Raw genomic sequence first — 72,089 nt, 5'->3', positions numbered from 1 at the left:
CGCTGTTTGGCCGAAAGACTGCCTCTTTAAGGAGTTTCGAGGCATGTTTCGCGAAGGCATGCTTCACAGCTCTGAGCGCAACACATCAGAAAAAGAATAATGACTAGTTTAGATGTTTTTTATCAGAATGTGCGAGGTCTTCGAACTAAGGCGACTGAATTTTTTGGTAATGTTCTGGCATCTTGCTTTCCGTTAATAGCTATATCTGAAACTTGGTTGTGCCCTGATATTCTATCCAGTGATTATTTTCCTCAAAATTACCATGTATATCGTAATGATCGTGCCTTAACGGGATGCAAACAAAAGGGGGGTGGGGTACTTCTCGCAGTTAACAAATCTCTCCCGTGTGTGCTACGTAGCGATATTGAAAACGCAGGTGAGTCTTCATGGGTCGAAATTCATATCTCTAAGACTGAAAAACTTCTAGTTGGTGTTTTTTACGTTCCTCCTGATGTAGTTCCTATTGTATTGTTTGTGGTTTATTGGCGCAAGGGTTTCTAAGACCAAAGAGCGCCAGAACTATGTTATGTGGTCTTTCAATAGTCATGTTTGTGCTTAAAATATGTATGAAATGAGTATGATACTTCTTAAAATACTGTATATATGGGTGTAGAGGGCCCGTCCACTAAAGCATGAGGATGTTCATAATGGTGGCTGAAATGGATTATGGGTGCAACGTGATGCACCTCGAGCCAAAGAGCATGCGACGAGAGTGGGCCTCCCGTGCGGACAAAGGGAGCATGAGGGCCTCACTCACTGCTCGTAGGCTCTGAGGTCACGCACTGTACGAGATGAGTTTTAAAAACTTGATGTCTGCAAGATAACTTAAAAGACTTTTGTTTGTAAACATAGGTTCATCTCCTAAAAACAGTGAAGGATGTAGTGGAATGTTGTAGGTATATATTTTCGGGAAATGCCGTTTTCTGGCTTCATTGCAGAATGTGCACTCAATTAATACATGGAGGACGGTGAGTCGTTCCCCACACTTGTTACAAACAGGTGGGAGTGTTCCATTCAAAAGATATGCGTGTGTAGCGTAAGTGTGGCCTATTCGCAGTCTGCAAATGGATACTTCAATGAATCTGTTTTGTTTTTCTGTTGTGTATCTTCCTAGGTTTGGTTTTACTGAGTGGAGCTTGTTGTCTGTGTGTGTGTCCCACATGTGCTGCCAGCATTTACGGATTCCCCTCCGGATTACTGGTTTCAGATCGAGGTGAGGGACCTGCGCTACATCAACACCACTACGTAGGGCCGCCAAAGTGGCGTTCTGGTCAGCAATTTCATTGCCCAGAATGCCACTGTGTCCAGGGATCCAGCAAACAAGTATTTTTAGCTTTGACTTATAGGCAGTTATAAGAGCTTTAAAAAGGCGGTTTAGAATAACGTTTTTTGTGGGCTTAAAGGAATCCAATGCAGTTACTACGCTTAGGGAGTCTGTGTAGATGACTGATTGTTGTATTTTGTTCTGTGTAATGTGTTCCACTGTGATTAGAATACCATAGGCTTCTGCTGTAAAGATGCTACAATTTCTGTTCAATGTCCTTGTGCTGGCAAAGTCCGGGCCATGTGCAGCACAGGACACAGAAGAAGAAGACTTGGAAGCATCTGTGTAAAAAGAGGCGCATGGATATCTGTGTTGTAAACTTAAGAAATGCTGTAAAATCAATTCACGGGGTGCACGACGCTTGTCAATTTGTTTAAAGGATGTGTCGCAATGAATAGTTGACATGTCCCAAGGTGGGACTGTATCGGCGATACAGGTTTTTATGCCATCATCTAAAGACACCCCTATCTCCTCTGCAAGGCCTTTGACACGCAAGGCTACAGGGGCAGGGATCGACGGGCGCGCTAAATACAAATGGGCGGATGAGATGTCATTCACAATAGAATTGCATGGATGATTCGTCATAGACATTGTCCTAATAGCATAGAGGAGTGCTGTATAAGCACGCTGGTGCTCTAGGCACCAGTGGTCGCATTCTACATAAAGACTCTGGATTGGACTTGTCCTGAAGGCTCCAGAGGCAAGGCGAAGGCCCAAATGTAGTACTGGGTCTAACATTTTTAAGACAGTTTTAGACGCGGACCCGTATGTTACACTTCCATAGTCTATACGTGACCTAACTAAACTCACAAAGAGACGTAGAAGGCAGTCTTTATCAGCACCATAAGACTGATGTGACAACACTTTTAAAATGTTAATGGTTTTTAGGCATTTTTGTTTGAGTTTCTTTAAGTGCTGTACGTACGTTAGTTTTCCGTCAAGAACAACACCTAAAAACTTGTGTTCTTTCTTGACAGCGATCCGTTCTCCGTTCAGTGTGACATCGGGTTCTCGACGAATTCCACGCTGTCTTGTGAATAACACACATGTACTTTTGCGAGGATTCAATTTAAAACCATTTTCTTCCGTCCATTTTGCAAGCCTGTTCACACCTAACTGTATCTGCCTTTCACATATGGACTGATTGCATGACCTAAAGCTTATTTGGACGTCATCAACATACATTGAGTAGGAGATTGAGGGTGGCAAGGATTTCCCAAGTGAATTCATTTTAATTATAAACAGAGTACAGCTTAATACTCCACCCTGGGGAACCCCATTTTCTTGTATGTATGTTCTTGATACCACTGTCCCTACTCTTACCCTAAATGTCCGCTCCGACAAATAACTTTCAATAGTGTTTAGCATATGTCCAGACACACCGAAAGCCTTGAGATCAAGCAGTATGCCGTAACGCCAAGTTGTATCGTATGCTTTTTCTAAGTCAAAGAAAACAGAAAGACAGTGCTGTTTGTGGATAAAAGCATCTTTGACATACGACTCAAAGGCAACTAGCTGGTCAGTTGTGCTTCGACCTGATCGGAAACCAGCCTGACAACTGTCCAGGACGCCGTTATATTCAAGAAAATGGATTAGCCTCTTATTTACCATTTTTTCAAAAACCTTGCCTAAGCAACTTGTCAGAGCTATTGGTCGGTAACTGGCAGGTAGTGAGGCATCTTTCCCCTGTTTTAATACGGCAACTACAACTGCTTCTCTCCAAGCTCTCGGAAAGTATCCCGCCGCCCATATTTTGTTGAACAAGTGCAAGAGTGTTCGGAGAGTTTCTGGGTGCAGATGTTGTATCATTGTGTATGATATACTATCTGACCCAGGCGCTGAAGCCTTACATGTTCCCAAGGCGACCAAAAGCTCTGTTATGGAAAATTCTGTGTTGTATGGTTCGTCAGATCTTTTGTTATCACGAATCGGTTTCTTCTCCATAGATGTTTTGTGTCGTAAGAAAGCATTCGTGTAATGAGCAGAACTCGATACATATGAAAAGTATTTCGCAAGTGTGTTTGCCTGGTCCTCTAGGGTATCGCCTGTACTGTTGACCAAAGGTAGGGTGTGTGTTTTCCATCCATTAAACTTTTTAATTTTGTTCCATACTTTGCCTGCATCTGTGTACGAGTTGATAGAAGTCACGAAAGAGCGCCAGCTATCTCTTTTTGCTTGCTGGCGAATGCGTCTTCCTTGTGCTTTTGCACGTTTGAAGGAAATCAGGTTTTGCGTAGTGGGGTACCTGCGAAGGACACCCCACGCCTTATTTTGAGCCTGCCGTGCAAGCCTACATTCTTCATTCCACCACGGCCTCCTAGTGTTAGGTGTGGCACCAGATGTTTGCGGAATTGAGCCCTCGGCAGCATGAAGAATGTGTGCAGTCACCAGTTCACAGGCTTCGTCAATGCCCAAATAGCTTAAGGACGTGTATGAAAGCTGAGATAATTGTTTAAATTTTAACCAATCAGCACCAGATTCCTTAAACTTTTTATGGCAGATGGAACTGTTACGGGCTTTATCAATGCCTTTCAAGATGACAGGGAAGTGGTCGCTCCCATAGGGGTTGTCGTCCACTTCCCATTCAACAGCCGGAAAGAGGACAGAAGAGCCGATCGCCAAGTCTATGTGTGAGTATGTATTGTGTGTAGTGTTGTAGTATGTCGGCTCTTTTTTGTTAAAGAGACAAGCTCCGGATGAGAAGAGGAATTTTTCTATCAAGCGGCCCCGGGAATCTGTGCGTTCAGATCCCCATAGTGGGCTGTGTGCATTCAGGTCACCTACGAGTAGGAACGGTTCCGGCAGCTCATCTATGAGAGACTCAAATTCAGAGCTAGATAAACGATATTCAGGGGGAATGTATAGTGAGCAAATTGTTGTTAATCTGTTGAAAATAACTGCCCGGATTGCAACCGCTTCTAGGGCGGTACGCAATTGAAGAGATTGGCAAGGGATAGATTTTTGCGTAATTATAGCTACGCCACCAGAGCAGTGCGTGGAGCTATCTCTGTCTCTCCTAAATACTGAGTATTGGTTCAGGAAATTGGTGTGCTTAGGTTTCAAGTGTGTCTCCTGTAAACATAGGATGGCTGATTGCGTTTTGTGTAGGATTTCATATATATCATCTAGGTTTTTAATAAGGCCCCGGCAGTTCCACTGTGTAATTATTTGTGCTACCATAAATGTTGAGGGAGGAGATTTTACCTGGTGTAGATGAGGACTCGGGCTGGATGTATACTATCTATCAGTTCTGACTTGGGCCTGTGACACGGGTGGCTGGTGGCTTTTTGCCTCGCCCCGCCATGGTGCGCTGTTCTCTTTCCGCCTTTGGCACTGGCAGAGACGGTGTTACCTCCATGTCATCATCTGAGTGGTGTGACAGTGACGAGATGGAGTCCTTGCGGGCTCCGCCTCGGGATATGTTCGAAGTGGAGGCAGGAGCCCCTGCCGTCCCCGACTGTTTGTTGGACACAGAAGTGGTCGTGGGACCGACCACATCTACGTCCATGGCCGCCTGCAGTCTGGCAGCCGGAAGAGGAGGATTGACGGCAGAGCCGTCACTCCTCACACTCGCAGCTAACACAACACTTGCGGGCGCCACAGGTGTCGTGTCGGATGGTTGGGCTGCCTTGGGCAGCACCTGGGGGGGCTGGGACGGCACCAAGTCTGCTTCGCAGTACTGGGTGGCCGCCGTGACTAGACGCCGCTCCGCCCCCCGGCGAGCTGCATCGGCATACCTTTGCGAAAACATTGAGTGTTTCTGTCGTGCTTCTTGATAGGTAATGTCTGGGTGACCTTCATGTTTATGATTTCTTTCTCGGCTTTGAATTTAGCACATGACCGAGAGTATGCAGCGTGGGGTTGTTCACAGTTGGCACATTTCAATACGTTAGAAGCACAGTTCTCTGAAGGGTCATGATGTCCTGCGCACTTGGCACATGTCAGTTTTCCGCGGCAGGTGGTAGTACTGTGCCCATACCGCTGGCACTTGAAGCAGCGGCGTGGGTTGGGTATGTAAGGTCGTACGTTGCAATGAAGGAAGCCTGCAGTGACAGACTCCGGTAGGACACTTCGGTCAAAAGTTAGGATCACATGTTTCGTTTTTACTTCTTTGCCATCGCGTCTGATCATTATTCTTCTTACCGCAGTAACGCCCTGGTCTCGCATGGCCTCGAGGAGGTCAGACTCACTTTCATTGAGTAGGTCCATCTCAGATATGACGCCCTGCGAGCTGTTAAGGCTCCGGTGTGGCGTTACAGCTACTTCAAGGCCAAGTAGGTCGGTCTGGTTCAAGAGACTATCAGATTGTTTTTTAGTAGATAGTTCTACAAGCACGTCCCCCGATGTCAGCTTCTTTGCCTTGTAGTTCGCGCCAACTACACTCTCAATGAACTTGGCAATTAAGAAGACCGACTTGCAGGTAACTGGAGATTCCTTGTTCTTAGATTGTATCACTAAGAAGCGAGGAAAGTTGTCCGGGGTGTTAAATTTCATGTTGGCCAGAGGTTTGAAAATTACATCGGTGCGGGCCCTTTTTGGGGCCCGATCATTTGGAAGAGAGGATTTCGAAAGTACCATGCGGCATAGTATAAAGCAGGGAACTGGGGTACTTTATTCTTTGACGTTACCCTGATGGTCAAAGAGGTCCCGGAGCTCCCAGCCTGATAGACAGACAGGGAGCCCATCGGCCGGAGCTTGACCAGGGCTCCGACGGCCACCGTTCACGGCTTCTAACCCTTCACCTTTCAACTTCTCGCCACGGTAGGTAACAGCTTAAGTATGGGGGGCTCGGGGTACGCGGTGTCGCCACTCACCGTCACCAAGATTACTCAAGGTGCCCCGTGCGGGGTGATGTAGTTCCTGACGCGTTCAATAAGTTAGTCTCCTCCATTGAACAGTTGCTCACTACTCATTGCGACCTCAAGGTCCTCCTCCTTGGAGATTTTAACGCTCCTGGCGTTCAGTGGAGCCACCTCACCTGTTCCCACTACAACCACCACTTTCAACATAAGGGTAATAGGTTACTAGATTTTTTACTAGATTCCATGGCACAGCGTAATCACATAAAAAACTGCAGTGGAAACATTCTGGACCTGTGCTTTTCAAACTTCGATGGTGTTAATGTGTCGCGTTCTGATTGTGCTTTAGTAATACCCGACAAATATCATCCTCCTCTTTCTATTTCCTGTTGCCTTCCTACAAGACTCCAACTTTCTGTAATTTCAAGCAATGCGCAACCTCGCTACGCTTTCGCCCGGGGAGATTACGTTGGGCTGTATGGCTACTTTTCTGGTGCCTCTTGGTCAACAGTCATTGACCTCTCTGATGTCAATGAACAAGTTGACCGTTTTACTGAGATTGTGCTTTTGGGTATGAAGAAATACATCCCGCAATATTTACAAAAGAAGTTCAAGTTCCCACACTGGTTTTCTTCTGAATTGCGGGATGCCCTGAAACTCAAAGAACGTTCGCACAGAAAGATGAATCAGTTCGCTCAGGAGTTCCGGCACCCACGTGCCCTATGCAAAATATTGCACAAGCGTGATCATGCTTTGTACCTGGCGTCAGTTGAAGCTAAAGCAACTCATAAGCCGGGTGCCTTCTGGAAATACATTCATTCTAGATCTAGTACAACGAAAGAATCTATTCGTCTTCTGGATTCCAACGGCGATGAGGTTGCAGATGCGGCCGACTGCTTTGCTCGTCAGTTTTCTTCTTTGTTTGGGCTTAGCGGTGGTAGTGATGACGGCAGCGTCTTTTGTCACCAGGACGGTAACTCCGCTTGTTTTCAATTGGATGAGAACATCGTGCGGACCAGCATCAAGCGGCTAAAGCCCTCGTTGTCTTCTGGGCCAGATGGTATTCCTGCTGCAATTCTAAAAACGTATGCAAATATATTCGTTCCTGTGTTCACCTCAATATTAATAACTGTCTCCGGTCTGGCACGTACCCTCGCTCATGGAAAATTTCCCGTGTATTCCCTGTTTTCAAGTCAGGCCCAAAAACTGACCCCATGAACTATAGGCCAGTGTCGCTCCTTTGTTCTGCGTCTAAAATATTCGAGTTATCTCTTCATGCGGTCTTGTCTTTCTCACATAAACACGTCCTCATTCCTAATCAACATGGCTTCATGCGTGGTCGCTCAACTTCCACAAACCTCGCATGCTTCATGGAGCAGGCTGTCCCAGCAGTCGTTGGTAGAAGCCAGCTTGATGCGGTCTACTGTGACATGAGCAAGGCCTTTGATGTAGTCAACCACTCGTTATTGCTTGCCAAGCTCATTCTCTTAGATGTTCACGCTTCTTTGGTGGGTCTTATACGTTGCTATCTCCAGGAGCGATATTGCTATGTAAGTGTTAACGGTCAAACATCATTTAGATACAAAGCAACAAGTGGCGTACCCCAGGGCTCCGTTCTTGGCCACCTTCTTTTTTCCATTTTCATTAACGATGTTGCTTCTGCCATTCAAAATTGATCTTTTTTGTTGTATGCTGATGATATGAAAATCTTCAGAGAAGTGCGTAATGTTCAGGACTGTAATTCTCTTCAGGCTGATATCGTGTCATTCCATCGTTGGTGCACCAAAAATGACTTAATTTTGAACCCCTCGAAAACTAAAGTTGTTTCCTATAGTAGGAAAACTCAACAGCTGCAATACTCCTATAAAATAGCAAGCACTGCACTGCCGAGGGTGACCGAAATTCGGGACTTGGGAGTACTATTTGATTCTTCTCTGACTTTCTCTTCCCACGTTACACAAATTACCTGTGGCTCTCTTCGATGTCTGGGTGCTGTTTGCAGGTATTCTAGAGAGTTTAAAAGTCCTCTTCCTTTCTTAAAGTTGTATTCAGCTCTCTGCTTACCTCTTCTCGAATACGGTTCTGTTGTTTGGAATGGAACTTGCAAATCCAATAGTGACCGCATCGAAAGGGTTCAAAATAAGTTCCTTTCTATCTTTAGGCACCGTTTCCGCCATGTAGAAGAAGACGCAAATGGCAGCATGTCTTGTCTCAAAAGTATTCCCTCCCTTTCGTGTCGACGAATGAGAGCTGACATTATCTTTCTTTATAAACTTCTTCATGGTGATATTTTGTGTGATGACTTGGTTGCACTTATCAATGTCAACTTGCCGAACAAACTTTTCCGAAGATTTTGAACGTTCAGAACAGATGCTTTAAGTAGACGACGCTCGTGCATCTGCAGAATACAATGTGCATATAATGAATATTCCGATCGTCTTGATATATTCCAGAGCTATTTGTCTTTGTTCTCTAATGAATTGAAAACTGTTGTAGCTTAAGTGCCTTTATGTCATTTACGTGGCGTATTTCTGTTCCGTATTTATTCTATGCAAATCATCATCTTGCTTGTTTGTTTTTCACTTTTCCTGATTTTGTGTTGCTTGAATTTCTGTCGGTTTAAGTGTCAGTGCTTCTAACGCTGAACTTCGTTTGTCCATTTTGAAACTTCCTAAGATCTTGTTACAAAACCTTTGTTTTATGTGTATAATCTATATCCGTCATGTTCATTGAGCATTTGCTTGTGTATTTTCAATTTTTCACGTGCCCTCAACGTTTTGCTGGCCGGGTGTCATGGCTTCTAACACTAGGCTTCCTTTTTTTGCTGTTTTGCTTTCTGGGATCTCTGTAACTATTTTTACTTTATTGTTTCTTTCATATATATGGTTTTATGTGTTGTGTTGTCTTGATTTTAGTTTGTTTTTATGAATGCTTGTATATGGTGTACCAGTACCAAGACCCTAGGGTTGTTCCTGGGCACCAAAAATAAAGGTTGATTGATTGATTAATTGATTATTAATATTAGTGTTATTATTATTCTTATTATTATTTCACGGTACCACGATTATTATCCAGGTGGAATAAGGCGGATCTTCTTTACCTATTCAAAATTAATTACGGCTGAGTGTCTTGTGTAGTTCTGCTACATGTTCCACTCTATGTTCCGCAGAAATTGACCGGGAAACACAAGGTTTTTCATAATCCGATCTGTCTGCGTGGCTTGTGCCCTCTGTTCCGAATGCAGTGTTTGGGCAGCCGCTACTCTAAATACTTAGATATATTTATTAATTCCCCGACTCTCTTTCGCAAGTATGTCGGTGAGCTTCTCATGCCATAACTTTGCACTCTTATTCTTGTGCTCATGATATAAGGCTGACTTTTATGCTGTTAATTTGGCATGAAGCGCTAGCAACTCAAACGTTTGTCCTTCTTTCTTGCTTTTTTTATTTTTTTTATATTTTAATGTATATATCCTATAAGGTCCACCTATGAGGTCAGTAACCAGGCGCGCAGGCTGCGCGTGAGAACACGCCGCTCTGTCTAGCGGCGTAGCACTGCCAACACTGCGCTGCAGCCGTCGCCATTTTGTCACGGCGTGCACGGGAGACGGATTGTCTGGCCAACCGAATACAACGGGGATAATCCCCCATTGAAAACGCAGATGGTGCAACCGGATTCCGAGAAGCGCCGGGGAGGTGTGATTACCGACGTCGGGACGAGCACCGCGCGAGCCTACATTGTTAACGGGCCCCGGTCAGCACGACGCACAGTCGCGCCTTTCACCCCTTCGGGTGTCGTACGCGCCTGCTGGCCCGCGAACGGTTCGTTGACCCAAAGATGGCGACGCCTCATTGAATATTCCGTAGCGCGCTGAGTGACAGCTGTCTACGTAAATTTGGGCACTCCCTTACGCGTGTACGAACGCTACAGGGGCGTTCCCGAGAGAGCGTGATCTCGACGTGTTATAAGGCCGAACTTGGCCGTTAGAAATCGTTCTTGTCTGAGCGCCGAGCAGGGCAGTTCCTGGCGGGACAAGGATTCTCGACCGTTAAAGCTAGGTTGGGATTTATGAGCCCCTTAGGTTAGAGGTTAAGATCGCGTCGGAAGTTTAGTGTGCAGCGCTGTACCGGGCAAATAGACGGATCTTGCGGCGAGACAGAGTCTCGGCCGTCCTTTCTCGAGCGGTTTGTGTACGCTCCGGGAATAGGAGAGTTAGACGAAGTCGATGAGCTCGAGTGATTTGTGCGCACTCGGAGCTAGCGGCTAGCTGAAGGTTGAAGCTTTTCCTTTTACTTCTCATGTACCCAGTTATCCTACTGTAAAAAGCTGTATATAAACCTTCGTTTCACTTATTCAACCCCAACGCCTCGAGTTCGTCAATTCGACCGCCATCTCCAAGAACTTCAACACCATCGCCCTGCCAGCCTCCTACCAAATCAACCAGAGCCCGGGCGATTGGGCTACTGATTGACACCGAACTTCGGAGAAATGAACCACAACCATCTTTACTTATCCTTTTTATGCTGTTTATATGGAGTGGAGGCCATCTAACATAACTCCGTTTTTATACGGCTTACACTATTCCGTCTGTGTAGTTCTCTTGCCAGTTTGCGTGCATGCGTAACAACCATTCGCGTGTACTGCCCTATTTCTCTAGGCACTACAATTTGTATAAATTAAAAGGGGTTTCTTTTCATGTAGACACAGGTGGTCACAGAGGTCCAGAACCGCAGAGGTAGCCGACAAACGATCACACCCTAAGCCGCGCAGACCGAGCTCCTTCTTCATTCCCACGTTCGTCTGGTTGTCTGCCAGCAACACGGCGGTGTCTCATGGCACATAGCCATTACAAGGGATTGTCCGCAGTTCCTAATTAATGCAGCCAGCGTTCCCTCATTACAATATATACGTGTGTGTGTGTTTGGCAAAGCGTGTTTTGTTGTTCAGCACAAGAAATGATATTTTCTGTTTTGTGTGTGGGAGATGAGCACATCTTGCGTCACCTGTTTTTTTTTTAAATGCAGAGCATTTCAGCAACTCCCGATGTCACCCGCATTGACGTTGGTAGTCCGCACCGCACCCCTCCCTACTATATAAAATAATACTATCTGGCGCCCGGTTTCGATCCCTCGACCCTGCGGGCGGAACGCACTGTACATGGCGCTCTGCCCACTGCGCCACAAAGCCGACACAGAATTGGACCCTACGAACGCGCCTTATATCGTTGACTCATTCAAATTACTGCTGACGAGCGCTCTCTCGTCAGCAGTTGCCACAAGTGCAACAACATTAACGTAATGCAAACTATTTAACGTCGTGCGCCCCCGGAAATGCTCTGCATTTGATCGTCCCCCTCGCGAGGGGGATGTTTCACTGCGTCTTCTCTCGGTCGCGGGACCCGTGGCGCCATCTGGCGGTGGCGCGGCACAACTCGTAGAACTTTCTTTGAAAAAGCGCCTCGAAAGCGCGGCAAATATGAAATAGGGATGACGCGCTTTCGAGGCAATCCGCCGACGCGGCTGCTTTGTGTACAGACTCGGCGGCGAGCATCCCGGGATTCCGGTGCCGACCGAACCCCATTTTTTCGTATGTCTTTTTGTTTTTTTTTTTTGTTTGTTTTTTCTCGTGCACCAGCACAAAGACCCCGGCTGTTCCTGGGCACGCTAATAAACACTGATTGATTGATTATAGTTATTATAATTATTATTATTATCGGTTCGCGATAATGGCTATGTGGATGTTGTGGGAAAGCGAATGAGCGATTAATTGATTGGTTGTTCCCTACAGCGCATACATGTACGTACGATACACTACATGTCCGTAAGCTTAGAAAAACCGCAGTGTCTAGAGTTATGTCTGACAAAAACTAAAATTAAAAACTAAAGTTTTGTCCTACGGGACTTTAGGATATTATTTAAAGTACATCCAAAGGGCCCAAAAATTTAAATATAAATTTCCAACCCACAAAATTTCAGACAGTGTGTTGAGTTTTGTCCTACGAACCAAAAATAAAAAATGAAAATTGTGTGCGACAGAACTTTATGCCAATGTTTTGTGTTGCCTCCGGTGTAACAGACTGCAAGTGCCATTGAAGTTACATTCGACGTATGCCGCAGTAAAAATTCAAGTCCGAACGTTCGACGTAAGGTAAGCACTGAAAAACATTTACAGCTGTCCGTACTAAATACCGCAAGGTTCAATGAAATTTACGCAGCATTATTGCAAAGGTCCATTCTGCATTGAAGGGACACTGCATTGAAGGGACACGCACGTACTTGACATGTAATATACTGTTAGGATTGGCGACCACATGAGGTGCAAAAACCTACTTCCGCTTGCCTGTCTCTTGACTATAGTGCGTTTTTTTCGTGAGCTCTCTGTTATATTTTTTATGACTAGGCAACAAAACAGGGAGCCGGGTAGACTCCAAGCTTGTCCCGTGACGGTCGCTCCTGTCGTTTTCTTCCTCCATGCCGACATAGGAAGTTGGAGTTTGACATGTGTGGAGTATGTCGGGTGCTCGCTTAAAAAATTCGTGTGGGAGAGTTGATTTTGGTTCTTTTTATTGTCAGATAATGTGCTTCTGGCGGTGTTTATATTCGTATTATATACGTAGTTCGGTGTGAGTTTTGAATTGCTCGCTTTATTCGGCCTTAGCATTATCTAGCACTATATTTTAGTAAAGAAAAATCAAATGTGGGGTTAATTTAGCGAGAGCATTCAATGATGGAAATATAACTGCAACGCGTTCCTTTCGTAATGAACTTGCAACGGGAACTCGCTTGGGGACGCAACAATATTAAAAAGCAACCTTTCTAGTGCGAGAACATTCAGAAAACCACATCAAAAATACATGCAACCAATTTGGTGACATAATATAAACCAAAAGTTACTGATAATAGAGTATCAAACAGATCTACCAAAAGTACACGCACTTTGTTATGCCACCAAGCGAAACCAATAAAATGCATACAACATTTCGCTATGCACATCAATAATATTTACAAAAATACAGAAAAAATTCAAAATCTCAGCCATATCACAAAAACAAAAAAATATAAACAGCTTAAATTGGTGTAGTACAAGTATACTCACGTCAGTAATTTTTAACGCATTGCTTACACGCACGTATCAATAGTATTAAGTCTATCTTACAGTTCATACGCGCCTCGCTTCCTTGGAAACTCAGTGGACAATCCGGCTCCCGGTACCACTGCAGGAGAGGCGACTGTTGCTGGCTCACCCGTGCTGCAACTGTTTGTGAGCAAGACAATATGTCCTACAGCGGCCCGAAGAAGCCGCATAGCACACGGAGCAGCACCCGCACCGGTACTACGATCACCCATGCGGGCTTCTATAAAAACCTTCAGGCGGTTTTAGTTAATGCCACTTTCAAAAATTCTCGCTGAACATAGCTGTTTTGGTGCGGGCAGGACAGGATTTCGGCAGTTCAACATTCATACGCACGGCTTGGCGGATTTCAGTGACGTCCCTCGAGGCCTCCATTAGAGTTTAACATATTTGGAATAAGCCTTGTGCTGTAGAAAACGTGAGGCAGTGAGATGAAGATGCATGCGTTAAGGCAGCCTTTTATGATATCGTCGGCTACATATCAACGTGCTCGCATGTATTACGTCTGTGCGTTATTAATGTGAAGCTTTCTACACTTGGCTTGTGGCCACGTTGACCCGAAGAACACTGCAGGAGAAAGTTCACTTGCTGTGATGATGATGATCTTTGTTGGTGAAGTGAGACATGGTTCAAACGCGAGGCTCTCTCCTATTATTCAGGGTATGTCTTCAAAGTACAACGTTCAATATCAATATCGTCACGCCGAAAAGTCATTGTAGGAAACCCAGCTTACATAATGGGTTGTCATAAAGGCCCATCAAGCGCCCCAAGGGTGAAAAAACACTTCTTGTTGTCAGAATCGAACTTCGGTCCCTCGCGTTGTGAAGACAACGTCCATCCAACTGCGCCGTTCTGATCCGATCGAAGCAGTTTGGATTTTGGACAGTGACTTTAATTCAAGTTGCATGGGAGAAAGCTTCGCGTTTTAACTATCTTTCTCTTAGAAAAGGGCGGTCGACTGTTTAGCTACTTCTGCGTTTTTCTGGAATATCTATACGTTAGTGTACCGGGCTGTGGCAAATAAAGGCAGCTCTGTATTACCACTTTTCCATTGGCAAAGTGTTAAAATAGCCGTAGTACATTCACATGCAAAAAAAAATCCCGCAATCTCGAAGAAGTGAATGATGGTGAGAGGGGCGAATCTAAAATGCTTATAGGTAAAACCGTGAAACATTCACCCAGACATCATATAAAGACTCGACACGCTAAGCTTTGCACTGCTCCGTAGACAAGCTCGTCGACGACGTCGAGGTTTGTGATTATGAAGGGCTTGTTTGGGACGATGAGAATCTTCATGGATAAGTTGGAGAATGCGGTGTGACCTTTTAGCCACCTTGGCCGTCGCCTCCTGCAGAGCATCTTGTGTCGCGTATCCCCGGTACGTGTCTTCAGCTCACAGGCGTCGAACGACAACATCTTCTTCTTCCTCTCCTTCTTGTTGGGTAGCAACGAACGCGTTGAACGTTTTCACCTCTTCGACCAATCTTTGGTTGGCCAATCCCTAGGGGAATCCTGCCGCAATCATCATTATTCCGCCGTGTATGGCAGCAACGAGGCACGGGACAGGGCCCGAGCAAGTGTCTTGAGCTCGCAGGCGACGAACGATCTCCTCCCCTTCTTCCTCTCCACATTGTTGGGTAGCAACGAACGCGCTAACGTTATGACCTCTTCGGTCAATCTTTGGTTGACCAATCCCTACGGGGATCCTGCCACAATCACCATTAATGTGCCGTGTACAATGGGTCGTGTACGGCCGGGACAGGGCCGGAGCAAGAGGAGCTTCGCCCCTAATATACCATAAAGGAAATACGTTGAACTGAACAAAACACACAACCGTACCACAGGCTTACGGGAACGGAGAAAATGTTAAGTGTACCTTCGTGAAACGGGCCATGTTACCTCGCTGTGTTCCGACAGAAAGGGAATTCGCATAGTCCATTCATCCGCCAGCGAGATAATCGAGTGCGGTGTTGCAAAAAGCACTCTTACTCATAGCATGTAGGAAGCCATTCTTTCCGCTCAAGATGGTCCGCCTAATATTTGGATGCGGCTCGAAGAGCTTCGATTTCCGCTTATTACCGTGGGGGCATTAAAGCCGTTGCGACTACCGTTTCAGAAATGTTTTTTTCGGAGTCGTTCTTTATTTTGGACGTTCAGCCTGTAATGGAAATCATTATTTCAGCCAGAGATTGTAGCCGGCGATTATTAAAACGGGCATACCATGTTTGCCCAACTGTAAAAACAAACCCTTCTATCACTATTTTGAGAATTACAGTCAAAGCTTCAATGTTCGTTCTATTTCTTAAGTCTAGTTCTTCCTATTTTCAGAGTCAGATTACTCTGTATACGTTTTTTCCCCTGCTCTTAAGCCGCTCATATTATTTTATCTTAACCCCGAGTCTTTGAAGCCGCATTGACTAGATTATAGACACCACATTTATTTTTGTAGTCGCGCATATAAATAAAGCTATAAATCTACAGCGGCAGTCGGCACTCAACACCCTGATGAACCGCTATCGGTAGCGTTTATAACACATCACTCTATCGCCGCTTCTGCACATTGCGAATCGGCGAGGAGAAAGTTCCTGTGCAATCAAAAAACAGTGGGACTGGTCCCACCACTCTCATCGTCGGCCTTTTCCATGTAGTACAGGGAAGACGCTCAAGAAATTTTATTCTGAGTAGTGGCGCCCTATATCGGTGACTGCCACCTTATGACGGATAGTACAAGCAGCAAAATATCAAAGCTAAAAAAGTGCCGAATGTGAGCTACTCACGTTCCACTTGTCTTTGGAATGGGTCATGAACAAGGTGTAAAGTTGCCGCTGGCAGCAAAAAAAAACGCACAATTTTAGGGAGATAGCGTTTATATGCCCATTTTGAAATTTTTTCCGTCGGTGTTAGCCGCCCGCTGAAAACCATGCTCATTAGGCACCCATAGAAGTGCGCCATCACTGTCAACCGGAAGCTACTGCTGAAGCAGCCAAATACGATGGCTCACCAGTATCTCCAATGCGGCGTAGCGGCAAGTGAAAAGTGGAAAGGAGTGCAGAGATACTACGACGGATACCAAAAAAAAGACGCGATTTCAACAGGCGCCACGCAGCGCCGTGGAGGGAAGTTTGTTCTGCACACCGCTGTTCCTTGCCTTATCTGTGCTTATGGTCATTACCGTTCCAGCAACTTATCTCATTCCACCAATGCTCCTTTACCACATAAAATTATGTCTGCACTACCATTGTGTCAGGTAACTAAAAAGGGGGAAAATCATGAACGCCAGGTTCTCAAAAACAAAGGAAGGCCTATATCCGAAATACGAAAAAAATAAAACATGTCCCGAAGAGAAGTAAAACGGAGCATATTGTGCCGAATTACCGAAAGGTTTTAACCGCTATTATTATTTTACAACTAGTAATATTAATGATTATACAATCTCACTATTGCCGTCCAGGCACTCGATAAGCACTGGAAGATATCTTTGGGAGAGGCCTTCGTCCTGCAGTGACCACAACCGGGAATAACATCAGGATGCATCTTTCCCGCACTGCCACCGAAGCAAGCTCTGTCAGGATCATGATGAATGATTCCAACCAGCCACTTCAAAACTCCACCCTACAATTTGGTTGGGTGGAAACAAACGAACGTCCTGGACACTACCGTCGCCCTAGACAATGGTGAACTTTAAACCCCTCTTAATAAAAAACATGAGGAAGGCAGCAGTACCTAAACTGCACTATTCATCCCCTACGACATCTAAACAAGAGATCTCGGTAGGAGTCACTACAAAACTCAGAAGAGTATGCAGTGATGACAGACACTACGTAAAAGTTGTCGACAAACTGAAGTCCAAGCAAGCAACCAAGAGTAACCCGGTTTGCTAGCTGCATCTGACGTACGAACGTTCATTGAATCTAGCATGGGACGTATCGCTGAAACAGCAGTGTTGAAATGAACTCATCGGTCACCGGCCCTGACAACCATATATTCTTACACGCTCCCTATTAGAAACACTATTATCACGTAGCCAAAGGCGACGCAGGTATCTTAAAAAAAGGTTTTTGGACGAAACTTGTGCTCTTCTAACAACTAAAAGAATACACAGGTGGTGAAGCACCAGTAAAAACGGTTACTTGCACAGGCGAGTATCAGCGAATCGAATACTGCGACGCCTGCGCCGGAAGAACTTAGCTTTCGACGCATTTTTTTTATCGAAACATCGAAAACAAACAGAACAAAAGAGACAAAAAAAGATTATTGTAGGCATGCGACGTCAGGGCCAGAAACTCTTCCTATCAAAATAAAATGGCCCGTGCGGCATTAAAAAAAGAATAGACGGTTACATGCAGTTTTCTTGAAACACTGATAACACAGCCGGGTGCCGGCGGATGGCAAGAACAAAAAGGAAGTATAAAAGGCGAAGGCATTCTTCGTGGCACTGTCCCTTGTCTTAGAGTGCATCAACCTAATGCTAAAATAAAACGACTGTTCCAACAAAAAAACAAAGGGTGTCCCCTTGCACAGTATGGCTTGAAGCGAACCGCGTGGACTACTTCGCGCGGCGTGCATCGTTGTGGTGTGCCGGAATCACTGCCGGGGACAACCTCGTAAGTAAGTTGGCTAACATATTTTTTTTTATTAAATGCCTGTTTAGACATGCACAAACAAAAGGCACATACACTGGTTAAAAGTCGCCAGCTGAAACCCGGCTGACGATTGTCACACTAAAATCTTTTCAAAGAAGCAAGGTCATTCAGCAACGCCACCCAGTCCGGCGGATGGCTCTGTATACTATATAGCTCTCTCATTTGCACCATACTTTCAATGAAGTTCTCGCGTACCGGCCGGGCATTTAGATCAGCATGGTGTACACCCATCCTAGTCTTCCATAGGCTGTGAAGGCCTAACAGCATGAACATGTCATAAGGAATTCCTCCGTCGTTTACGACGGGCATATACCTTATTCCGTGTGGCGTTAACGGTAGTTCTTTTTTGAGTGTTCTTTGCAGCACGTCCCAAAAGAATATTGGGTCCAAACAATCCAAAAAAACGTGTTCAATGGTTTCTGGTTTTTTACAAACAGAACAGTTAATTGTCCAAGGAACGAAAAAGCCTTTTTCTTGCAACCATGCATTTACCGGTAATGTATTAGTGTGGAGTTTAAAGAAGAAGGTCTTAACAGTGGATCTTACTGGCATTCTCTTAACCCGCTTAAGAACGTCCTGCCCTGGTGCTTCAGAATACACGGTTCTGTAAAGGGGTACCGGTAGCATTGTGTCGACTAAGTCTCTGTACAATTTTTTCTTTGTAATTGCGGATAAATATTCAAACGAAAATCGGCTTTCTAGCATTTGGAATGCCATTGTCACTTCCTTGAGGTATCCATTAAGCCCTTGTCGGGGGCCGCCAACAGAAGACACTATAAAATTCGGAATGAAATTCATTAATCTCACTTGTATAACGGTTTTCAGAAAGTCGTTACTTCGGTCTCTGACAAAACAAAAACGAGACACTAATTGCCGTAGAAACAAATGGGAGAGACCGAGCCCTCCGTCTTTCACACGGCGAAACAAGTTAGTACGGCTAACTCTCTCCCAACTCGAGTTCCAAATAAATACGGCAAACACACGGTTCACCTTTTGCAGGCACATTCTGGGCATACATAAAAAAGCTAACACATACCAGACTTTGGCAATGAGGAACACATTACATACGGCGGCCCTTGCGAACATCGAAAGATCTCGCCCCTGCCAAGCTGCGGCCTTTTCTTTTATCTTTTCTGTTTCATCGAGCCAGTATTGCTTGCTCTCACGATAATGGTTCAGCGGGACTCCCAGGTATTTCCCCGGCACCACAGACTACTCGATGTTCGCAAATCTTTCGGGCGTACAGTCCCAAGCGCCATGCCAGAAGCCCTGACATTTGTGCCAGTTGATTTCAGACCCTGTTTGGTCACAGTATGCGGTCGCTACCCTTACGACTTCCAACAAACTTGCCCTGTCATCCGAAAACACAGCCACGTCGTCCGCGTACGCAAGCAATTTCACTTCAGCCGCCAGTAGTTTAAAGCCTCGTACATTTTCGTTCTTGATTACTCGCACGCAAAACGGCTCGAGGTATAAAGCGAAAAGCAGCGGGGCAAGGGGGCAACCTTGCTTCACAGACGATCTGACTTGGATGGGTTCTGTGAGGGACTTGTTAACAATGATTCGTGTGCTGCAATCTGTGTACACCATTTTGACCCCTTGCAGGATCACGTCACCAACGTTGACATACTCCAATATACGCAACAATATGTCATGTGTCACTCGCCAAGTCCAGCTGTAGCATCACTACTCGACCCGCGAATGCATCAACACATTCCAAAACGCTTCGTGCGACATGAATGTTGGTGCTTATGGAACGATTTTGTATACCACAGGTTTGATGAGGCCCTACCAATTCCTTAATCACACTTTGCATCCGTTTTGCTAAAATCTTCATAAAAATTTTGTAGTCGACGTTGGTAAGGCTAATGGGTCGATATGCCTCAACGGACTGCAGCTTCTCCTGATCATCTGTCTTTGGGATTAGCACCATATGCGCAGCCCGAAAAGAAGGGGCTACTTGTTTTAACTCGTAAGCTTCAACAAACAATCGGTTTAGAATAATGGCTAGCTGGCATTTAAACGTTTTATAGAATGACGCCCCGAGCCCGTCTGGCCCAGGCGACTTTCCTGGTGACAGCTCGTCTATTGCATTCTCTACTTCTTTGAGACATATGGGTTCTTCAAGGCGGTTTTTAATGTCCCTACTAAAAATTGGCATCAAATGTAGAAATTCTTTTTCGAATCCTTCCATTAGGCGATTCTTATGACCAAACAATTTGTTGTAATGTGATAAAAATGCTTGCTTAATCTTGTCATTTTCACATTGTACTTCGTTTTCAAAAAATATTGCCTTTATTTCATTTCTGCTGGCGTACCTCTTTTCATCAGCTAGAGCGCGTTTGGTGGGCGTCTCGCCCATCCAGAGTTGGTTAGAACGCGCTCATATCGCTGCTGCTCTGTACCGTACTACGTCTAATGCCTCCAGATGATTCTTGACTTCTCTTATCTGCTTACTAAATTTACCGGGCTCAATTCCTTCCATGCATACAAGGAACTGCAATTGTTGTTGCAGTTCTCGCTCCTTTTTCTTTTCTTCGTGTCGAAGAATGCAACCCCTTTCAATAGCCAGAGTCTTTATCTCGCCTTTAAAGGCCTCCCATGCAGCCGCGATGGTTATCGTTTCAGCCGTGAGTATCTGGTTCATCTTTTCTTTAGCCGCTTTTACGAAAAGTTCATCGTTCAGCAACCGAGCGTTGAATTTCCACAAGTCCCAGTTGAACCGGGTCTTTCGTTCATTTTTTCCGATTTCAAACATGACTAAGCTGTGGTCGCTAATGGACACTGGTTTTACGTCATATTTGCTACAGTTTGGCAGCAGTTCCAGTGATACATAAACCCGATCAAGCCGTGCATTGCTTTCCCCTTGAAAGTGCGTGAAAGTGGGTCGCACGCCGGATTGCAATACCTGGCCGATGTCTTCTAAGTTATAATCATGTGCCAATTCACTTAGAAAAAGTGCGCTCTTGTCCCTGACAGGCCGATTTCTAGCGCGGTCTACAGCAGAGCAAACACAATTAAAATCATCGAGGAGAATAATTATTTTTTCCGTATTTAAGTATTGTTCAATGCGCTCAAAAAATACCTTTCGCTCAGCTTCATTATTTGGGGCGTACACACAGATTAGCCGCCAAGACATAGCAAACAACTCGAAGTCTACGACAAGCAGTCGACCAGATTCACAGCTCACAACTGCCTGTTCCACAACACCGAGATCCCTACGAATAAAAACGGCGCAACCACCGGAGGTACCTACGGCGTGGCTCACACACACATTATATTGTGCACGGAAAGACGACACCATGCTATCAGTATGCACTTCGCTCTCTATTATAGTTTACTGTACAGCAACCACGTGTAGCTTATTGTCCTGAAATAGACGATTTAATTGGCATTGCCGCCTTCTAGACTCAAGACCTCTAACGTTTAACGTTGGTACACGTAGTGCTGTCTGGTAATTAGCGCTCATGGTCGTTAGTTGTACCAAATGCGCGGTACCTATCGCGTACAAACAAATGCATTGACGTGTGACTCACAATGTAGGGCTGTAGTTCTTGGCCTTCCCGACTCGTGCTGTTGAGGCGTAGTCCATTCCACGCACTTACGTAAATACTCGCGCGCGCGCGCACACACACACTCACACACACACACACCAGCACACATACACACCAGCACACACACACACCCGTGATAACGCGATAGAAATAAGGATGAAAAAAAGCACTTCACAATCAGTTCGAGCCTTGAACTGGTCCCTCGTCTGTCCGCGGGTCCCTAGCCGGCGAAAGCACGCAGCACTTGAGTGTCACGGTGGTTGTGCCCCCCCTGGCAGCTCGTCCGGTGGGCTACTCGGCGGCACATTCATACTTGGGTGTCGGAGCGTCGGTGGTCTCAGCGGTGTCGCTTTCGGTGGTGGCTCGTCCGTGTTGCGTTCACCAGAGCGTCTTGCCTCGTTGCTCACGTCCCCGTGGGGACATTTTGCGACAACGTTGGCGGTCGTTGGTCCGGTGATTTCTTTCACTTCCCCAGTTTGACTCGGCGTCCCCGTGAGCACACCACTGGTTCCCGCGGTTGATGTGGCGTCCTCGAATTCCTGCCGATGTGTCGGCAGAAGCTCACCTTGGCGGTGCATGGTTGCTTGCGCATCCTTTGGGGCGTTTCCTCAACACGAGTGTGGGTGGGCGTTTCCTGCTTCGTGGTATTCTCGGTAGTCCCAATTGCAGATTCTTCCGCTTCGTCCTCGTCCATAAGGAACTCAGACGACTCGTCGTTCCTTGTGGGTCCTACAACTTTAGCGTACGTGCGCACACAGTTCGCCTCAGTATGTCCGAACCGGTGACAGACGGTGACACTTGGGTACACGGCATTCTCGCCTCACGTGACCCATTGAGTGGCAGCGCAGACAGAGTGGTGCCCTGCCCGCAACCACCACAAGGGCGTTATCCCCCGCCACTCGAATCTGATGTGGGATATCTTCGATATTCACTCCTGCTTTCAGCTTGAGGGTCACCGTGCGAGTTGTAGAGCCCTTGTCGGTAATGCCTTGCACCCTCCATCTCTGTTTTGTTATTTCCGTCACCTTGCCGTACGGAGCGAACGCCAGCCGCACATCCTCGTCGGGTACATTGTGAAGTAGCCAGTGCAACTTCATCCGCACGTCCTGTTTGATAGGGTCAATCACCAAACACCGACGGTCCTTCACAATAAATTCCGTTTCGGCGGCCAATTTCTTCGCAGCTTCAGCGCTGCTAAACGTCACGGCCCACACATGGCTCATCTGATACGCCCCCAAAGCGATAACTTCGGGGAGCAGCGACAGACGAGCCAGTGCGTCGCGAAAATCTTCTACCCGATATGGGCGAGCCCGGAGATCACCGTGTAAAAATAAAGTGTTAACAACACTCTGACCTGTTGGCAAGGTAGGCAGCGTAACTTGATAATCCTCGTTTCCATTTCCAAACGTCCGGTTTCCGCGGCCTTGCTTGGCCGCTGTAGCCGCCCCTGACGGAGCATCCATCCTGCGTCCGTTCACTCTCGTGGCCGGAAGCGGAATCCTTGGCTAACATATTATTGGGTTCTGTAGGAACCAAAACACCTTCACAGGAGCTTCCCACTCTGACAGCGTTCTCCAGTGGGAGTTAAAACAAACACAAGACATTTAGAGGTGCGTTGACTTTAAAGACACTATATTGTTGGTGTCATCCAAACATTCCGAACTATAGTATGGGAGAAATATTTCACTTTTAAATACGAGATCAAAGCTCATTAATTTTGTTAGAACCTTAAAAATCCTAAATGAGAAGGGTTAGCTTACGGGTATTGCTGAAAATTGGGTACTTCACTATGTCGGACTTCACAACAAGGTACAGTACGCCAATAATACTAGAGTTCAATGTACCAGTTGGATCTTGGGGAACATGCAAATACTGGGGTCAATCTGTTCAGTAGCACAGAACGGCAAGTTTCTACGCGCCAAATACCCATGGTTGTTTGGTAACGGTTGAAATATTCAAGAAAATTGCAGGTCTAGAGAAACAGAGGGCTGCGCTTTCAACAAACGCGTTTAAGCAAAATCTCAGACAAACGTAGTAACATTGGTAATCCCTTTCATACAACGCGAAACCACCACTTTATTTTTGCGATTGAAAACAAAAGTGCTTCTACATCAGATTAGGAAGAAATCACTTGTGTTTTTAGTGTATTCGGTACTGTTGACCTTAAAAACCGAAGTTAGTTGATATTTCATTCCTAACTGTTCCAGATTGCCATGCGTTGAAAGACGCTTGTGTTCTTTCGGTATGCTCAACCGAGGGTATCTCGTCCTATCTGCCCTGCCAGCAAACCACGAACCGGACGACACTCCCCAGTGAATTCAAGAACTGCAACCTGAGCTTTGAAAACGGCCATCTTCACGCTCTTTGTCACATTCTTGTCAAGTGCCCTCTTCATAACGAGTCTGATGCTGCTGATACCGAGATAATGACAATGAAGCAGCTACTGGTTTCAGAAGATACCCTTCGCCCTGTGTCTCAGGGATGTGCTGCAGTCTGCTTGTCCCTCCGACGGTTGAGATTAAAGAAATGGGACGACTTTTCTGACAATTTAGATAGTAGCTATGATCACTTCGACAGGGCGGAGAGGTGCTAGTTCGGACCGTTGGTTTGTATACACTCCTGATGTACATTCGGCCGATGACATATGACGTAATATTCCATAAGCCCCTGCCTGTAGCTCCCGCCACATTTGAAAACAAGCGGGTCACCCAAAGCGGCATTTTCAGGGTTTACGGTTTTGCTGAGCGGTACCACGACCCATTCATGGTCTCGCATAACATAAGTGGTTTCCCAGATTTCATCAGGCTCTGGAACATTGCCTTGGTCTCCACCAATTCTGTAAATATTACTTTTACAGAGACTGCAAATGAATTCCCAAGATGCTTCTCGAGCTTGTCGCCTTCACACATATTAAGCATGTCGCGCTCTACAGATGTAAGTTCTGGCATATTTTATTCAACGTTATTCCTGACATGAAGAGTAACCTAGTAAGGTTGACGTCTGAGCTAGTTGGTTCAACATGTTAAATTTACGGCGCAATAAAGACACACACAAGTACGAGTAAGGAACATACGTAGCGCTGACTTCCAACGGATGGTTTATTGACATGAGAAAAACATTTATGCACCTAAAATATGGTGACACTATAGCATAAAAGCACATTAAGAAGTTACCAAATACGCTACACATAATCGGCCCGAAGTTGCCGTCCAGTGCCAACACGTGCTTCGTGTAAGTTACCCATTTCCTTTGCAATTAGGGAGATTTAAGCACCACTAAGCACCAGAATCGTTATGTGAAATGTGTCGAAGGTATCGTGTACCGCATTCCTCTTTCACGTGGAAAGTGGTACGTAGGCCAGAGCGGCCGATGCCTAAATGACCGCTTGCGGGAACACGATAGCAATGTGAAAGGGAGCTGACAGGGCACTTCGCGGCGCATTGTCGGAATCACAAGTGCGTACCGAAGTTTGAAGAGTGTACGGTGTTGAGCGGAGTGGCAATCAGACCACAAGGGAGATAATCGAAGCAGAAGAGATTGTACGGTTGGGGCACGACTTTATCAGTGTTCCTTCAATCTCACTAACTGCAAAGGAAATAGCTTACTTACACGAAGCGCGTGTTGGCACTGGACGGCAACAGTGTAGTGCATTTGATGTCTTCTTTATCTACTCTAACAGTGTCTTACTACATTTAACAGTAAAGAGATGGCATATATGCAGATGTGTCTGCTTTTATTGTCATTTAAATTACACTATAGGGTTGTGACGTAAAATACGGTTAGTACTGGATTTAGTTCAGGGTACCATAGTTTGCTGATAAATTTGGCTAATTTGCGTAGAAAACGTAGCAGCAATTTGACAGTACGGCCTGACTCTTTCTAATCTCGTTTTATTCATGTTTGAAATTCACAAAGCAATTCCTGTGAGCTCAGATGATCCGAGAAGGTTCTACGTTATATAAGCCGCTCAAAAAACGAGGCAACTTTTGCCAATGTTACTGTTTTGTGGAAGCAAACCAGCCTGTTAAAAAAATTCTTGTGAATTGGCCTCTTCTATTCAGTTCATGTTATTTATTGGAGGTTTTTTTTCGACCGTATGCAAAGCTGTATCTACCTTGCGCAATAACGAGGGTCGCATAACTTTAGAATAATATGGACATCGTCTACGTACCTGCTGTAGTAATTGACGCTGGTAACGGTTTTGCAAGTGAGGTTATTTTAGCTCGAAAAAAAATACAACAGAAAATACCCCATTGAGGCGCACCCTCTTTATGAATGCATGTTTCTTACAGTTCGCAACCTATTTGTACCCTAACCTTCGTTCTGTTGAATTTGTAGTGAGATAAAGCTACATTGGTAAAAACCTTAGGGATATTTTCTTTAAGGACCCATTTGTCATCCAGGTTACAGTGTGCGTCTGCAAGAGAGATAAATTGAACGTAAGACTATGATACGCAGCCATGTTTTTCTGCGAAGGGGGGGTGGAGGTTAAGAAAAAATTACGCCCACCTGCCCTCGCGGGAACCCTGGTGTGATGCGACGCTGAGGGGGGTTCAAGCGCAAGCAGATAGCAACTGTCGACCGAAAGGCTGCCGGAGAGCGGCGCACCGGTTATATGCGCAGCGCGCCCGAAGGAGAGGGGACCGCGGAGAGAGAACTGCACATGCGCAGCACCGCGCGCAGCGCCGCCCACCGGGTGTTTTGCAGGGTGTTTTCAGTAGGGTGTTTTCAGTAGATAGAACGTGCGGGTCTGGTCGACATCTTTTATTATGAAGAAAATTTTTCATTTAGTCTCATATGCACATGGTATATTTTTATATCAAGATAGGTTCGAGAAAAAATTTTTCTTCCTATCCCAAAATAAAATTCCCAAAGTCGCCTCGGCAGCCGGGTGCATTGGACGGTCGCGCAACATTCGAAACTTTTCTAGCTACAAAATATCAAAGATTGCAGCTGTTGCCGGAGCTTTTTTCGACGGAGTTTTTGTATACTATTAATTGAGTTCACATGCTTCATTTCTATTTTTAAAAAAATTATTTTTATCGAAGATACAATTTTGTCATTTCTCCAAAAAGTGTCAAAATGTCTGGAACTTTTGTCTGCTTCTTGAAAAGCTAGGGAGCTCAATTGTTCTTGTTATATTTCTCAATCCTGTATCATTCTTCGCGCAAATTTTAGTTTGCATAGCAAGAATGGTTCATTATAAAATGCGCTGCATTGCAGATCAGTCGCGCGTTTTTGTTTAATTTGAGAACCAATCTGAAGAAGACAATAGTCGGTTTTGCTTTTCAAACTTTCACAAAATCATGGAAAAGTGTTTCTCTAACACCGGCTTGAAACTTTCTCACCTCGTTTTTTGCCTGGAACGTTTGTTGCCTCGAAGCCGCAATATCACCCGCCAAGGACTCGCCAGATGTAAACCGCCACAGATGACCGAAGGCAGAATACATTGCTTATAAAAAGGTCAGGAGGCAGAAGAAACACACCTTGAAGTCTGGAATACTGGCCAGGTGCATTTGGGTCCCGGCTTATCATCACCAAAGTGTACAACAAGCTTTCCCTTATTTCCTGATACTTCTGTAATCTATGCTGAAATAAAATGCGTTTCAATTATTCCCTTCTACAGCATCGAGCCCCTGTAAGCAGAATTTCAGCTGCAATGCGCTCTTTACTTTCCACATATAGTAAATGCTCGTTTCCTTTAAACCTCACCGGGCTCTTTGGAGCAAAGTAGCACCGCGTGTATTTTTTTTTCACTAGAAAAAATGTCATACATGCACATAAACTAGGCTATAATATAATTCGTCATCCTGTATTTGTGTATAAAATGTTCCTCATAATGGATTTTATTTTTGTACTGTTGCCTAAAGAACTCGTCATAATACATAACAAGACCATAAGTGCGAGTCTTCTTGAATAGAAAAAACTTGATGCACTAAAAAGTCCCTCTATAGACCATACTGTTATAACGAAACCTGTCCTAAAGACACCACTTAACTTCATCGAAGCTCAGAAACACGACATCGCGAAGCTCTGTAGGGCGCTATCATTACATTAAAATCTGCAAGCCCTAGAGTAGCTATACCAACAAGCAACAAGAATCGTGGAAGGCAGGAACGCCGATGACGGCACCAATCTGTTTCATACTCCGGTTCTGGAGTGAATCACGTCTGCTGCGCTAAACTTCCTTGTCTATAGGTTGCACTGATTCCGGTGACCTCAAAACTACCGGCCATGTGGCAATATCTGGAACGCCCGCTTCCCCACTAGGCGGGTAGCAATAAGCTCCATGTTCTTGCTCCTCTGTCGAATGCACAGAGTAGAGCAGGAGACTTATCACCCGCAAGTTTCTCAGTTTTTCTATAGAGTGCGCCTTGAAATAATACTAGAACTTTCTTTCGCATTGAATGCGGAAAAGCATGCGTTTTCTGGCTTGGAGAAGTTTATTTCGACGCGCTGAATACCACAGGAAATAGTGGCAGAAATATTGTGCGTTTGCTATACATTGTATTCTTCGCGATAAAGTAACAGTCGACGCTTCGAAGATTATGCGTTTTTTAATTCCGAAAGAGAATTTCGTTCGGGAGAGCATGAAGGAAAAAAAGAAAACTGCAGCCAGAATGTTCAACGGTAGACCTCGGCTTTTCACTATAAAATGCTTTTCTGTGCATCTGTTCCCTTTTAAGCGAAGTTAGATCCTACTAAAAGTAGCTTGAGAAGTGTGTTCATTATGAATTATTATCTTAAGCCCCGTACCTCAATAATACCCCCCCCCCCCTTAACAACAACCTGCGCCTCTTTTGTTGCATGTTCTGCTCTGCGAGACCAATTCGCGTCTTAGAAACATTTTCAGCAAATACGAGCATACGTAATTTCACACGTTTCCATGTCGGGTTGCACACTTTGCCCTACGGCCTGTGTTGCAGCTTGTTCGATGTGTTCTTAGTTATTTTAGATTACAACACAAGCTGCACTCTAAGCACATTCTTTGGACTGTAAACTGCGCTTCCCCATATTTGCGCTTCCCCAATGAAATGTTCTCGTGGGCGTTGTTGAAAGCGGTTATAAATTTTAGAAGTTCCTTTTCCCCATGGCACCAAATGAGAAAAACATCGTCAATGAACTTTCGATACAAAAGAGGCTGAAGCTGTGCATTGCTTACAAATTCAGACTCCAGTGTGCCTATAAAAATATTAGCATAGCCAGGTCCCATTTTTGTTCCCATCGAGGCCCCGTCGATCTGCACGTAGTGCTTGTTGTCCAACTCAAAGTTGTTCAGCTACAAGACAAGCTTTAAAAGCACACCGAGAGTTTCACCATCAATTGAATTCTTTTGGGAAGCATCATCGTACGCATGGATGAAAGATCGGATGCCGTCCGAGTGTGAAATATTTGTATATAGCGAGGCGTCGTCGAGAGTGACTTGCAGGCTATCTTCCGGGATTACTTGATCCATATTATCAACGAGAAAATGGTTTGTATCCTTTGCATCCGAAGGTAGTGTAGGAGGAATGTCTTTGATTAAGCTATCGATAAAACTAGAGATAATTTCTGATACCGTCACTATACTGGAGATTATTGGTGTGCCTGGATTTCCTGCTTTATGTATTTTAGGTAACATAAAATTGTCCCGGAACTGGACCTAAAACTTGAAGTGAGGCTGCCGTTTTTTGCGGAATTTTTTTTGTCCTTGACGGGCGCCACCAGTGTATGGCTTACCACGTGGTTTAATTGTGAAGTCTGATCGGTGTCGGTTGGTTTATAGAAAGAAGTATCGCTGAGCTGTCTTTCTGCTTCAGTGATCAAGTCCTGCTTATTCATTATAACAATTGCGCCACCTTTGTCGGCGGGTTTGATTGTGATGTCGGAGCACCTGCTTAAACCTTTTAATGCCTTTTCCTCTTTCTGTGACAGATTTTTGTGATTCGGTGATCAATTTTTACATTGAGCTAGAATGTCACGTTGTAACGCCTTGATGTAGATGTCTAAGCATTTGTCCCTTTTTGGGGGGGAGGAGTCCAATGGCGTAGTGACGGCGGCCTAGTGTCCCTATTAGGGTCTGTGATTTCCTATAGTAATATTCGTTGAGCCTAAGCGTTCGAGAGAAGTTCTCTACATCCTTACAGAATTGTACTTCGTCTAGTCTGCCGGTTCAGGGCAAAAACTCAAGCCTCTTGATAGCACGCGTTCTTCGTCATCAGTGAGGGGAGTGTCGGAAAGTTTTACTATGTGGAATTTTTTTATCTGTAAGGTTGTTCAGGTCAGGAATATTTTCGGGGGCTTACATCGGAAGGAAAAAAGACGTCTCTACTTTTTCAATAGGTGAGTTATGCCGTCTCGAAGCAGCTTTTGCTGTTTTGTTAGAATTACTTGGTGCTCTTTGTTTTCTGCAAACACTTTTAAAAGGTTAATTTCATGGGGCGTCAAGTCTACCTGGTCAGTGATTTTCCGTTCCTCAGTGAGGATGTGCTCTAGTTGTGAGTTATCGTGGTCAATAACAATATTCAAAAGCTCCTTGGATGCTTCATGTATGCATAACGCCCACCTAGCCTTAAGCTCTTGAGACATGTCGGAGGTGGCGGCTTTAACGCAAATGCGGAGCCCTTTCGGAACGTCAGATCTGCGATACAGAATGAGGGTACTAAGATGGCACTGATATCCCACTCGCTTTTTGGCAATTTTCCTAGCCTTCAAAAAAATATTTGATACGGTTGGTCTGTTCGGACCACAAGAGTCACCTTATTCTAGTCAGTTCCTTCGGTTTTGGTTCACGATGGCCGAGAAGGTCCTTAGCAAGTTTTCGCGAGGCTAGGATGGAGCCTGGGATGAAGCCTGTGATGCTGCCACTGGTTCGATGAAGCCTGGCGTAAAGCCTGGGCTAAAGCCCGGGATGCTGCCGCTGGGTCCAATGGATCCTGAGCTGAAGCCTGGGATTCTGCCGCTGGGGAGGATGGTGCTGCTGGAGAGGAGGTAGGGGCCGGTTCAGCCGCTGTTTTGCCCGCCGACTGCTGCTGCCAAGTGTCGTCTGCGGTTGCGTACCCTCGACGTAGGGTCTTGTGCAGGTGGCTCGCCAGGATAGCCACACCCTCGAAACTTGGGTTGAGCCCGTCAGCGGCGAGCACCCGATCTGGCGGGAGCCACTGGAAGCCGTGGTCGAGGAAGAAGGGGCCCCTCATCTGTCGGAAATGCCGGCAAAGAAGGCTGTTGAAGCGGGCAGCCTCCCTGTTGCATTTCGCGACGAAAGGACGATTCGTTCTACCCCGGCAGCGTTTGATGGAGGGGGGCAGGATTAGGGTGGCATACACCCTCCTGATGCTGGGAAGGTCTCGTGCGATGACGTCCAAAAGGGTGCGATAGCGCCCGAACGCCTCTCCCGCTAAGGGCTGGGCCATTTCGTTGGTGCCGACATGTAGCACGATGGCGGTGGTTGTCTTCGGGACGAAGTCCAGCAGGGAGCAGCCGTCGTTGATTTTCGCACCGGATTGAGAGATGAATGCTGGCGTTCCTTTCTGCCCTTTTGGTCCTCATCGCCCTTTCGGAGTCATGGCACGGGGCTTTCCCAGAATCAAGAGGGTACCAAAAGCTTGATTTGAGAGAGTTGGTACATACTGCTGCAAAATTAATCGGTGCTAAAACAGGGACGAAGAAGAAACACGTAACACAGAACACGGTGCCGAAAATCGGCACCGTGTTGTGTGTTACGTGTTTCTTCTTCGTCCATGTTTTAGCGCAGATTAATTTTTTATCAAGAGGTTGTATGCCATCCTAATCCTTCCCTGCTCCATCGATCGCCGCCGGGGTGGAACGAACCGTCGTTTCGTCGGGAAATGCAACAGGGAGGCTGCCCGCTTCAACAGCTTTCTTCGCCGTCATTGCCAGCAGACGAGAGGCCTCTTCTTCTTTGATCACGGCTTCAAGTGGCTCGCGCCGGCTCGGGTGCTAGCCGCTGACGGGCTCCACCCAAGTTTCGAGGGTGTGGCTATCCTGGCGAGCCACCCGCACTAGACCCTACGTCGAGGATACGCAAGCGCAGACGACACGTGGCAGCAGCACTCGACGGGCTAGAAAGCGGCAGAACCGGCCCCTACCTCCCCTCCACCAGCACCGGCCTCCCCAGCGGCAGAATCCCCTGCTTCAGCGCAGGATCCATCGGACAAAGCGGCAGCATCCCGGGCTTCAGCCCAGGCTCCATCGGAGCCTCGCTACAACTTGCGAAGGACCTTCCCGGCCGCCGTGAACCAAAACCGAATGAAGTGAATAGAATGAGGTGACTCTTGTGGTCAGAAGAGACCAACCGCATCAAAAAAATTTTTGAAGGCTACGAAAATTCTCGAAAAGCGAGTGCGATATCAGTGCCATCTTAGTACCCTCATTCTGTATCGCAGATGTGACGTTGCTCGAAAAGGGCTGCGCATTTACGTTAAAGCGGCCACCTCCGACATGTCAAAAGAGCTTGAGACTAGGTGGGCGCTATACATACATGAAGCATCCAAGGAACTTTTGAATATTGTTATTGACCACGATAACTAACAAGTACAGCACATCCTCAGTGAAGAACAAAAACTCACTGACCAGGTAGACGTGACGCCCCATGAAATTACCCTATTAAAAGTTCTTGTAGAAAACAAACAAATTCTGACAAAACAGAAAAAGCAGCTTCGGGACGGCAAAACTTTTCCTCTTGAAAAAGTAGACACGTCTTTTTTTCCTTCCCATGCAAGCCCCGAAAATATTCCTGACCTGAACACCTGACAGCTCAAAGAGTTCCACATAGTAAATCTTTCCCACACCCACCTCACTGATGACGAAGAACGCGCGCTATCAAGCGGCTTGAGTTTTTGCCCTGCAACCGGCAGACTGGACGAATTCCAACTCTATAAGGATCTAGAGAACTTCTCCCGACCGCTTAGGCTCAGCGAATATTACTATGGCAAATCAAAAGACCCAATATGGACACTAGGCTGCCATCACTACGCCATTCGACTCCTCCCCCACAAAGAAACAAATGCTTAGACATATACAAGGCCGTACAACGTTTCATTCTAGCTCAATGTAAAAATCGATCACCGCATCACAAAAATCTCTCACAGAAAGAAGAGGCATTAAAAGTTTTAAGCGGACGCTCCGACATCACAATCAAACCCGCTGACAAAGGTGGTGCAATAAGTATTAGGAATAAGCAGGACTACATGACTGAGGCAGATAGACAGGTCAGCGATACTTTTTTCTATAAACCAACCGACACCGATGAGACCTCCAAATTTCAGAACAAGGTAAGCCAAACACTGATGGCGCTCGTCAAGAACGAAAAATTCCGGAAAGAACTGCACCCATACTTCAAGTTTTAGGTCCAGTTCCAGGACGATTTTATACGTTGCCTAAAATACATAAAGCAGGAAATCCAGGCAGACCAATCAACTCAGATATAGGGACGGTAACAGAAATGATCTCTAGTTTTATCGATAGCTTAATCAAACACATTCCTCCGACACTACCTTCGTATGTAAAGGATACAAACCATTTTCTGGCTGATATTATGGATCTAGTTATACCTGAAAATAGCCTGCTAGTCACTCTCGACGTCGCCTCGCTATATACAAATATTCCACACTCGGACGGCATCCGATCTGTCATCCATGCATACGGTGATGCTTTCCAAGAAAATTAAATTTCCAATAAGCACTACGTGCAAATCGACGGGACCTTGATAGGAACAAAAATAGGACCCAACTATGCTAATATTTTCATGGGCACATTGGAGTCTGAATTTCTAAGCATCGCACAGCTTCAGCCTCTATTGTATCGAAGGTTCATTGACGATAATCTTCTCATTTGTTGCCATGGGGAAGAGGAACTTCTAAAATTTATAACCGCTTGCAACAACGGCCATGAGAACATTTTATTCTCCCACTCATATTCCGCATCTGCCATTAATTTTCTCTATGTTTCAGTTAGAGTATCAAACAACAAGCTTGTGACCTCTGTGAACAGGAAGCCAGCAGACCGACATCAATACTTGCATTTCAAAAGCAACCACGTAAACACTCTAAACTCTGCATACCATCGTTTTAGAAGGATACGCTCTGACCCAGGTGATTTTGCCTCTAACTGTCAACAACTAGCTAATGACCTAACCCTACAACAATACCCACCGTCTGTTATCAGTGATGCCATTAGGAAGTCTGAAAAACAGGACCGCCGCTACCTGATAACCAACTCAAAAGCCAAATCTTTGAATACGACCCCCAACCCTATTCTAACATATGCCGCTTCGTCCTCCAACGTAACCTGCATACTCGGAAAGCACCACAATATTTTACTTCAAAGCGAAAGGTTGCGAAGTGTTTTCCCTGAGCCTCCCCGCGTCGTGTACCGACGTGCGAGGAACATCAGAGATATTGTAACGCCATCTAAGGTCAACACACCCTGTTTATCAGGCAGCGGACCCTGGAATAGGCCTAGGTAAAAACTGTGCCCCATGATGACCATGCCTCTGTCGCCACCAGCACCACATCTTCATTCTCTTTCCAGACAAGAAGAAACTTTGACTGTGACAGCACAAACATTGTCTACGTTCTTGAATGCACCATATGCCACGCCAATACGTTGGTCAAACTGAGAACCCCTTTAGAATGAGAATCAACAACCACCGAGCACACATAAAACCCGTACCACACCTTCCCCTATCTGAACATGTAAATAATCTAGGCCACGCCTTCCACGCGTTCACAGCCACGGTGCTTCAGTCCAATTTCAAAATGCATTATGACCGTGAAGCCCATGAACAGTACTGTATTTACAAGTTCAACACTGTCGTCAGCGGCATAAATGAAAACACAGGCCGATTGTCTTGCTTGCCCAATCAGGCTCCGGAGAAGGCTGATGCAACGAAAAACTGAGAAACTTCGTTCTTAAAGGAGCCATGAAGAGAAAATGCAAGTTGGTTTTATTCGAAAGATTTCGTGTTTTATAGTGCCCCCAGCGCTTGTCCGGATATAAACGGTGCTTTATTCACTGAGAAATTAAACAATTTAGGTTAAAATTTTGATTTTCCCGCTCAATCGTGCGTTTTCATGGTTCCAAGTGACATCACAGGAACCGACCGCTCTGCAGCCTAGAGTACCTTCATTCACGCATCCGCCGTACAGGGTAGAGACACGTATACGCTGGCACCGCCATTTTCGGTTGCTCGCTCGCCGCAGAAGCAAGTCATTGTGTCAAAACCGCGCTAAAAGTATCGCTGCAACGCGGTTTACTGAAGAAGTTTGAATCATATTGTCTGTTTTGCGTTGCTAGGTCTCGTGGGAAACGAAAAGAATAACGCGTTGAGCGCGTTGGCCCAATTGCGGCGGCACGGGACCGTTCAAAGGTTGTCTCCACCCTGTACAGCGGTGTTGGTTTGTTCCCGCGTTTCTTAACGTTCTGTAACCTAGATGGCGCCACCATACCGTGGCAAACGTTTCGTTTGTTTTTGTCCGCATTTAAGCCTGGCTTGTTTTTGTTCTGGGAGAAAATATTCGTTCCCTGAAACAGTGCTCGCTCGACAAATGGGGTCACCTAAGACACCGTTGCTCTCGTCAATAAGCCAGTGTCGTCTGAGACAACCCCAAACCCCGTAGTGCTGTGCAGCTAAACCAAGCATGCTCTGCGCAGTACGAACAGCAGAATGCATCAGTACTTCTATGTTTACATGTGCTTTCGTAACTTCCACTGTTTGTCCCATCATTCTTATTGCTTTGTAAAGAATGTGCCCTAAATATAAGCGCAAATCGCTCGTTCGTCTAGTTCGTAAGCTCTACCTAATTTGCGTCTGCTTCTGCCAGCCTCCGCCAATCGCAGAGCTTAGCTCATGTGACATCATAGGTTCCGTTGCGGGAAATGAGCTGGTGGGTCGCATGACCATTCCCGTTTTTCCTAATTATGTAGCTTATTTGAGCGAAGTTTACGTTAAAAGTGGTGTAAGTATGATTCTAGCGACACAATCTTTTGAATAAACCAAACTTGTGTTTTCTCTTCATGGCTCCTTTAAAGAGAAGCGTTTTTACCTTCTTTCCCCTCTTTTTTCAAATCTTTGTATAGTGTACTGTGTATGTTTTGTACTTTGAACTATATAGTGTACTGCTTGTGTATTGTTGCCGCACCGTATAGGCACGAATGTACATAGATTTCACCATTGTACCCCTTGCTCTATTTTATGTTTTATTTCTTATTATTATTTTCATTCTGTGTCCTTTTGAACGCAATAATTGCGATTGGTAATATAAACTTACATGAAGGCTCTTCGAGAACTTCATGTGGCACTGTATATCTCCCTCTTTGTATGTGTTGTTTACCCTTATGTCCACTTATATTTCGGTATTTATGTGATCTAGCCTAAATTACCATTACTTTGCATTGTATTGTACTTTAATTGCATGACCTTACCTTTTTGCGTCCGCTTCTGGGACGGCTGTCATGTTTTACGCAGGAAATTACTTCTGCGTTTCCACCACATGTGAAACCACGTGCCGTTTTGGGGCTTTCTCCGAACCTCTTTCGTCCCCGCATTCCCCCGCTGCGGTTCTCGCGCCGCTCACGCTAAAAAACCCATCTCTTGTATCAATCACCCTCTTCCTTCCTCTTAATTTCATTCTTTTTTTGTGCGTGTGTGAGCGTGGTTTAACGCTTGCACTAGGCGTCCATAATTACCTCTGGTCTCCCCCACCCTTTTCTCCTAACTAGTCAATTTCCAGTTAAGAAACGAGCAGGAAACGAGCCCCTCCTTAGTCCCTCACTTTCTTGCTGTCCCGTGATGACTTCAGTGCCATGCAACGTGTTCCTCTTAACCTACAGCCTCGCCTGTATTGATTACGCTCCCTTTCCCAGGAATTATGTTCCCCGGCACCACTCCAACGCTTCCCCCCCTTGCGTTCTGGGGCTTCGCATACTTCTGTGTCGCGTAAAGCCTACGTTTTCCTTGATACACCTTCTTGCCCCGCCACAACTGAAATGTATTTAAACCCAACTGATCTGCAATATTTGTATCTTTGAAAGAGACCGGTCCCCGTTCGAAACGTCAGAATAAATGTCTTGTTTTTCAGTTTGACTTCTTTATCGTATATATATATATATAGAGAGAGAGAGTCTGGAAACAAAAACTCACACAGAGCGCGAAAAAATAAGGTTAGTAGAGACAGAAACACAAGAGAAGGACATTAAAAATAAAAATAAAAGTTTACTGACGTTTCAGGGAGGAGAGGACTCTCTTTCTTCAGAGTACTCTGCAAGTACTCTCTTTCTTCGGGGTACTCTGAAGAAAGAGAGTCCTCTCCCTGAAACGTCAGTAAACTTTTATTTTTAATGTCCTTCTAGTCGTGTCTCTGTCTCTACTAACCATATACATATATATATGCATATATGTATATATATATATATATATAGTATAAGTAAAGAGTCGGACACACAGCAAGAACAATAACAAACAATGTTTACTTACGTAGCGGCAACGGTACTCGCCTTCATCAGAGTAAAGTTACATGATTTTGCTGTCGCAAACATTTCGAACACATTTCTTATATAGGTTTGCATAAAACTGTGAGAAGAAGCGGAAAATGTTTCGGAAATGGAGAGTGTGCATACAGTCAGGCTACGCCTATGTTACAACAACAAACAAACAAACAAAAAATGGGGGGGAGGAGAGAGAGAAAAAGGGGTCGTGTTAACAATGCAGCGTTCAAGGTTGCACCATGACGGGTCAACGTATGCCGCGCGGGCTGCAAGTTCAGACAATGGGGGAAACTGGACAACCGCGGTTTGCAAAGAAAGGGAAGAGTATACAGTAAGGTATTCAGTGGCTGGGGAGACTGGTTCGGGCAGAAGCGAAGATGGGTGTGCCCCCCGCGGATGAAGAGAATAGATAGGGGGCACAAAAGAGCATTTCACAGAAACTATCAACTGAACAGGAAATAGGTAGGGTCACAAAAGGTTAAACATGAATAGATCACAAAGAGTTAAACATTCTTAATTGGTGGTGGGAACGAGGCCTCCTTACCCAGGACAAATGGCATTGTTGAGCTGCATTAGGCTAATAAAGCAGCTGTATAGGAGAGTTTCTGCGAATTCTGATGGCAAACTCGAGGGTAGGAATAATGAACATAGTTATAAAAATTATGAAGCCGCTAATTTTAATCGAGGGATAAGCACGTTAGTTTTCCGTAACTTTCATTAATTCCAAGTGTGGCTGACCCAAACTTATAAATGAGATAAGATTCCCGAACCTCGCCGTCGTGGTGCGTTTTGAAGGCGGATTCTAAAATCGTTGCTTTAAGATGTTCAAATGCATGCCCTGGACTGTTCACATGTCTTGACAGGGGCAAATAAGGGCAGCTTTTTGCATAAGAGCGGTGATTATTGAACCTATTCGGAAGGGCGTTTCAGTTTGGCCGATATATTGTTGCCTACAAACAGTGCACTCTAGAAGACATACGACATTAGTGGAGTCACAGTTAAAGTTACCTTTCATATTTACGTAGTAGTCTGAAGCCGTGCTGGCGGCGCGCTGTGTAGTGGTCATGTGTGGGCATACTTTACATCGGGGTTTATTGCAGGGCATGCAGCCAGTAGTTGCAGGTCGGTTGATGCGAGAGTTAGTAAGAAAGTCACCTAAATTCTTATTACGCCGGTAGACAACGCGTGGTGGTTCGGGGAATACGCTTTTTAGGCGGTCACTTTGCATTAGGATATTGTGATGTTTTTTTAGCACGGTTGACATTCTTGGAGCGGAGGATGAGTGGGTTAAAACTTAGTTTGCGGGTTCCCGTTCGGGGCTTTTTTCTTACAGATTTCGTTATGTTCTAATTGGTTGGCTCACACAATAGCGTCGTCGATAACTTTTTCCGGGTATTTTTTATTCAGGAGGGCGGTCTTGAGTTCTCGACAGTTTGATGATGATGATGGTTGGGTTTTATTGGCGCAAGGCCGACTACGGGCAAAGAGCGCCAAAGAAGAAGTTATTGAATTGTGATGAGACCGTACATACTAAAACATTTGACTAAAAGTAAAAGTGATGCTAAACAAAAGACAATGGAGATGGCTGGTGTATAGGGCCAGGGTGATTATACGTGATATGACAAGAGCTGCAGAAAGTTCACCTCAGCTAAAAACTTAAAAACACGCTGACTAGAAAACATGGGTTCGTCGGCTAAAAAATGTGATGGGTGCAAAGGGATGTGTCGTCTGTATAATTCAGGGAAATGTTTGTGTCGTGTTGTGTCAAGTGCCTTGCATGTGATTAGTATGTGGACTACGGATAGGCCCTTTCCACACCTGCTACACGTGGGTCCCGAAGTTCCAGTGAGCAGGTGGGAGTGCGTCGCATGTGTGTGGCCTATCCGCAGCCTAGCCAGGGCGACTTCAGTGTATCTGTTGTGTGAGTCAGTTATGTAGCGTCCCAGTTGTGGTTTTATTACGTGTAGTTTGTTGTCTGTTTGTTGACTCCAATGTAGTTGCCATGTGTTACGAAGCTGTCGTCTGATGTGTGTCTTTAGGTCGGTGTAAGGTACTGTTGTTATGTCAACTGTGGTCATGAGAGCAGCAGCACTAGCCATTTGATCAGCGGTCTCATTGCCAGGGATCCCACAGTGACCTGGTACCCAGCATATGGTTATTTCTAAATCTGAAGCGTATGCAGTCATTATGACCTTTAAAAGAACATTGATTACATAGTTTTTTGACGACCTTCCTGATGACAATGCCTGCACAACGCTTAAAGAATCTGTGTAGACGATGGACTTTGGAATCTTATGTTCGAGGATGTGATTTGACACGAGTAAAATGCCATACGCTTCTGCCGTGTAAGTACTGCTGTGAAAATTCATTGTTTTGATAACTCTAAAATTTGGTCCGTGCGCTGCACAAGAGACAGTAGAATTAGTTTTGGACGCGTCGCTATAGAATTCTGCGCACCTGTACTTGTCCTGCAGGAACAGGAAGTGCTGCAGAATTGCATTCCTGGGTACCCTATTTTTTTCTACACGAATGAATGACAGGTCGCATGTTACAGGACGAAGATGCCATGGTGCGATAAAATTATGAATGGGTGTCTTGTGCGTGTCTGAAAGGGGGACATTGAGTGCAGAAGCACAAGCCTCCTCCCTAACTCTGAGAGAGAACGGTAAGGGAATAGATGGCCTGTTTAAAAAGAGTTGTAAATTTGATGTATCGTTCATGATGGGATTAAAAGGATGGTTGGTCAGTGACACGATCTTGGATGCATACAACAGGTCAACATACTCCCGCTGATGCCCTAGGCACCATTTGTCGCACTCGACATAAAGACTTTCAACAGGGCTAGTGCGGAATGCGCCACATGAGAGGCGAAGGCCAAGATGCAGCACTGGGTCGAGCATTTTCAGTGCTGTTTTTGTAGCAGACCCATACACGACACTGCCATAGTCGAGCCGAGACCCCACCAAGGCCGTGTAAAGGCGCAGCAGGAGTTGTTTGTCGGCCCCATAAGATTGATGTGAGAGGACCTTAAGAATATTCATTGTTTTTAAGCATTTGCATTTGAGCTGTTTGATATGCGGGATGAATGTAAGCTTTTCGTCGAATAAAATGCCTAAAAACTTGTGTTCCTTGTGCACAGGAATCGACACGCTGTTAAGAGTAATGTCTGGGTCTATATGGACCCCGCGCTTCCTAGAGAACACAACGCAGGAGCTTTTTACAGGATTCAATTTAAAACCATTCTTGTCTGCCCAGCCGGCAAGCTTCTTGACGCCGAGCTGGACTTGACGTTCGCAGATGGACATATTACATGATTTAAAAGATATCTGCACGTCATCTACATACATGGAGTAAGAAATTGTAGGCGGCAGTGCCTTCCCAAGGGAGTTCATTTTTACTATGAAGAGAGTGCAGCTTAGAACTCCGCCTTGCGGCACGCCATTTTCTTGCACGTGTACCTTTGACAGTGCAGAACCAACTCTGACGCGAAAGGTTCGCTCCGACAAATAGCTAGCAAGGGTGTTAAAAATACTACCAGAAACACCGAATGACTTAAGGTCAGTAAGGATCCCATAACGCCAAGCGGTGTCATAGGCCTTTTCTAGGTCGAAAAAAACAGTTAAACAGAACTGTTTATGCACGAAGGCATCCTTAATATACGACTCTAGTGCCACAAGTTGATCATTCGTGGATCGCCCCGCCCTGAAGCCTGCCTGGCAGCTCTCGAGAAGGCCGTTATACTCCAAAAAGTACACGAGCCTCCGGTTTATCATCTTCTCGAGAAGCTTGCACAGGCAGCTGGTCAGGGCAATGGGTCGATAGCTAGCGGGAGAAGAAGGGTCCTTCCCTTCTTTCAAGAATGCTACAACTATGGCATCCCTCCAAGACTTTGGAATGTGCCCCGAAAGCCATATCTTGTTGAAAAGGTGAAGAAGTGTTACAAGAGTGTCTGTGTGTAAGTTCTGTATCATTGTATATGTAATGTTGTCTGGGCCTGGAGCTGAGGGTTTACACGTGCTCAGAGCACCCCTCAGCTCATGAATTGTGAACTCCGAGTTATAAGAAGCGGCTGACGTGTCATTGTCACGTAAAGGCTTCTTTTCGGCCACGAGTTTGTGTTTCATGAAAGTGTTTGTGTAGTGTGCTGAACTCGAAACGTGTTGGAAGTGTTGTGCGAGTGTGTCAGCCTGGTCTTCGAGTGTGTCCCCTGTTGTACTGACCAGAGGCAGGCTGTGTGTTTGATGTCCCTTCAGTTTGCGTATTCGGGTCCATACTTTCCGTGTGTCTGTGTAGGAGTTAATTGATGTTATGAATGTACGCCAACTATCGCGTTTTGCCTCACGGCGAACACGTTTTCCGAACGCCTTGGCCCGTTTGAACAAGAGGAGGTTACTCGACGTGGGGTAACGACGCAGGATACCCCACGCCTTGTTCTGGGCCTCCCGCGCCCGCCTACAGTCCTCATTCCACCACGGCCTCCGCTGGTTGCGCGGGGCAACAGAGGCGTGGGGAATGGACTTTTCGGCGGCGTCGAGGATGTGCGCCGTGAGGAGTTGGGTAGCTTCTTCAACGTGTAGGTGTCCTATGGATGTGTGGTGTAGTTTGGATGTCTCTGTGAATGTATTCCAGTTAGCTCGTGCTTCATTGAACCTATTATGGGAAGATGAACTGCTTGGGCCTTTACCTATATATGTAAGTGAGGTGGGGAAGTGGTCACTGCCATATGGGTCAGTGCCCACACCCCACTCAAGACATGATAAGAGAATTGCCGAACCAATAGCCAAGTCAAGATTTGAGTATGTATTGTGTCCTATGTTATGATATGTAGGCTGTTTATTATTGAAAAGGCATGCTCCAGAGGATGTAAGAAACCTCTCTATCAGGCGACCCCGGGCATCCGTACGAGAAGAGCCCCAAAGAGAATTGTGAGCATTAAAGTCGCCTGTTAGAATGTACGGCTCCGGCAGCTGGTCGACCAGCGCCTCAAAGTCAGAGCTCGAAAGTGCAAGATCAGGAGGGATGTAAATGGAGCATACCGTTATCAGCCTATTAAATATTATTGTGCGGATGGCTACAGCCTCAAGGATAGTGTTCAAGGTGACAGGGTGGCATGCTAAGGATTTGCGGGCGATTATGGCCACACCGCCAGAAGAGTGGGTGCAGCCATCCCTGTCTTTCCTGTATACCAGGTAACTATTCAAGACATTTGTGTTTTTGGAATTCAGATGTGTTTCCTGGACACACATTAAACTTGGCTGGTTGGCATGCAGAATCTCATGCACGTCGTCAAGATTATTCAGAAGGCCTCTGCAGTTCCATTGAACTATGTTTTCTCTTCCCATTATTATGTGTTCAGAGCTACTGGAGTGTGATTATTTATGTAGGGTCTTTCGGGGCTTGGACTCTTGGGAGGGGCTTTCTGGCCTTCTCTACTGACCTGGACGTCGCAGCCCGTTCCTTCCGCTGCGATGAAAGCCGGAAGGGCTCGACGTCCATGTCGTCATCTGAAGGCAAGGGGGTCCTCAGCGGACTAGGCCCCCTTGACGTGGTACCCTTTCGGGCATTCTTTGCCTGCGCTGCCAGTGCCGAAGGCGTGGGGAGCACCACAGGTGGCACAGGCAGTGAGGCGGGGGAGGGGGTCGCTGCGACTGCCTCCGTCTCCATCTCCGTGCCCTTGCGTGTGCTTTGGGCCGGTGGAGAGGAAGCAGTGGGTGCAGCGGCATCCCCAACAGACGTTGTTGCCACCACAGCCGCTGCTGGGTGAGCGGGCGGTGCGGAGGTGGGTTGGGCTGCCATAGGCAACCCAGGGGGGGGCGGGGGCGGGACCAAGTCCGACTCGCGGTACTGGGTCCCCGCCGAAACCAAACGCCGCTCCGCCCCCCGGCGAGCTGCGTCGGCGTACCTGCCCAGAGGGAAGGAGGCGAACCTCTTCCGCGCCTCTGGGAAGGTGATGTTTTCGTTGACTTTCAAGGCAATTATCTGTTTTTCCTGTTTGAACTTTTCACAGCTCCTAGAATAGGCAGCGTGTGGTCCCTGACAGTTTGCACAGGTGAAGTTCTCGGATTTACAATTGTCTGTTAGATGATCATGTGCTGCACATTTTGCGCACGTCAATTTACCTCGACAAGACGTTGTGCCGTGCCCAAACCGCTGACACTTGAAACAGCGGCGTGGGTTTGGCACGTAGGGTCGGATTGGACATCTCAAGAAACCTGCATTGACCGACTCAGGAAGGTTAGAGCGGTCAAGTGTCAAGATTATGTGCTTGGTTGGAATTATTTCATCATTTCGGCGTATGGTGATTCGCCTCACTGCTGTCACGCCCTGATCTCGGAGGCCCTCGAGCAGATCTGCATCAGTCTCATTCATTAGATCCCGATCAGAGATCACGCCCTGGCAGCTATTGAGACTGCGATGGGGCGTGATCTTGATGTTGACATCTACCATGCGTGTTTGCTTGAGGAGGTTAGACGATTGCTGTTTGTTTTCTACTTCTATCAAAACTTCTCCTGTTGTCAGTTTCTTAGCCTTGTAGGACTTTCCCACAAGGCTTTCAAGATACTTGGAGATTACAAACACGGACTGCGAAGTGATTGGTTTTGTCTTATCAAGAGATTCCATGATCAGAAAGCGCGAAAAATTATCGGGCTTTGGGAGAGAGATCGATTGCAAAGGAGGAAAAGATACTTCGGTGCGGCCCCTTTTCGGGGGCCGATCACGTCTGGGGGGGGGTTTAGAAAATGCCATATGATACATTGAAAAGCAGGGAGACGGGGGTACTTTCTTCCACAACCTTACCCTGATAGCTGAGGAGGTCCCGGAGCTCCCTGCCTGGTAAACAGACAGGGAGCCCATCCGCCGGAGCTTGACCTGGGCTCCGACGGCCACCGTTAGAGGTTTCTACCCTTCACCTTCAAAACACATCACCACGGTAGGACACAGCTTATGTTGGGGGGCTCGGGGTCCGCGGTATCGCCAGTACCGTCACCAAGATTACTCAAGGTGCCCCGTGCGGGGTCTCGACAGTTTGAGTCAAAGTCGGCTTGGTTTGAGCAAATTCTCCTAAGTCGATGGGCTTGGCTGTAAGGTATTGCTGTCTTGCAGTGTCTGACATGGCTACTTCGGAAGTGCAAATACTGCCGCGTGTCTGTCGGTTTTCTATACAGTTTAGTTTGAAGCCGACCTTGGAAGGTAGTAACGGTGACGTCCAAAAAGTTTACACTGCGTTCCGAATAGGAATGAGCAAGGGAAATACTAGGATGGGCTAGGTTAAATGCCTCAAAGAAGGTGAGGAGCTCCGCCTCACCGTGTTCCCAGATCATGAATATGTCATCAATATACCTTTTATAGTACATTGGCTTTAAATTTTGGGTGTCCAGAAAGTTTGATTCGAGGTGAGCCATTAAGATATTAGCGTAGTTAGGTCCGATTGGAGTTCCCATTGACGTTCCGCTGACTTGCACGTAATGAATTCCGTCGAACTCAAAATTGTTAAGTTCAAAAATAAGCCTAAGGAATGTTTGGAGAGCAGAAGAATCGATAGGTTTGTCGCACGATGACGGCTCATACGCAAGGGATACAGCGGCGATGTCATGTTCATGGGGGATGTTAGTATACAGTGACGCAACATCAAGGGTGACTAGAAGGAAGTTATCAGGAATTTCAATTTTTGAGATGTCTGAGAGAAAGTTATTGATATCCTTAATGAAGGAGGGAAAGCTGGACGGAATGTCGCAAATGAGATTATCCACATAGCGCGAGAGGTTTTCGGTAACAGTGCCAATGCCAGAAACAATGGGGCGCCCACGGTTGTTCCCCTTGTGAATATTTGGGAGAAGATAGAATTTACCGGCTACTGGGCTTAAGGGGATCAGGGAACGAGCCGTGGTTTCATTTATTGTTTTATTTTTAACAAGCTCAGCAAGTTTATCTTTGCAATTTGCTTATAATCTTGAGTGGGATCATTGGGTAGTGCTTTATAGAACGTCGATACTGATAGTTGCTTATTGGCCTCGTTAACATAGTCGGTTTTGTCAAGGATTACGATTGCGCCTCCCTTGTCGGCAGGTTTAATAATTATGTCGGGACAGCTTGCGAGTTCCTCTAGGGCTTTCTTTTCGTTGGTAGTCATGTTGTGGTGGAAAGAAATTTGTGTTTGGTATGCTTTTCGCACATCGCGTTGGACAGCTTTGAAGTACATGTCGAGGCAACTATCACGCTGTGTCTGAAGGGTCCAGTGCTTATAGCTAGGTAGGGTTCTGCGGGCTTCTTCCGTCGTGGGGTGATCGTAGAAGTATTCTCGTAGCCTCATGTTTCTGGCGAAGTTATCTAAGTCCTTAAAAAGTTGAAATTCATCAAAACCACCAGTAGCCGAGCAAAAGTTTAGGCCCTTTGACAAGACGTTCATCTGAGCTGGGGAGAGGGTTGTACTTGAAAGGTTCATTACATTCCCGGTAAGGTTTTCTTTTGTGACGGCAGACGAGGGGAAAATATTAGTACAGGGGTTTAACTAAACTGTTTCGGGGTGCAGTAGTCGAAACATTTATTACAGTCGTAGTGACATTATCGGCCGTATTGTCAGAGTTGGGGCAGTTACTAGTGCCGGAGCTTGTTAGGTTCTTACACACGTGGCCAGTGTTAGAAATCTTACCTCGGTTAACCTTTGGGTCTGTTGTTCGGGATATGGCGGAGGCCGTCTTAGATTCGTAGTTACTTAAAAGGTTCAACTCTCTTTTGCTTAGTTCCTGATTAAGTAGTTCCTCTTTCTTTCGGAGAAAATGGGCCGTAGTTTCGTAGTGATTGAGGATTATTTCACTTAATTGTAAAGATGCTTTATCGAGTACCTGTTTCCACTTATTCATGTTGGACGGGGAGAGTTCGGTAGTAGCAGGTTTTATTCTAATCCTAAGACCCCTGGGAGCAACCGCGGCAGTCAAGTACTGTGCAAGAGCGGAAACGTCCAATTCAGAACGTATGCGCTTTTTTGTGATTTGTCTTAGCTTTAAAAACTGTCTTGAAACGGGGAAAGACGCCGCGTTAACTGTTTTTTTTTGTGTAGTAGTCAGTTGCTGCTATGCCGGTTCTTTCGAAGGTTGTAAGGGCATGTGGCACGGAGGGCTGGATTTTGGACCCCGGAAGGTCCGGCGGACGCGCTGCTGTTGGTTTTCGTGGGCTCGGCGGTCGCTGAAGATGGGGAGGTTGGGCGTGGCATGCTGTTGGTGCGGCGCCGGTCAGGGAGCTTCTTAGTGTCGCCGCGAGCGTTCCCTCGGGGCGTTGTGGCCGCTGCAGGTTTGCCAGTAGGGGTCCCCGATCACAACTTTGTGGTTTCGGTCTGCGGAAATTTCCAGATGATGCTCTTTGCTGTGGTCCTGTCAGCGCTCATGGTAGAAACAAATCGAGAGAAAGATAAACTCACAAAGCGCGCAGAAATAGTGTAAGTAAAGAGTCGGATACACAGCAAGAACAATAACAAACAATGTTTACTTACGTAGCGGCAACGGCACTTGCCTTCATCAGAGTAAAGTTACATGATCTTGCTGTCGCAAACATTTCGAACACATTTCTTATATAGGTTTGCATAAAACTGTGAGAAGGGGCCGAAAATGTTTCGGAAATGGAGAGTGTGCATACAGTCAGGCTACGCCTATGTTACAACAACAAACAAACAAACAAAAAAAATGAGGGGGGGAGCGAGAGAGAGAAAAAGGGGTCGTGTTAACAATGCAGCGTTCAAGGTTGCACCATGACGGGTCAACGTATGCCGCGCGGGCTGCAAGTTCAGACAATGGGGGAAACTGGACAACCGCGGTTTGAAAAGAAAGGGAAGAGTATACAGTAAGGTATTCAGTGGCTAGGGAGACTGGTTCGGGCAGAAGCGAAGATGGGTGTGCCCCCCGCGGATGAAGAGAATAGGTAGGGGGCACAAAAGAGCATTTCACAGAAGCTAGCAACTGAACAGGAAATAGGTGGGGTCACAAAAGGTTAAACATGAATAGATCACAAAGAGTTAAACATTCTTAAGTCGTGGTGGGAACGAGGCCTCCTTCCCCAGAACAAATGGCATTGTTGAGCTGTATTAGGCCAATAAAGCTGCTGTATTAGGAGTTTCTGCGAATTCTGATGGCAAACTCGAGGGTAGGAATAATGAACATAGTTATAAAAATTATGAAGCCGCTAATTTTAATCGAGGGATAAGCACGTTAGTTTTCCGTAATTTCATTAATTCCAAGTGTGGCTGACCCAAAATTATAAATGAGATAAGGTTCCCGAACCTCGCGGTCGTGGTGCGTTTTGAAGGCGGATTCTAAAATCGTTGCTTTAAGATGTTCAAATGCATGCCCGGGACAGTTCACATGTCTTCAAAGGGGCAAATAAGGGCAGCTTTTTGCATAAGAGCGGTGATTATTGAACCGTATTCGGAAGGGCGTTTCAGTTTGGCCGATATATCGTTGCCTACAAACAGTGCACTCTAGAAGATATACGACATTAGCGGAGCCACATTTAAAGTTACCTTTTTATATTTACGTAGTAGTATAGCGTATCAGAAATATAGTATAGCGTATCAGAAATACGAAATGAGGGGCTCGGTGAAATATGAGAGAAAATAAGGGTTGGCCGTCAAGAAAACCTCGGAAAGCAAAGGGGAGGTTGTGGTGGGTCATAGAAAAGGGTCATGTGGTGGGTCCTTTGAGTCAGAAAGAAAGTCGTCGAAAATGCCGTCGGGTGGGATCCAAAACCCACGACCTCCGGAATACTGGTCTGGTGCGATAACCACTACGTTCACTACGATAACCACTACCACTAACCGCTACGTTCCCCCACAACTTTCTTGGGTATTTGTTAGGTATTTTTTGTTTCCTGTACTTGGGGGTGTTAGCCAGCGCCACTCGGACTTCTCGGGGTGACGGGGACCTTCTTTTTAACTCCTGGGCCGTGACTCGAGTGTTTACAACATGTCGAGAGTGGTCGACCAGCCTTGAACCCTCTTAAAGGGGTACTGAAATACCTTCCGCCGATGCATGGATGTACATGTACTCAAATAAAGCAATATATTTGCAATCTCCTCCCGCAAGAATTTTGTTAAAGCGATGAGTATTAGCTGAGAAATCGTAAATCAAAAACCGCGCATTCTCGTCGCTCCGCGTTTCCTCCTGCTTTCGATTTACTCTCCGCTGTTGACGGCGCGCAAGCCTTGCCTCCCATGATGCTGCGCTGCGCAGCGGTGACGTACTTCCGCTATTGCGCTGCTCAGACTGTCGTCTGCTACGGGCAAGCTTTGTTGACACCATGAATCTCGCACTCCGCTCAATGCTGGAAAAGCGAACGAAAAATCTGGCCGCATGTATGCGGCGGCCTGGCCTTGACCTTTCGCGGTCTACGTTGCTGGGGGCACATGACTTTTTATCGGCGGCGAACTCGCAGCCGCACGGGGAGTGTCGTGCGCTCGTTCCCTTGATGCACCACCCACTGTTTATCCAAAAAGCGCCGTATCAAATGTGGCCCCGCTGGTGCCGGGTCTTATTTTGCGGCGGTGGTAATTCCTGCCGGCGGCATGTGAAAAAGTCATATTAAACCGATACAGAACCCGTGCACAAAACGCTTCAATTATGTGACCAGTGCAGCTTGGGGCGACGCGTGGTGGAGAGCGGCAACGTTGGCAAAACATGCTCCGTCGCGGCTATGCTTTCTAGCGCTGGAGCGAGCGCCATTTCTTTGACAATCTCAAACATCGGTTGCCTTGGCAACAAAGCACAAACCGCTCCAGAAGTCAGTTATGGTGGCGTGATCCTGGTTAAGCTTGGGGCTCCACTTCGCGACATGTGGGCACTGCAGGCGTACCACTCACTCCCATTGGGAAGAGCGAGATGCGTTTGGCAGTACAGGAGGCGATGGTGTGTGTGTTGTGGACGCCTTTGTTTCGCGATGAAATGCGACGTTGTGCTTCTGCGGGTGGATAGTGCTTCCCATGGTCTGGACTATCTTTCTCGAGCGACGTACGACTCAACCTCGCATGGGGTATGTGCAGTGTGCGTGGCTAAAAGCCATCGGCTTGTGCGCCAGAGTTAAGTAACTTGCTGTTCGTCCCCGCAAAGCGCGCGCGAGGTGAGTACCGAATTTACGACGGGCCGGTGGCAACCCATCCTCTGTCAATCGTGGTTCAGACTTTCAACGCATGTTGTGACGTTGTGTTCGTTAGAAGCGCATCTCTGGATTGTTTGGAAGTTGAATAAAATGTATGCGTCAAACCCGGGCATTCGGCTCAGGGCGTTCTCTGCGATTGCACGAAAGAAGTGCCACGGCGCTTCAACGCTTTCTTTGTGGAACGTACTCAGGTAACAGAATATCCATGTCGTGTTATGGCCGTGTTGCATTCAATACAAACGGTTCAGCGTTTGTTTTACACTTGTTTCGTTTGTCGTAAAATGCCCAACCACTCCGGCACTCCGCTGGCAGATCAGCCGGCGAGCCGACGCTGAGCAGACGACTCATCTCTTTGCCGGAAGTGCGTGAAAAAGCCGCCCAATAGCAGGTTGTCTAGCTCATGACGAACATCTGGGAATCGATGATGTAGACATGTGAAGATGGCGGCGTCCAAAAACACGAAGGGAAGGGTGAAAAAAAACTACAAACTTTGCAACAAAAGTGTGAGCTTTCCGCTGCGCGTAAAAGAGTAATACTTCGCACAGAGGACGTTGACGGCCCAATCTAACGGTTGCGCTGCTTCATTTAGTGTGCTCAAAATGCCTTTCAGGGCCCTTTTAAGCTACCTTTGGCACCAAGACTGCCAGAACAGAGGCCCTCGCTATGCATCTAGCGAATCAGAAAAGGGAAATGAGGAGCTCGGTGAAATATGAGAGAAAATAAGGGTTGGCAGTCAAGAAAACCTCGGAAAGCAAAGGGTGGTGGGTCATAGAAACAGATGAAGAATTTTTTGAGTCAGAAAGAAAGTGGTGAAAAAATGCCCGCCGGATGGGATCCGAACCCACGGCGCTGGCTATCACCCCCAAGTACAGGAAACAAAAAATACCTAACATAAATACCCAAGAAAGTGGTGGGGGAACAGCCCCGCCGGTAGCGCAGTGGTTATCACACCAGACCGGTATTCTGGAGGTCGTTGGTTCGGATCCTACCCGGCGGGGATTTTTCACCACTTTCTGACTCAAAAAATTCTTCATCTGTTTCTATGATACACCACAACCTCCCCTTTGCTTTCCGAGGTTTTCTTGACTGCCAACCCTTATTTTCTTTAATACATATATATGTATATATATATATATGCTTGTGTACTACACAGAGAAAGTAGTTACTGAGTGTGCATGCGATCTTAAAGCCGCTGCTGTTTCAATCTACTTAATCTAACCTTGTGGTTCCTTAGGGCAACTATTGTACCTTTTGTATATTCCAATACATGGAATAGCCACCTCCTGTTTGGGTTGGAGCTAAACTCCCTAACAAATATTTTTTTCTCTCTCGGAGTTCTGGGATCAAACTCGCTTAACTTGCCTGAATGCGACATTTTGCAGATTCAAGGCACTAAAGAAGGTCTGCGTTTGACGGCGTGCGTTACGATGTTGCATCATGGCGGCGTTGGGGCGTTGGGGTGACAAGGGGCGTTTCTTCACGGTCCTTCGAAGAACCCGTTGCCGGAGTGCTGGCGTAATCCCAAAGAAGATGCAGTAGTTGTCCGTCGCCTTGACCGTTTGCAGTGCGTGGCTGAGCCTGCTCAGTTGTTACTGGGACACTTTCTTAGGCTTCGCGGGCTGTCGACCATCCTCGTCGCCACATGCGATAACTTCGACACCGTTAGTCATAAGGAAGAATCAGGCCATATTCCGCGCAGACCAACTCATATATCTATAGGACCGGCTTGACGCCACCGGCTGGAATTGATAACAGCAAGGCGGCTAAACACACAGGGAAACCACCAGCGTTCGGTGCTATCACCGCTCCTTGGCCGTCGCTATCACGTCACCACAGCGAAATTGCTTTTTTGTGTCCCGCCAGCAATCTATCTTCCCAGACAGACGCACTCACACCAACCACCACGCAAGCAAACAATTCTTCGCTTCCTCTTCTATGTCCTTTTCCGCTCCGAGCTCAGTGCGCGATAAAAAAGAAGCTATGGGACCAACTCTTGCCTTTATAGCGGGCAGAAACTGAGAGGAGTGTTGTTCAGGATACCTCGTCACCGAACATCATGCAGTACAACGGTGTAAGTAAATTCCACTTCTCATTCTTGTTATTAGGTCACTTGCACTATGTAGTCGTGTAAGCAAAAGTCTTCCCAGTTGCAGCGAAAATCCCCCGTGTAAATATTGCCAAAGCCGTATCTTTAAGGGGTTTATGGTGCGCAAATAGTGTGACTACATTCTTACAAATTCACAACATATCAGCCACATAACCGCATCGCTGATATATCTGCGTAAAATATACTATTTCCGGTTGCAGTTTTACATTGTATAATACATTATGAACAAGAACAGTGCTTCTTATGCACCGAGTCAAGTATGGTAGGTTCACGTTTCAAACGGTGCTACGTACATTCCTTACACGTTTAAAGGTGGGTTGAGTTAAAAGACACTGTAGTGTTGGTGTCATTCCAATCATTCCAAAATATAGGAACTGGAGAAATAATTCACATTTAAAGACGAGATCAAGGCTCAATAATTCTGTTGGATCCTTAAGAATCTTATATGAGATTGGTGATCTTACAGATATTGCTTTAAATCGTGTACTTTACTATGTGGGACTTCACAACAAGGTGCAATACCCCAATAATATTAGAGTTTAATGTACAAGTTGGATCTCAAGGGAACAAACATTCAAGTACTGGGGCAATGTGTTGAGTAGCAAAGAACAGCAAATTTCTACACGGCCCATGGTTGTTTGCTTGCGAAAAAATTGCAGGTCTAGAGAAACAGAGGGCTGCGGTTTCAAAAAAAGCGTTTAAGCAAAATCTCAGTTAAACGTAGTAAAATTGGTGATCACTTTCATGGAAAACGAAATCATCTCTATTTTTGGCGATTGAAACGCACAGTGCTTCGACATTTGACGTGAAAGAAATCGCGCCGGTTTTTATTTTATTCAGTACTCGTGACGTTAAAAATATAAGTTATTTGATATCTGCATTCGTAACTGTTCCAGAATGCCATGCGTTGGAAGGCACTTGTGTTCTTTCTGTGGACCTGGGCATGCTCAACCGATGGAATCTCGGCCTATCTGCTTTGCGAGCAAACAACGAACCGGACGACACTCCCCCGTGAATACAAGAATTGCTACATAAGCATTGAAAACGGCCATCTTCACGCCCTTTGTCACATTCTTGTCAAGTATAACGAGTCTGATCCTGCTGATACCGAGATAATGACAATGGAGCAACTACTGGTTTCAGACGATACCGTTCGCCCTGTGTCTCAGGGATGTGCTCCAGTGTGTTTGTCCCTCCGACGGTTGAGATTAAAGAAATGGGACGACTTTTCTGACAATTTAGATAGTAGCTACGATCACTTCGACGCGGCGAAAGGGGGCAACCTCGGACTGCTTCTTTGGTTTAGATTGCAGTTACACATGCGGCAGATGACATTTGATGTGACATTCGGCAAGCCCCCGCCCATAGCTGTCGCCACGTGTGACAGCCAGCGGGTCAACCGAAGCGGTATTTTCAGGGTTTACAGCATTGCTGACCCGTTCCTCTACGTATTCCCTGGCACGGAGTTTTTGCGTGTTGCCGCAGATACCACCATGCCCTGGAACATTTCCTCCATCTACACCGATGCAGTTATTACGCTTTTGAAGACATGGGACGTAATCCCCAGTACTATTCTGGAGATTGTCGCGGACACACCTATTAGGCACTTCGCGTTCTACAGTTGTAATTTCCACAACATCTCCTTCAACGATATTCCTCCCATGAAGACTATTCAGCATCTTGAATTTTCACAATCTCCTATTAAAACAGTTCATCCGGAGGCGTTTGACCGCATTCTGTCGGTTAAGAAAATTTCTCTGACAAGCACGAAGCTCCCCGGTATACCAGAAGCAATATTTTCTTTGAAGACACTGGCATGTGTAAACATGTCTGACACAATTGTTCCTCCTGGAGTGCAGTTACTCTTTTGGCCCGGCAGCCGTAATAAAAATAGCACTGCTGTGCAATTAATCACAAGTGGAAGCAACGTTACACTGTTACGTGATCGCGACCTATGTGGTTTTCCGAATTTGCGTGAGCTACACATGGACGGGTGCCACCTGAAGATGCTATTAGGCTCCCCATTTATATGCCTGAAAAAACTGCAGGTTCTTTCTTTGCGAGAAAACAAAATAACAGAGCTCAATGAAGCGACGCTGGCCGGTTTGAAAAGATTATTAGTGTTGAACCTGAACCACAACCGCCTCACTGTCTTAAATGGCACAAATGTACTTATTCCGCTGGTGTCCTTGCGCGTGCTTGATATATCCTTCAACAGCATACAACAACTCCATGTGGACAAACCTCTCAACAGTTCCCCAGAAGTGCTTTTCGCCCAGCACAATGGGATAAAGAAGTGGACGCCGCCAACCTTCTCTCGAATGACTAAGCTAAAAATGTTGGATCTCAGCCATAATGAGCTCGCATGGCTGGACACCGAAATGTTTATCGACCTGAACGGCACAAACAACGTCAGCCTCAGCTACAATCCATGGGATTGCTACAGTTGCTACCTCAACAACCTTCACAACTTTATGGACAAACACCAAGTGCAGTGCGCGGAGTGCATGGCCTGCGAGGTTCCAGAGGAACAACACGGATACCTTGTTCGGAGCGTTGCATGGAGAGAGGAAGAGTGCGTAGGTGTGGACTATTTTCGCGTGTACGCTGTTCCGGGGATACTTTCTATCATGGTTTCCGCCATACTTTTTTATGGCGCTTACAAATGCCGCTGGTACTTCATATATGTATCTTTGTACCTTAAAGTTGGCATCAAAAGCTACAGGAGGCAAGTGAACATGGAGAATTACGCATGGGACGCTTTCATATCCTACCATGACACTAACTCAGATTGGGTTCACGACGTTCTGCTGCCCAAACTCGAATCGCCTCCGCTCAAGTTCCGAATCTGCGTCGCCGCGAGGGACTTCATACCGGGTATTCCAATCACCGAGAATATATGCCGAGCCATTTCGCAAAGTCGCGTCTCCCTCTTCGTGTTGAGCCCTGCGTTCTGCCGCAGCCGCTGGTGCATGTTTGAACTCAGCCTCGCTCAACACAGGTTGTCTAACAGCGAACGTCACGACGGATTGATCTTCGTCAAAAAGGAGCATATCCACGAATGTGAAATGAGCAACATGCTGCGGTTTCTCACAAAATCGAAACCTTACATAGAAGTGCCTCCGTCAAATGCAACTGAGAGGCAGAATAACCGTTTCTGGTTGCAGCTCCAAGCAGCTTTGCAGCGATAGAATTCTAACAGAAGCTATGATTTTAACAATAAAGAGATGGTAGATATGCCAATTGATATCTATTCTCGTGACTAGAAATGCCCCTATTATCTTGTTTGTGCCCATTATACCATTAGCGTTGAGTTTATTTTATAGCCCCATATTTTTTCTTATATGTTTGGTTCATTTGCATACAAAACAAAAGTACGATTTGGCAGTGTCGGATCAGTCATACTAATCTAATTTCACTCCCATTTCAATTTCACTATGCAATCCCCTTACGTTCTACAGAACCGAGAAGGTTCTGGATTATATGAGCCGCGTGAAACACGAAGCCAAATTTTTCCGCCTATGTATTCGCAACGAAACCGGCCCGCCGAAAAGAAATCGTAAATTCGCCCGTTCTATTCAGTTCATTTTATTTAAGTGAGCTAATTTCGACACTGTGTTGAGCTGTATCAGCCTTGCGCAATTACAATAGTCGCATATTTTTCGAGTAGTATGGATGTTCCCTACGTACCTACAGTAGAAAGTGAAGCTGGTGATGTCTTTACAACTGAGGTTAATTTGCTCTAAACAACATACAACTGAAAATGCCACATTGAGGCATGGAGTTTTTTTTTTTCGTGTATGTTACATATGGTTCATAACTGAACCTTCGTTCTGTTGAGCTTGTAGCCTGACACAACTAAATTACGAATAACCAGAAGGATATTTGGGTTAAGGGCCCATTTTGTCTTCTAGTTTCTCGTGTGCATCTGCAAGAAAGATAAATTGAACGTAAGGCTGTCATACGCGGCCATGTATTCTGGGTGGGGGAGGGGTAAAGGAACGAAAAAAACACTAAAGCAAAGCATCGTTAGTCGATTGCCGCAGCATGCCGCTAGGTTTAACAAAACGCAGTGGCTTAACTACACTCGGTGACAACTTAAGAACGGCACCGGAAGTTGCCGCTGTGCCTTATCACCGTAGCCGTATGTTTCTCCGCGCGGCGCAAGTAGGGCGTTACTGGGAATATTTTGAACATCGCGTGAGCCGTTCCCGTGATTTTTTGGACTTAATATGATTATAAACGACTCCAGTGACGACAAACAAACTGCGCGAGACAAGGCAGACGATATCAGGCATTCATAGCAGACCCCTTTCAAAATGCCGTTCTTGAGTCGTAACGGAGTATAGAAAGGACGCCGCCCATGCCAGTATATATTTTTGCGCCCCACGTGATGATATTGATTGTGATTATTATTATTATTATTATTATTATTATTATTATTATTATTGCATGTCATCCTGGGTGATTTCAATACACCTGGTGTGCAATGGGATAGCCTTACTCTTCAACACTACAACTATTACGTGCAACAGAAATCCAGCATGCTATTTGACTTCATAGCCTTTAAATCCATGATGCAGCTTAATAATATCAAAAATAGCTCCGACAACATCTTAGACCTCTGCTTTTCAAACATTCAAAATGCACGAGTATCGAGGTCTGGTATTTCTCTTGTTAAACCCGACAAGTTTCATCCTCCGTTTTTAGTTTCTTTTCCAATCTCTTTTCAACGCCGTACTGTCTCGTCGAAGAATAACGAATTATCTTGCTACTGTTATGCTCGTGGGGACTACATTGGCTTGTATGACTTCTTTTCTACATTTGATTGGTCTGAAATTCAAGATCTTCCTGATTGTGATGCGCAGGTCGAGCGGTTCACTGAGGTTGTCAAAAGCGGTATGGACAAGTTTATCCCCAAGTTCAAGCCCAGCCGCTCAAAGTAGCCCTATTGGTTCTCCGCAGAACTTCGTACCGCGCTTAAATTAAAGGACCGCGCCCACAGAAAGTCAAAGAGCACTGGACTTGCTAAATGGAAAGAGGAATTTCGGTCTAACCGAAAAATATGTAAAAGTCTATATGAGCGTGACAACCGCTCCTATCTAGATTCCGTGGAGAGCAGCATGAATTCTCAGCCTGCAAAATTTTGGAAGTATATCCGGTCTCGTCAAAACAACTCTTGTGATCGCATCAGCCTGGTTAATCCCTCTGGGGAACTGGTTCATGACGTCGCCAACTATTTTGCGCAGCAATTTATCGCTACATATGGCCAGCGCGATGAGACAGTAATGAACCTTTTGTTAAACCACGTACAAGGCCCTAGCCTTATACTATTAGACGAAAAGCTGGTTCTTGAGAGCCTAAAGCGCATGAAACCATCTTTGTCCTGTGGCCCTGACGAAATCCCTCCAGCCATTGTTAAAACCTATGGCAGTATTTTTGTACCTGTTCTAACTTCTATATTCAATAATTGTCTAAAAACAAACGTCTTCCCCCGCACGTGGAAAATCTCTCGAGTGCGTCCAATTTTAAAGACAGGCCCGACGTCTGACGCAACAAATTATAGGGCTGTTTCTCTCCTTTGTGCCTGCTCCAAGCTGTTTGAAACAGCGCTTCACAAAGTCTTATCAAGTTCTGTACAAAACGTCCTTATACCTAACCAGCATGGTTTTATATCGGGAAAGTCGACAACAACAAACCTCGCCTGCTTCATGGAGCAGGCCTCCGCAGCAGTTTCAGAGAGGGGCCAGTTGGACGTTGTATACTGTGACCTGAGCAAGGCATTCGATGTTGTCTGCCACTCGTTGTTACTTAATAAGCTTTTACTGTCTGGCGTTGATGCACCACTCGTGGCATTGTTATGGAGTTACCTACACAATCGGTTTTGTTATGTGAGTGTTAACGGCAGGAAGTCCGCTATGTACAGGACAGCAAGTGGTGTGCCCCAAGGCTCTGTGTTGGGCCCTCTGTTGTTTTCTATTTTTATAAACGATGTGTCAGCTGCAATCAAGAAGTCTTCGTTCCTATTCTATGCTGATGACATCAAAATATTCAAACGTATTAAGTATGCTGAGGACTGTGTTTCCCTAAACAAAGATGTGTCCTTGTTCTCTAAATGGTGTTCAAAGAATAGATTAACTCTTAATCCAAAGAAAACAAAGGTCATCTCTTATAGCCGAAAAACAAACATCCTTTACTTTCCTTAATTACACCATTGACGGCGGCCCCCTGTCTAGACTTGATGGTATCAGAGATCTTGGAGTGCTCTTTGACAGCGCCTTAACTTTCTCGCCCCATGTCGATCAACTTACTCGGCGGGCTCTTCGCTCTCTGGGTGCTGTATGCAGATTTTCACGGGACTTCCGGACCCCTAATTCATTCCTGAAACTATTCAAAACACTTTGTATTCCTCAACTAGAATATGCCTCTGTCGTGTGGAATGGAACCTGTCATTCTAACAGCAAACGTATAGAGCGTGTTCAGACCAAATTTCTAGCAATATACAGGCATCGTTTTTCCTCTGGGCCTCCCGAGACTGCCTTAGCAGTATCCAGATTCCCATTGCCTGTCTCTCTGAGTTGTCGGCGAACCCGCCTAGATCTTCTTTTTCTATATAAACTGCTTCATGGTATTATCACATGCCAGGAACTACTTGCACAAGTCAGCCTTCGTGTTTCGCAAAAAACAACAAGGTTTACCCCCCCTTTCCATAATGCTACAGCACTCAACACCCATTCCCCCCTCCAAAGAGTGCAGCGTCTCTATAACTGTCACTCTGGGAAACTTGATATATTTCAACGTCCCCTTCGGGAGTTTTTGACTGGGTTGTTAGCTGTGATACAATAATTACTCTTCTTTTCGCCACTTTTTTTTTAGTTTTTTTATGTTTTTTATGTATGAAATGTTGTTTCTGGTTTGTAAGTCCACTTTATTCGTGACTTTGTGGCTGTAACTGCTTCATCGACTTGTCATATATTACGGTATGCTACTTCCTTTCCATCGCACCCGATTTATTGTGATGTGTCTTGTACTTTCCTTCTTCTGTTGCTGTTTTTCATAAATCAGTTCCTGTATTTTGTTTCATATATTCATGTTTAATTGAAGCTTTGTGTTTTCGCCTATATCTGCGAATATGTTTTTATGTCTGCTTACTTCACCCAACTGCTGTGACCATTGTTCCATATACTTTTGCTATTGATCCACCATTAGAGTTTCTTAATCGTCTAATTGTGTTTGGAATACCTTTTTATTATCCTTAGGGTTTTACTGCTCTTTTTTTTTTCTTCGCTCGTTCTTCTTGTTGACTGTTGATATTGTGAGTTTCTGCTGTATATTAGTGCCGCATTTTGTCTTCCTCAGTGCGCCAGAACCAAGGCCTCGGCTGTTCCTGGGCACTCTAATAAACATTGATTGATTGATTGATTGATTATTATTATTATTATTATTATTATTATTATTATTATCATCATGTTATTTATACTATCATATTATTTATACTCTTGTCATTGTTTTTGTCGTCTTACTGTCAAACTTTGTTCTCTGCTTGTTGTGTATTCATTACAATAAGCTGAGCCACAAAGGCATCTTCTTTTTTCTTTTTTACCTGTACCCAGGCTCCGCCTGTGCTTTATTTTTGTAATTTTCGCTACTTCAATATGTGTGTGTCTTGTCGCTTGTTTGTTTCTTGTATTTTGTTTTCATATAACTATCCGTGCGCCAGCACTCAGGCCTCTGGCTGTTCCTGGGCACGTAAATAAACATGATTGATTGATTGATTGATTGATTGATTGATGTATTTTCTGAACAGTATTCCTTCCCTTTAGTGTCGACGAATGCGAGCTGATATTATCTCTCTTTATAAACTTCTTCATGGCGATATTTTGTGTGACGACTTGGTTACACGTATCAATGTGAACTTGCCGAACAAACTTTTCTGAACATTTCGAACTTTCATAAGTTTCGAACTTTCTTTAAGTAGACGATGCTCGTCCATCTGCAGAATACAATGTGCATATAATGAATATTCCGATCGTCTTGATATTTTACAGTGCTCGTTTTCCTTGTTCTCTAATGACTTTCAAATTGTTGTAGCTTTAGTGCCTTTATGTCATTCAAAATTTATATGCTGTATTTTTTTTTATAAAATCGTTTTCTTGCTTGTTTGTTTTTCACTTTTCCTAGTTTTATTTTGCTTGAATATCTGTAAGTTTGAGTGTCTGTGCTTGTAACGCTGAACTTTTTTCCCATTTTGAAACTTTCCAATATTTTGTTACAAAGCCTTCGTTTTTATGCGTATCAACTATCTCTGTCATGTTCATTGTGTATTTGCTTGTATATTTCCTATTTTTCACGTGCCTTGAACGTTTCGCTGGCCGAGTGTCGTAGCTTGCAACACTAGGCTTCCTGTTTTCCTCTCCTGTTGTTTTGCTGCTTTGTTTTCTGACATTTCTGTAACTATTTTACTTTATTGTTTCTGTCTTACATATGGTTTTGTGTCTTGTGTCGTGTCGATTTTAGTTGTTTTATGAATGTTTTGTATATGATGTACAGTACCAAGACCCTAGGGTTGTTCCTGGGCACCGAAAATAAAGGTTGATTGATTGATTGATTGATTGATTTATTGATTGGTTTATTGATTGGATTGATTGATTCATTCATTCATTGATTCATTGACTGATTGATTCATTGATTCATTGACTGATTGATTATGGCGCCCAGCCGGGATGCATGCTTGCTCTCCTCGTGCGCTTTTTTCGATAAATAACAGTTCTATCGCTGCCAAAGCTGTAAAAAACGTGAAAAAAAAGAAGCACATGGAATCTCTAATTATTTGTCCCCTTTCCTGCCAGCAGCTGAAAACAAAATATTCGTCATACTCCTCATTCTACGTCACGGTTGACGAAGAAAACATAAAGCGAATGAACGACACCTCAATGTGGCCGCGTGGCTGCATTTTCAAGCCTTTCCGTGGTATTCTACATGATGATATGCTCCATCCTTCAGAGTCTGTAATCGACAGTGAAGGTGTAATCTGGACATCCTTTACCAAAACGCTCGAGGTCTACGAACTAAGCCTACTGAATTCTTCGCTAATGTTATTTCGTCTTCGTTTCCTGTCATTGTGATTATCGAAACTTGACTGTGCAATGAGATTGCCTCATCAGACTATTTTCCCTCAAGCTACAACACCTTCCGCAGTGATCGTTACTTCAGTGCAACCAAACAAAAAGGTGGTGGCGTACTTATTGCTGTAGATAATGCTCTGAGATCTGTTCATCGAAGTGACATTGAAACTGTTCCTGAACCAATAAGGGTCGAAATTCACCTTGATCGCTTCGAAAAATTGTTGATTGCGTCCTTCTATGTGCCGCCTAGCATTACCCCAATGTCTTTTAATGAGATCATCTCATCCATTGAAAATGTCATAGCTTCAGATAGGAAGCACAGGGTTGTTGTTATTGGCGATTTTATTACCCCAGTGATCGGCTGTAGCACACTTAAATATTTTCATTACCATGAATACATAGAAAATAAGTGCAGCCTGCTATTGAATTTCCTTGTTTTTAATTCACTTCAACAAAATCATACTATTACGAATGCTTGCGGTAAGATCATAAATCTGTGTATTTCGAACAATCAGCCTATTGAAGTGTCACTCTCTGACGTCTCTCTTGTTCGTCCCGATTATTTCACCCACCATTTAAACTAACACTCTCTCTGCCAGGGAAAAAACAAAGCTTTGGAAATAACATCAACAAATCGCCCACATTTGCTTCCAAAAGAGGTGACTACACCGTGACTTGTCCTCCATTGACTGGTCAATGGTAACTAAATAAACAATGTTGATTACCAAGTTGATCAGCTTACGGAACTTATCTTAAGCAGTATGCGCAAATATACTCCACAATATACTACTAAACTCAATAAGTATCCCTCCTAGTTCTCGTCTGAACTTATAAGTGCCCTAAAGCATAAATATCGCACACTCAGAAAGCTTAAAATCACTCCATCTCTTGAGCGCAAGGAAGATTTGCGGTGCTTTCGAACTCTCTGTAAAGGCCTATATAAACGGGATCACCGTTTATATAACGCACACTAAGAAAGAAGTGCCTCTGACAGGCGGGCTGAGTTCTGGAAGTATGTACGCAAACGGTCTAACGAAATTGGAGAGTCTTTAATACTACTGGACTCCAACGGAACAGAACTACAAGCCATCGCTCTCTTCAGTTCGCATCCGTTTATAAAGCTTCTTTCATTTCATTTCATTTCATTTATTGAAGCCTTAAGGGCCCGGAGGCATTACATAAGGCCGGAGCAAACAATATGTGAGGAACTCTTCATCACACAAACAGCTGAAAAAAGAAAGAAAAGACGAAGAAAGAGAAGAACAAACATCGCTCAGAAAGGAAACAAGCAAGCACAAAAATATTCAAATCACAGACTAGAAATAAAAGACCAATATACATAAGTAATAGGCATTAGAGTGCATGGGTCACTAAAAGTTTGTTACTAACATAATTCAACTACCAAGTCATTTTAACAAAAGCCATTTAGGTCAAATGTACTGTTAGTTTCTCGTGAAACGTCGTGCGGTCAGCGGACGAAACAATACTGTCGGGTAGGGTATTCCACAGGGTTATTGCGTCAGGGAAAAAAAATCTTTCATCGATGATGTGCGGCACTGAATGTGTGCGATTGGTTTGCTATGGTTGAGCCGCGGCGAGATTCTGGGCGGGGGTTGAAGTCGAGGGTGCCTGGCTAGTGGGTGATAGTAGAACGAGTGAAGCAAGCAGAGACGCGAGATAATTCGACGTGATTGGAGACAGGGAAGGTTAAGTGTGCATCTGAGTTCAGTGATGCTAGATTTACGCGCGTAGTTTGACATGATGAAGCGAGCAGCGCGATTCTGGATGAATTCTAGTTCGTAGGTGAGATATGCTTGTGAGGGGAGCCAGATAGATGAAGCGTATTCCAATTTAGGCCGAACGTATGTCTGATATGCAAGTTTTTTAATACCTGGTGATGCAGATCTGAGATTGCGGCGCGAAAAGCCAAGCGTGCGTGAGGCATGTGCGCATATTGTTTCAATGTGAGTGACCCATGATAATGACGATGTCAAGTGAACGCCTAGATACCTAGCAGTCTGTTCGAGTTATTTCATTTAAACTGATATGGTATGCGTGATTTGTGATGCTGCGTTTACGAGAAAAGGACATGGATTGGCTCGTAATAAGGTTAAGAGGCATCAGCCATTTTTCCCACCATGCAACGATAGTGTCAATGTCTTCTTGAAGATCAGTGGAATCACTAGGGTTACGAATGAAATTCTAGATGACGCAGTCATCCGCAAAAATTCGAAGTCTCGTTTTTGTGTCAGATGGCAGGTCGTTGACGTAGAATAAAAATAATAAGGGGAATAAGCCTGCTCTCTGGGGTACACCAAATGTAACACTAGAAATTTGCGAGTCATGAGAGTTAGCAGTTGTGTATTGTACGCGTCCTTTTAAGAAAAGTTCTATCCAAGTAATCAGTGTCGTTGGATTCTAAGAGTAGGTAATTTTGCAAGCAGGTGATTGTGTGGGACACGGTCGAAGGCATTCGAGAAGTCGAGGAAGATGGCGTCAATTTGGAGACGATCGTCCATATGTTGCAAGATATCGTCGGTGAATTCTGAGAGCTGAGTTTCGCATGATAATATATTTTTCTAAAACCATGCTGGTGCGCATAAAAGAAGTTAATTGATTCGAGATAGTTCATTAAATTGATTGTATAATGTGTTCTAGCAGTTTTTGCTCTAGCATTACTATCGAACAACATTTGGCAGTCAACACACCCACTGCTCTTTCGCTAGATGAAAATCTCTTCAGCGAATGCCATTAAGCGCTTGAAACCATGCTTATCATGTGGTCCAGATGGTTGAGGATGATAGTTGGGTTTTATTGGCGCAAGGCCGACTATGGGCAAAGTGCGTCAAAGAAGAAGTTACTGAATTGTGATGAGACCGTACATACTAAGACATGCGACTAAAAGTAAAGGTGATGCAAAACAAAAGACAATGGAGATGGCTGGTGTATAGGGCCAGGGTGATTACACATGATATGATAAGAGCTGCAGAAAGTTTACCTCAGCTAAAAACTTAAAAACACGTTGACTAGAAAACATTGGTTCGTCGGCTAAAAAGTATGATGGGTGCAAAGGAATGTGTCGTCTGTATAATTCAGGAAAATGTTTGTGTCGTGTTGTGTCAAGTGCCTTGCATATGATTAGTATGTGGACTACGGATAGGCCCATTCCACAACTGCTACACGTGGGTCCCGAAGTTCCAGTAAGCAGGTGGGAGTGCGTAACATGTGTGTGGCCTATCCGCAGCCTAGCCAGGGCGACTTCAGTGTATCTGTTGTATGAGTCAGTTACGTAGCGTCCCAGTTGTGGTTTTATTATGTGTAGTTTGTTGTCTGTTTGTTGACTCCAGCGTAATTGCCATGTGTTACGAAGCTGTCGTCTGATGAGTGTCTTTAGGTCGGTGTAAGGTACTGTTGTTATGTCAACTGTGGTCATGAGAGCAGCAGCACCAGCCATTTGATCAGCAGTCTCATTGCCAGGTATCCCACAGTGACCTGGTACCCAGCATAAAGTTATTTGAAGGTTTGAGTCATATGCAGTCATTAGTACCTTGAAAAGAACATTGATTACATAGTTTTTTGACGACCTTCCTGATGACAATGCCTGCACAACGCTTAGAGAATCTGTGTAGACAATGGACTTTGGAATCTTATGTTCGAGGATGTGGTTTGAAACGAGTAAAATGCCATAGGCTTCTGCCGTGTAAATACTGCTATGAGAATTCATTGTTTTAGTAACGGTAAAATTTGGTCCGTGCGCTGCACAAGATACAGTAAAACCAGTTTTCGACGCGTCGCTATAGAATTCTGCGTGCCTGTACTTGTCCTGCAGGAACAGGAAGTGCTGCAGAATTGCACTTCTTGGTACCCTATTTTTTTCTACTAATGTGAATGATAGGTCGCATGATATAGGATGTAGATGCCATGGTGGAATTAAATTATGGATGGGTGTCTTGTGCGTGTCTGAAAGAGGGACCGTGAGTGCAGAAGCCTCCTCCCTAACTCTGAGAGAGAAAGATAAGGAAATAGATGGCCTGTTTAAAAAGAGTTGCAAGTTTGATGCATTGTTCATGATGGGATTAAAACGATGGTTGGTAAGGGACACAATCTTAGATGCATACAGCAGGTCAACATACTCCCGCTGATGCCCTAGACACCACTTGTCGCACTCGACATAAGGGCTTTCGACAGGGCTAGTGCGGAAAGCGCCGCATGAGAGGCGAAGGCCAAGATGCAGCACTGGGTCGAGCATTCTCAGTGGGGTCTTTGTCGCCGACTCATCCACGACACTGCCGTAGTCGAGCCGGGACCCCACCAACGCTGTGTACAGGCGCAGCAGGAGTTGTTTGTTGGCCCCATAAGATTGATGTGAGAGGACCTTAAGAATATTCATTGCCTTTAGGCATTTACATTTGAGCTGTTTGATATGAGGAATGAATGTAAGTTTTTCATCGAATAAAATGCCTAAAAACTTGTGCTCCTTGTTCACAGGAATTGGCACATTCGCAAGAGTGATGTCTGGGTCCGGGTGGACCCCACGCTTCCTGGAGAATACAACACAAGAGCTCTTTCCGGGATTAATTTTAAAACCATTCTTGTCTGCCCAGCCGGCAAGCTTCTTGACGCCGAGCTGGACTTGACGTTCGCAGATGGACATATTACATGATTTAAAAGATATCTGCACGTCATTTACATACATGGAGTAAGAAATTGTAGGCGGCAGTGCCTTCCCAAGGGAGTTCATTTTTACTATGAAGAGAGTGCAGCTTAGAACTCCGCCTTGCGGCACGCCATTTTCTTGCACGTGTACCTTTGACAGTTCAGAACCAACTCTGACGCGAAAGGTCCTCTCCGACAACTAGCTAGAAAGGGTGTTAAACATATTACCAGAAACACCGAATGACTTCAGGTCAGTAAGGATCCCATAACGCCAAGCGGTGTCATAGGCCTTTTCTAGGTCGAAAAACACAGTTAAACAGAACTGTTTATGCACGAAGGCATCCTTAATATACGACTCTAGTGCCACAAGGTGATCATTCGTGGATCGCCCCGCCCTGAAGCCTGCCTGGCAGCTCTCGAGAAGGCCGTTATACTCCAAAAAGTACACGAGCCTCCGGTTTATCATTTTCTCGAGAAGCTTGCACAGGCAGCTGGTCAGGGCAATGGGTCGATAGCTAGCGGGAGAAGAAGGGTCCTTCCCTTCTTTCAAGAATGCTACAACTATGGCATCCCTCCAAGACTTTGGAATGTGCCCCGAAAGCCATATCTTATTGAAAAGGTGAAGAAGTGTTACAAGAGTGTCTGTGTGTAAGTTCTGTATCATTGTATATGTAATGTTGTCTGGGCCTGGAGCTGAGGGTTTACACGTGCTCAGAGCAGCCCTCAGCTCATGTAGTGAAAACAGGGAGTTGTAAGAAGTCTGTGATTTGTTGTTGTCGCGTAGGGACTTCTTTTCACAAGAGGCTTTATACTTCAGGAAAGTGTTCGTGTAGTGTGCTGAACTGGACACGTGTTGGAAGTGTTGTGCGAGTGTGTCAGCCTGGTCTTCGAGTGTGTCCCCTGTAGTGCTGACCAGAGGCAGGCTGTGTGTTTGTTGTCCCTTGAGTTTGCGTATTCGTGTCCATACTTTCCGTGTGTCTGTGTAGGAGTTTATTGATGTTATGAATGTACGCCAACTCTCTCGTTTTGCCTCACGGCGCACACGTTTTCCTAATGCCTTGGCCCGTTTGAACAAGAGGAGGTTTCCCGACGTGGGGTACCGACGAAGGATACCCCACGCCTTGTTCTGGGCCTCTCGCGCCCGCCTACAGTCCTCATTCCACCACGGCCTCCGCTGGTTGCGCGGGGCACCAGAGACGTGGGGAATGGACTTTTCGGCGGCGTCGAGGATGTGCGCCGTGAGCAGTTGGGTAGCTTCTTCAACGTGTAGGTGTCCTATGGATCTATGGTGTAGTTTGGATGTCTCTGTAAATGTATTCCAGTTAGCTCGTGCTTCATTGAACCTATTATGGGAAGATGGACTGCATGGGCCTTTACCTATGTATGTGAGTGAGGTGGGGAAGTGGTCACTACCGTATGGGTCAGTGCCCACAGCCCACTCGAGGAGAGGAAAGAGAACTGCGGAGCCAATCGCCAAGTCAAGACATGAGTATGTGTTGTGTCCTATGCTATGGTATGTAGGCTGTTTATTGTTGAAAAGGCATGCTCCTGAAGATGTAAGGAATTTCTCTATAAGGCGACCTCGGGCATCCGTGCGAGAAGAGCCCCAAAGAGTATTGTGAGCATTAAGGTCGCCTGTCAGGATGTATGGTTCGGGCAGCTGGTCAACCAGCGCCTCGAAGTCAGAACTTAAAAGTGAAACATCAGGAGGAATGTATATGGAGCATACCGTTATCAACCTATTAAATATTATCAAGCGTATTGCTACAGCCTCAAGGATAGTGTTCAGAGTGACAGGGTGGCAGGCTGAGCATTTCCGGGCAATTATGGCCACACCGCCAGAGGAGTGTGTGCAGCCATCCCTGTCCTTTCTGAAGACCATGTAACTATTCAAGAAATTTGTGTGCTTGGAATTCAAATGTGTTTCCTGAACACACATTACACTTGGCTGATTAGCATGCAGTAGTTCGTATACATCGTCAAGATTTTTAAGAAGGCCTCTACAGTTCCATTGAATTATGTTTTCTCTTCCCATTATTTAGTGTGAGAGCTACTGGAGTGTGTGTGTTTGTTTATGTGTCGTCTTTCGGGGCTGTGACTCTCGCCTTTTTTGGCTTGTCGGGAGGCTTTGGCGTCGGGACGCGTTACTTGCGCTGCGTTGCAAGCAGGAACGGTGCGACATCCATGTCGTCGTCGGATGTCCGAGGGGTGCCCGACGGACCGGGCCCCCCGGACTTGGCCCCCCCTCGGGAGCCCTTCGTTTGAGATGCCACCGCCGAGGGCGTCCGGGGCGCCAGAGGTGGCACGGGCGGTGCGGTGGCGGTGGGAACCGGTGCGGGGCCCGTGGTGTCCATCACCTCGGTACCCTCCAACGCACTGGAGGACGGGAAGACAGAGGCGGGAGCGGCACCGGTCCCGACGGAAGACGTTTGCACCACAACCGCTGCTGCCTCAGCAGGCGGCGTGGTCGCGGGTTGGGCTGCCAGAGGCAACCCAGGGGGGGGGGCGGGGCAGGGACCAGGTCAGACTCGCTGAACTGGGTCCCTGTGGACACCAGACGCCGCTCCGCCCCCCGGCGAGCCGCGTCGGCGTACCTCCCCAGAGGGAAAGAGGCGAACCTCTTTCGCGCCTCTGGGAAGGTGATGTTCTCCGTGACCTTGATGTTAATTATCTTTTTTTCCTTTTGAAATTTTTCGCACTTGCGGGAGTACGCTGCATGCGGACCGCCGCAGTTCACACAAGTGAGGGTTTCGGATGGACAGTTGTCAGTCGGATGATCGTGCGCCGCGCATTTCGCACACGTCGTTCGGCCACGGCAAGAGGTTGTACCGTGCCCGAACGGCTGGCACTTAAAACAGCGCCGCGGATTCGGGATGTACGGACGGATGGAGCACCGGATAAAACCTGCATTGATGTGTTGTGGAAGAACTGCGCGGTCGAAAGTCAAGATAATGTGCTTGGTGGGAATCTCCTTCTCGTCTCTGCGGATAGTGATGCGTCTCACGGCAGTGACGCCCTGATCCTTCAAGCCGGCAAGGAGATCCGCATCCGTTTCGTTCAAAAGATCTGTCTCGGATATCACACCCTGGGATCTGTTGAGGCTCCGATGGGGTGTGACCCTGATGTCTAGATCAGCCAGTCTAGTCTGAGCAAGAAGCTTCGTGGACTGCTGCTTGTCATTTATTTCGATCAGGAGTTCACCAGACCTTTGCTTTTTGCACTTATATGATTTTCCTACTATGGCTTCAAGATACTTGGCGATCACGAAGACTGACTGAGATGCTAGAGGGTGGGTTGGATTGAGCGATTCCATCACAAGAAATCGAGAGAAATTATCCGGTTCAGGAAATGTTAAAGATGGCAATTGGGGAAAAGATACTTCGGTGTGGCCCCTTTTCAGGGACCGATCACGTTTGGGGGGGGTTTGAAAATGCCATATAGCATAGTATAAAAGCAGGGAGACGGGGGTGCTTTCTTCTTTGACCTTACCCTGGTAGCCAAAGAGGTCCCGGAGCTGCCTGCCTGGTAGACAGACAGGGAGCCCATCCGCCGGAGCTTGACCTGGGCTCCGACGGCTACCGTTAGAGGTTTCTACCCTTCACCTTAAAAACACATCACCACGGTTGGATCCAGCTTATGTTTGGGGGCTCGGGGTCCGCGGTATCGCCAGTACCGTCACCAAGATTGCTCAAGGTGCCCCGTGCGGGGTGGTCCAGATGGTATCCCCTCAGTCATACTAAAAGCTTATAGCAGCATATTGGTGCCAGTACTGACTAGCATATTTAATAACTCTTTGATTACTTCCACATTTCCTAGCATGTGGAAAATTGCTCGTGTTTTTCTAGTATTTAAGTCTGTCTCTAAAACTGATGTCTCGAATTATCGCCAGATTTCTCTTCTGTGTGCCATGTCAAAGATTTTTGAGCTGGCCCTTTACCACATACTCTCTTTTAATGTGAAAAACTCATTGATTAATAATCAACATGGGTTTGTCCCTGGCCGCTAAACCGTCACTAATCTTGCCAGTTTAATGACGCAACCATCTACACCTGTATTCCAGAAAGGACAGGAAGACACCATTTAGTGTGACCTCAGCTAAGCATTTGATGTAGTCAGTCACTCAATGCTAATGGTTAAACTTGCTCACATTCATGTTGACACCGCTGTTGTGAATCTATTGCACGGGTATCTTCGTGACAGATCATGTTATGTTGCCATCAATGGTCAAACGTCCTCCTTTTAGAAAGCGACCAGTGGGGTACCTCAGGGTTCGGTAATAGGCCCACTCCTCTTTTAAATATATGTTAATGACGTTTCTTCTGCCATTCCCAATTCTTCTTTCCTTTTGTATGCTTATGATATAAAGATATGTAGGGAAATTTATTCATCTAACTACTGTCGCTTGTTGGAGTCTGACTTGTGTTCTTTTTCCGTATGGTGCAAAAAAAATAACCTTTCTCTCATTATTTCAAAGACGAAGGTCATGCGTTTCACTCGCAAATCGTCTAGCGTGTCTTTTTTACACTCTGTCAGTTCTCTGTCTTTATGTAGGGTTTGTGAGGTCAATTATCTCGGCGTTCTCTTTGATAGCACCTTGCATTTTTCAGCTCATACTAAGCGTGTTGCTATGCGGGGTCTTCGTTCTATCGGCTGTGTTTGTAGAATATCGAAATAATTCCATTCTTCGATGCCCCTCCGCAAATTGTACACCACAGTATGTTTTCCTCAACTTCAGTATGCATCAGTGGTCTGGTATGGCATCTCTAACTCCTTAGGTAACGTCATTGAGCGTGTCCAGAAAAAACTTCCTAAGCGTATACAACCATCGCTTCGCTAAAAATGACTCTGGAACCTGTTCTAACATCGTGGAACTACTGTCACTGCCTTCACTTCGCTGCCGGCGACATGGCGGTGAACTCTTCTTTCTATTCGAGCTCGTTCACGGTACTATACCCTGTAGTATACTGCTCAATAGTATCAATTTTCGGGTCTGACGTAAGCTAGCAAGAGAGAGCAGGCCGTTTCTTCCAACTACCCGCCTCTGTCAGCAGTCAACACTCAAGAGGATAGAAAGTATTTAAAATTTTTATTTTGTTGACCTCGATGTTTTCGATGGGTCACATATATCGTTTTCCTCCGAGGTTTGTACCGTTATAAGATAACATCACATGTACAATTTGTTCCATCCTTTTCTTTCAGTTTGTCTGGCGCACTGTTGTATGTATGTATGCATGTATGTATATATATATATATATATATATATATATATATATATATATATATATATAGCGAATCAGAATACCAATTAAGGGGCTTGTAGAAATAGCACAGAAATAAGGGTTTTCAGTCAAGAAAACATCGGAAAGCAAAGGGGAGTTTGTGGTAGATCATTGAAACAGATAAAGAATTTGGAAAGAAAGAAAGGAAGAGGAGAAGAAAATGGCGGGCATTTTTTCTCCGCTTTCTTTATTTCTGTCACATCGCCAAAGACGACGCAGTTGTTTTCAAGGAAAACGAGTTTATTGGAGTGAACCTGTGCTTCCCCAACAACTCAAAAGAATACAGAGGCGGCGAAGCAGCGCTCAACAAATGGAATTGCGCAGGTGAGGATCGTAGAAAGGAATGCCGCGACGTCTGCTCTGCAGGCTTTTATCTTTCGGCACGAGTGTTTCTGGAACCGTCGATTTACATCCAGAACATTGTAGATCAGAGAAGATTATTCTGAGCGAGTGACGTTAAGATGAAACAGTCTGCTTATCTGAATGAAATAGCCCTTGCGACATAATATATAAACAATGAAAGACGCGCTTCGCTTGGAACACAGATAACAGAGCCGGATGTGGCCGGGCAGTAAAAAAAATTCCCTCGCATTTCCCCGAGGGGGAGAATGTGAAAGTGCGAATGCACGGTTGTCGGCCCGCTTGCGGCGCTTGCGCTCGGCCCCCGCAGCCGACCGCCTCGCCGCCTTCTCTTCCATCTCTTCCATCGGGTTTGTAGTATCACGTGTACACCACGCAGTTATCAAGCCGCTATAACGCCGCTGAGTCGCCAACGCACGCCGCTGACGACGTAGTTTGAATGCGTTAAAGATATAAGGCGCGTCACTAACACTGATATCAGCGTCGCGTCCGTGGCTTGGTCGGTAGAGCGTCGCGCTGCGGCCGCAAAGTCCTCGGATCGAAACCTGGCGCCGGATGCTGTTTCTTTTTTAAATATAGAGGAGCACTGCTGACGCCGCCGCCGCCGCCGGCGGTGGATGGTTTGTTGTCGCTTATAAAGTGCATTCGCACTTAAAACAAACAATAAACAAACCCATACGTGGTTCGCGCCATTCTGGATGTAAATCGAGGGTTCCAGAAACACTCGCGCCAAAAGATAAAAGCCTGCAGAGCAGACGTCGCGGTATTCCTTTCTACGATCCTCGGCTCCGCAAGTCAATTTGTTGACCGCTGCTTTGCTGCCTCTGTATTCGTTTGAGTTAGGGGAGCAGAAGTTCGCTCCAATACACTTGTTTTCCTTGAAGACAACTGCGTCGTCTTTGCCCACGTGACTATATAAGCTATCTTGATTGACTCCGTTCCCGTGCAACAAACCTTTGTTAATATTTGTGTATATTTTTGAAATTATCTGTTTATGACGACCACTGGCGTGGTGTCACATGCCTTACTGCAAGGCACTGTACTTGTCTTTGTGTGTATGTGTGTGTTTGTGTTTTCTGTGGGTGCATCTACATTCTGTTGTACGACTGTGTGGAATTTTTGTGCGCGTGTGTCATTAACGCTGTCCTTTAATTGCCTTACTTGGGAGGTGTGGACATCTTACATTGCCTGTTTTTTTTTTCTTTGTGTGCCAGCACAAAGGCCCTCCGGCTGTTCCTGGCACGTTAATAAACGATTGGTTATTATTATTATTATTATTATTATTATTATTAGTAGTAGTAGTAGTAGTAGTAGTAGTAGTAGTAGTAGTATCCTTATCAATAATATTGACGGTACCACGGTTAATCTCCAGGCGGAATAGGGCGGATCTTCTCTGCCTATTCAAAATTATTCACGGCTCAGTGTCCTGTGTAGTGCTGCTACAACAAGTTCCACCCTATTGGACGCAGAAATTGACCAGGAAA

The 72,089-nt window shown here is 45.7% G+C and overlaps 1 protein-coding gene across 1 annotated transcript; it reads left to right on the top strand.

The window, feature by feature from the left end:
- The first annotated feature begins 50,869 nt into the window (after positions 1-50,869).
- On the top strand, positions 50,870-55,629 carry LOC144168876 (toll-like receptor 6). Its single transcript, XM_077697869.1, has 2 exons — positions 50,870-51,149; positions 52,082-55,629. Exons 1-2 carry the CDS (start codon positions 51,135-51,137, stop codon positions 54,374-54,376), a joined length of 2,310 nt encoding a protein of 769 aa, XP_077553995.1. The 5' UTR covers positions 50,870-51,134; the 3' UTR covers positions 54,377-55,629.
- The last annotated feature ends 16,460 nt before the right edge of the window (positions 55,630-72,089 follow it).

Source organism: Haemaphysalis longicornis, unplaced genomic scaffold (assembly GCF_048455015.1).
Source record: "Haemaphysalis longicornis isolate Haplotype H1 unplaced genomic scaffold, Haemaphysalis longicornis Haplotype H1 scaffold_2, whole genome shotgun sequence".
NCBI lineage: Eukaryota > Metazoa > Arthropoda > Arachnida > Ixodida > Ixodidae > Haemaphysalis > Haemaphysalis longicornis.
The sequence above is the reverse complement of the archived record's forward strand: the minus strand, read 5'-3'. Positions and strand labels throughout refer to the sequence as shown.